Raw genomic sequence first — 72089 nt, 5'->3', positions numbered from 1 at the left:
GCAGTATCTAACAGATACAGTGAGGACTTAGAAATGTATACCCCATGTGTCATTCTTAGAAGTTGCTTGCAGACGTACTCGAGCAAAACAAAAGACATGGGATCCAGAAAGAATTGGAGTAATCCAGAAGAATAGTGAAAGGTAGGTCCTGGGATGATGAGCGGGCAGCAAGCGTGGAGAGTGCACAGTCTAGGCTGGAAAAGGATGACAGAGGACTCCTGCTGGAAAGGAAGGAAGGAAGGAAGGAAGGAAGGAAAGAAGGAAGGAAGGAAGGAAGGAAGGAAGGGAGTATAAAGTATGATCAGAAGACAGCTTGCCGATATTATAGGCACATTACTCTTATCTTTCATAAAACAGCAAACAAACTAGTGTGTGTGTATGGACACATAGGTATGTATGTCTATTTACACATAGATATGTAGATAGCTAGATTGATACCTGGATAGCTGGATAGCTAGATATAATCTCCTACTCATTCTGCTTCTCTGGTTGGACTATGATACAGTCGTAGTAAATGCTATTTATTGGTTCCACCATTTAAACTGAACTCACTGACAAAGCATACTTTGGCAAATCAAGAAATAGAAGGATTAGCATATTTTATAAGGCTGTGTGGGGTAATCATTGGAAGGACACACACACTGTTAAAGATGATGCCCCTGGAAAGGAGGGCTAGGACAAGAACTGACTGAGCCTGAGATTGTCCTTTTTGTCATCAGTGTTTCAGTACTACTTTGTTACCACATGTTTGTGTGTCTTCAAATAAAAGAAAGTGAACATTTGGGCAGCTTTTAAAGAGTGAACATTCTCGGGGCACCTGGGTGGCTCAGTCAGTTAAGCGTCCGACTTCAGCTCAGGTCATGATCTCACAGTTTGTGAGTTCGAGCCCCACATCGGGCTCTGTGCAGCCTGCTTAGGATTCTGTGTCTCCCTCTCTCTCTGGCCCTTCCCCTCTCGAGCTCTGTCTCTCTCAAAAATAAATAAACATTAAAAAAATTTTTAAAAAAAGAGTAAACATTCTCCTCCCCACTGGGGACAATATATATTAGTAAAGACTAGGAACCCTAAAGTCAGATTCCCTGGATTCTTATTCCTGTGGTCATTGTTATCTGTGTTACTTTTTAATATATATATTAAATCTTGGAGCTCTTTCCTTGTAGCTGTCCCATTTTTTCCTAGTGACTGCCTCTTACTCTATTGTGCGCGTGTCTCATACTTTATATAAACAGCCACCGTTGATAGACATGTCGCTCATTTCCAATCTTTTTTCAGTTACAAAGAATATTCCTGGAGCGCCTGGGTGGCTCAGTCAGTTAAGGGTCTGACTCTTGGTTTCAATTCAGGTTATGATCTTGCAATTCGTGAGTTCTAGCCCCGTGTTGGGCTCTGTGCTGATGACTCAGAGCCTGCTTGGGATTCTCTCTCTCCGTCTCTCCCTGCCCCTCCCCTGCTTATACTCTCTCTCTCTCTCAAAATAAATTTAAAAACTTACAAAAGAATATTCCTGTCCATATGTCATTTCACACATATGTGAATATAGCTCTGAGATAAATTTCTGAGAGTGAAATTGCTGAGTTAAAGGAAAAGTGCTCCTAGAACTTTGCTGTCTCCCAACTGCCCATCACAGCTGTTGTGGAAACAGGCTCCAGCCCAGCACGAACACGGTGTCTCCACCTCCTCACCAACCAAGCGCCGTCATGCTGCGGAAAATATCGTATTGTCACTGCATTCGCATTTCTCATATTAAATTCTGCCTTTTTTTTCTTAACTGTCCTAGGTTTTACCCATTTTTTTCTGGACTGTTGATTTTTTTTCTTAATGTTTTTATATGTTAAGGGAATTAGCCCTTTGTCGATGAGGTAAATTACAAAATAGCCCCACCTTGTGTCCTTTCTCATTAGACTTCTTTTTATGGTTATGCGATTTCCCTTTTTTCTTTCCTTTCTTTCTCTTTCTTTCTTTCTTTCTTTCTTTCTTTCTTTCTCTTTCTTCCTTCCTTCCTTCCTTCCTTCCTTCCTTCCTTCCTTTCTGTAGTTAAATAAGTGGATTTTCTTGTTTATCTTCTGGTAATTCATGGTTTCATTTTTTTTAATGTGACTTCTTTGATTCATCTGGAAATCATTTTGGTATAATCTCTGCAGTAGAGATCCAACTTTTTTTTTTTTTCTTTTCAGATGGCTACTCAGTTGTCCCAACACAATTTACTGAATAATCCCTTTCTTCTCCACTGTTTTGAAATGAGACTTTCATTTAATTGCTGCGTATCTTCAGGTCTGTTTCTGGGTCTTCTAGTCTGTTCCTTTGAATTACTGATTCATTCATGTGCCAGTAGTTTATTAGTACTGTAGAATATGTTATTTTTAGTATAGTTAGTACCCTTTCATTAATTTTCTCCTTTCAAAATTTTCCTGGTAACTGTTACTTCTTTGTCCATGTGATTTCTGGAATCAGTTTGTCCAAACAAAAAACAAAAACCAAAATATCCTGTTGATGTCAGTCGGACTGACTGAAGGAGAATACTATGAAGACATTAAATTGTCCTACCTAAATGTCTTTTTTTTGCTGTTGTTCTTGCCATGGTGTCTTATAATTTTTTTCAGAAAGATTCTTCATGTTTCATGCTAAGTCTATACCTTTCTTTTTATCTTTTTCAAATCTATGCAGTGGGATCATTTCTTCCATCGTTACTTCTAACTGGTTGTTGTTTGAATATATAAATTTCTATTTATATGCTTTTTGTCTTGGTGGCCTTACTGAATCATCCCACCATTTAGCCTTTCAGTTGAATCCCAGGGTCTGCAAATATTGGTTTAATCTCTTTCCTTTTAAAATGTTTCTTGTGGGGAGCCTGGGTGGCTCAGTCAGTTAAGCATCCAACTCTTGCTTTTGGCTCAGGTCATGATCTCACAGTTTGTAAGTTCAAGCCTCACTTAGGCTCTGTGCTGACAGTGTGGAGTTTGCTTGGGATTCTCTCTCTCTCTCTCTCTCTCTCTCTCTCTCTCTCTCTCAAAATAAATGAACATTAAAAAAACCAAAATGTTTGTTTTTTACCATCTATTTCTACTTCAGCCTAATTGCAATGGCCAATACCTTGAGAACAAAGATAGTTATGATGAATTCATCCTTATGTCATTCCTGATTGAATGGGAGTGCTTCTTTATCGAGCACGATGCTTTGGTTAGCCTTCAACAACTTATGCTTGTTTGATTCTACAGTTGCTGATCTGTTAACATCATTCAACTTGGATGGGCTCAGTTTACCTCAGTTCATTACATCCTCACCTACTGATTCTATTTTATTATTTTTTAAGTTCTTATTTAAATTCCAGTCAGTTAACATAAAGTGTAACATTAGTTTCAGGTGTACAAATAGTAATTCAACACTTCCATACAACGTCCCATGCTCATCACAAGTGCCCTCCTTAATCCCCATCTCCTATTTAACCCATCCCCCTAACTCACCTCCATTCTGGTAACCAGAAGTTTCTTCTCTATAGTGAAGAGATCTGAACTTTTGTTTTTCTCTTTCTCTATTTGTTTTTCCTTTGGTCATCTGTTTTTTGTTTCTTAAATTTCACGTAGGAGTGAAATCATATGTCTTTCTCTGAGGGAGTTACTTCACTTAGCATTATACTCTCTAGCTCCATCTGTGTCACTAAAAATGGCAAGATTTCATTCTCTTTTTATAGCTGAGTAATATTCCATTGTGTGTATATACCACATCTTCTTTACCCACTCATCAGATGATGGACACTTGGACTGTTTCCATAATTTTTGCTTACTGATTTTAAATCTAGACTCTAAGAGAGGGGAAGGGCTTGATGGAGAGTCAGCAGCTATGTGGGACAGTGGTGGTAGTGTAAAACTTCTGAGGGTTACAATAAACCCTAAAAAATGGAATTCAAAGAAGGTATGAGGGAGAAGAAGCGACAGAATCACAGTGAAAGAAAAACTGAACCAATTTTATAGATGGAGAAGGATTTTTTGGCTCTTAGAGTTGATATTCAGACTAAAACAGGATGACTATTAGGAAATTTTCTGGGAAATAGATTTCTAGTAATTTCTAGACCTTCTCAGTTTGATCTTCAGTTCTTAAAAAGAAGAATGCAAAAGGAGGTGAAAAAAGAGACCACCTACAAAGAAACCATTAGAAAGACAACTGACTTTTTTTAGTGATAATTAAGGCCAGGAGGCCATGGAAAAATGTCACGACCGGCACGACAAACACCGAGGTCAGGGTCCTGAGGGTAGGGGAATGCAAGAAAAAAAAGAGAAGAGAAAGTTTGGGAACAGGAGGGTCCCCTGGGCTGATGGCCCAAGTGACGGCTTTATTGTTGCTGTACACAATCTTTTATATCCAGACTCTTATGGGTCGGGCCATTCTAAGAATAAACAGGTTTCACATAATCGCTGCCAACCAAAACATTTAGTTCTGTGTTTCTTGTGCATTTTCTAGACGGGTCACAACAAGACCTTGTTGATAAGATTGCTAGCAAAACACAAATCCCGTGTTTGTTTCTATCTGACTCGGGGTAGAAAAAGGGAGGTAGCATTACTGCCAACACCTGCAGACCACAGGCTTCAGGAATTAACTTTCTCAGCCTTGACAAGGCTTTCGTATGCCCTTGAGAGTGGGGGAATGGGAGGGGGAACCACCGGGTTGGCTAAGTCAACAGGGAACATTGCTCGACCCGGTCTCAGCCTGGCACCGGGGCCCGGCCCCCCACAGAAAAATACCTTCAAAGTGTTGAGAAAAATACCCAGAAAAACTATCTTTCAAGGATGAGAGCAAAATAGTCATTTGTAGATAAAAACAGCACTTAACGGTTGACATTGAACAATATGGGTTTAAATTGCACAGGTCCACCTATATAGGGATTCTTTCTTTTTTTTTTTAATACTTATTTTTGAGACAGAGAGAGAGCGTGCACGCAAGTGGGGAAGGGGCAGAGAGAAAGGGAAACACAGAATGTGAAGCAGGCTCCAGGCTCTGAGCTGTCAGCACAGAGCCCGATGTGGGGTTCGAACTGAAGAACCATGAGATCATGACCTGAGCTGAAGTCAGACGCTTAACTGACTGAGTAACCCAGGCGCCCCTATGGGGATTCTTTTTATACAGTACAATATTATAAATGTTTTTTCTCTTATAATTTTCTTGGTAACATTTCTTTTCTCTAACTTACTAAGAATATGGTATAGAATACATACAAACATACAAAATGTATGTTATTCAACTGTTTATATTATCAGTTAGGCATCCGTTCCAGCAGTAGGCTATTAGTAGTTAAGTTGTGGGGGAGGTAAAAGTTATACACAAACTTCCAACTGCACAGTGGATCAGTGCCCCCAATTCCTGTATTGCTCAAGTCAATTGTACCATCAGGAACTCCACACTAAGGGAACTTTTAAAGTATGCACTTCATGGGGCACCTAGGTGGCTCAGTCCGTTGAGCATCCAACTTTGGCTCATGTCATGATCTTGTGGTTCGTGACTTTGAGCTCTGTGTCGGGCTCTGTGCTGACAGCTCAGAGCCTGGAGCCTGCTTCAGATTCTGTGTCTCCCTCTCTTTCTGCCCTTCCCCCGCTCAAGCTCTGTTCTCTGTCTCTCAAAAATAAACATTAAAAAAATTTAAAGTATGCACTTCAAGAAAGAAAAGGACCCCAGAAAGATGATCAGAGGTACAAGAAGGAATGATATAAAGAGAAAAATCAGTAAAGAAAATAGGTAGAATTCTTAGATGTAACTAACTATGGCTGATTTCTAAATAGGAGTCAATTGAAAGGACATTGTTGGCCCTGCATAATTGCTGGAAAGGCTCACAGGAGCCAAGATCACAGCCAAATATCATGCCATAGAAGAATCCATGAGCACATGGCTGTAGCTACAGCCCAAACCACTGACCACCTACTGTTTACCACACAACCTTCACTGGAACTGGACACAAGGTACTTCCTCTAAAACTGGATGTTGCTGAGATTCACCACTGCCCTGCTTCTTATCCACACAGGCTCCAGTTTCAAAGTCCACGTGCCTGACTGATCACACCTAGGTCATATGCATGGGCCCAAGGTGAAGGCTGAGATACCAACTATGTGGGATTTGGGTTCCATTTCACACCAAGACTCCTACGTAAGGACATCCCAAACACAGGAACAGAGGGTTCTGGGCAATACCACGTATTTGACAATGTCTACTACAGGCAGAAACTTTAAAAATAGTATCAGACCATTATGGTAAAAAGTAAAAACCAACAGGATAAGACCATAACTAAGGCAGATTGTTTTATTTAAGATTTTTTAAATAACTAAGATTGTACTGAGGCAGAAACATAATTCAAGCAAGAGATCTTATTGGAAAAATCACAGCTGAAGGCCTCTGAAAATGAAAAACCTTAGGCAGACATCCATAGAGTGGAGAAGTTCCAGGGCAAATCCTTCTGTTTGTGCCAAAGTCTTATGCCTCCAAGAAAAGCAGGGGTAAATTATCTGTGGAAGAGCACAGGCATACCAGCCAAGTAACAGCTGATTATCCCATCACCAGTCACTGCGGGGCCCAGCTCTCAAGTCCCCCTCCCTAAGGTCTTCAAATCAGTGCGATGCCTGGGGACTCCCAACAAGAGCATAGGCCCAGAAATGTACCTGTAAACCGGAAGCCGATATGGAGCCAGTGATACGGAATAAGGTGGACAGGTTGGACGTAAGCACCAGAAGTACAAACAAAGCAGCAAGCTGAGGTCAGGCAAGAAGGAGGCTGGAAGAATATGGTTATTAAAGGGCAAGATTATTTTAAAAGGTGAAGAGTGAGCACAGACCTACAGGTGGTGAAAAGCAGACATAGCGGTACGCAGAAGAGTAGGCAGACATAGTGTAAAGCTCAAGAAATTAACAGAAATGGAGAAAAGTTGGGTGTGGGGGCAGGCATTGTCACATACCTAGACACCAAAAAGTAATAGTGAAAAAAAATTACGAATGGTAAGATACAGACATTTGTGTAGCAAGAGAAAGGAAAAGGAACTCTTTACATCACTGCTTATTGTTAATTTTCAAAAAATTTTCATAATCGCTACTCATTCATTCAAAAAATATTTATTACGTATGTGCAGACTGGGATAGCATACTGCCTGCCATGTCTTTGCATTCATGGAATTTATAACCCAGTGGAGGAGACAGACAAAAATTAGCAAAGGATTGAATACATTAATAAGAGATCATGAGTAGTTGTAGGCTATAATAGAGAATAGGGTGTAGGGGTTATGTTCCCTTGAGGGAATACCTCTTAAGATGACACCCAAACTAAAAGCTGAGAAGGGCCTTTGGTATTCAGAGTTGTACACTTACGGGGTGGGTGTGGAGGGCAGAAGGAACAGCATGTGAACTCATGATGGTTCTTCCCATCTTACCATCCTGCATATCAATGTGGTGATAAGGATATGTGTGATGGGTACATAGGAGAAGTGCAAAAACTCATCCTGAAGGCATGGGGAAGGTTTCTGAGAATTCTCAAACGTTGTATTTTCATTTCTATGAAAATGTTGAAAAACAGAATCATTTTCTGCATCATTTGGATGACCCTATATAACTGGATAACATGTACAATTCTATCACCCAAGGAGGTGTTCATGATCTAGAACTTTCCTTGTGGTTCCAAGACTGAACAGAAAGAATGGTTCATGGTGTTCCTTTTCTCCTTCCAACGCCAGTTGTAATGTTTTTTACGTTAACCAAAGGCACTGGAGATAGCCCGTCATCTGAGTATCTTTTCCTGGTTCCTCCTCATCTCTGTGTCCTCTCCATACTGGAGAACCTCAGTACTAGTCCCTGGTACTCCTCTCTGTCTGCACTCATTCCTTTGGCAAACCTGGTCGGGAATATCACATGTATGCTGATGACCCCCAAATTTACATTTCTAGCCTATACCTTGTCTCTGAACTTCTAACTGGTATGTATTCAGCTGCCCACTTTGATCTCTACACAGATGGTTCACATTTTAAACATGACATAACAAAAATGGCAGTTTGCATCCTGTCCTACAAACCTGCTCCTCCCAGCATTTCCCCCCCACCCTGGTCTTAGCACCTCTAGCAGCATGGGTCAAATGTTCAGGAATCATCCTGGACTCTCCCTCTCTCCTTTCTATCCTGTTGGCCAACTAGTCCAGCTGATTGTGCCTCCAAAGTTGATCTCAGTTCTCTCTCCACCCCTTTCCACTTTCCACTTGATTTCCTAACCATGGCCAATGAGGCCGTTTATTATGACCGGATTCCACCTGTATTTTGAACTCCACCTTTGTTTCATGCCTCTTCCTTCCTTCCCTCCCTCAATCACCATGCTCTGTGCACCCAAATTGGCCTTCTTCGAATTCCTCAAACATATCAAGCTCTTCTCCACCTCAAAAATTTTCCATATTCTGCCTAGAAGGTTCTCCCCCTAGGTCTTCACAGGATTAACTTTCTCAGTGTTTAGAAGATATGAGTATCTTACCCTCTTCCTACAGGAACCGCCATACTACTGTGCTTTGCTTCTCATAGGAAGACAATGAGCCCCTGTTTATAGAGCCTTCACATTAGAGGAATGAGCAAACCACTTGGTGCCAGGCAGTCGGACTTTGGCAGCCAGCTTCCCTGCAAAGTTGCAATCACTTCCACGGGGAAGACAAAGCCACCAGCTCCGTAAGAATTGTGCACAGCCCTCCTACCGGGAGAAGAGGAGCCCCCAGTTCTCATTGGCTAGAAAACCAAGAGTGAGGCCTCATGGCCATCTTCAGACAAGCCTGCTCTTGGAACCACAACTTATTTCCTATCTTTCCCCTCTACCAGACTGAAAGCAGGGACCATATGTCTTTTGTCTCCTCTTGTATTCCTAGCAAAGTACTGGGCATGTATTAGGCACTCAAGAAACACTTGCTGAAGAAATGAATAGATGACCAGGAGGAAGGGAAATAAGAAAATAGGTCCAAGATTACAGCCAAAACATGGTGATTTTGTGTGATGGTGCAGCAAACAAAAGCCAGAAACCCTAACCTTGCAGGAATGGTTCCAAGTTATCGCACTCTTTCTCAGATCATATTTCTGATCAAAGCAACTCCACAGAGATTAAGATGAGCCCAGGTGGGGGAGCAGCTCGGGTGTGTGCTGGCCATGGCAGGGTGATCCTAGTACTGCTGACCCGGCACCTGCTGCGAGGCCACTCACACCTGTCGGAGTCACTCCAGTATGTGCCCTTAAAGGAAAACGGGGCCTTCGTATCAGATCCTTCCTACTGCTCCTGCAGCGGAGGAGAAATTTACGGAGTTCATATACGTGTAACTGGAGATGTCAGTGCTGTACGCACACCCACTGGGACTCACTAACCTCTCCGGCACGCTGGCTCCTGCTGTGCTCCCCCCCCCACCCCCCACCCCACAGCCTCCACCTGTGTCTTTGTCTGATCACATGAAGTTCCTGGGAACTCGGACCTCCCCAGGGGCAACCGTTAAACCGGTGGTTCTCAACTGGGGGGTATTTTGACCTCCGGGGGTGAAAATGTCTAGAGGCATTTTTGGTTGTGATTACTGGCGGGGGAGGGCTTGGGAGATCACTGGCATCGAGCAGGCAGGAGCCAGGGAAGCCGCTGAACACCCAGAGTGCACAGGACAGACTCCCGCAACAAAGAACAAAGAGCTAGCCCCAAAATGGCAACGGTGTCCAGATTAAGAAACTCCACCTTAAACAATGACTGATGGGGAGGGAAGTGTAGATACTCCAGGTCTTTTGTGCCTGATCTGGAAAATTCTGAGATAAGATCTATATCCACTCTCTTCAGAGCTCTCCCGTCAGACTGAGCTGAAACTACCTCCTTGGAAGTCTGTCTGCTATTGTATCCTCATTTGCTTTCCTTCTGTTCCCTGTCCCCTTCCCCACTGCTCTACCAAGTTTTCCTGAGAACACTTGCTAATAAACCACTTGTAAATCCACGTTTCAGGGTTGCTGCTTGAGAGGAAAAAAACTAAAACAATGTGTACAAGCGGATACTTAAGGGTAACTACAGATTTTGTGCACACTGTATGGAACAGGTTACTAAATGGTGGTTATGCCCTAACAGAAGCCATGTGGTTGGACAAGCCCATAAGCAGGGCGTCAGAATATCTTAAACCCAAACCAAGGAAGGAGGGTATGGTAGGAAAAGATACTGCAAAGTCAGGAAACCCCAGTCATCTCTGGGACTAAGGAGTCATGAGATCTTAAGTAAATCATAGCCATATGGAAAATGAGAAAATAAGAGCTGGATAATTGCTAAGATCTTTTCTCTAACATTCTATTTTGCCTCGGGACAGTGGCTCTTAACCAGGGGAAATTCTCCCCCTCCCCCGCCGTCCCCCCGGGGAACACTTGGTAATGTTTGGAGACATTTCCAGTTGTCCTAACTGGGGCAGGGGCATATCTAGAGAATGGAGACCAGAGGCACTCCTAAACATCCTACAATGTATGGGTCAGCCCCCCCAGTCCCACCTATGCCCAACATAGAACTCTCCAGCTCAGGGGCACCTGGGTGGTTCAGTCAGTAGAGCAACAGACTCAGAGGGCATGACTCAGAGGTCATGATTTCATAGTTCATGGGATCGAGACCCACATAGGGCTCCAGACCCGCATCAGGCTCTGTGCTGACGATGTGGAGCCTGCTTGGTATTTTCTCTCTCCCCCTCTCTTTCTCTGCTCTCTCTCTCTCAAAATAAATAAATAAACTTAAAAAAAAAAAAAAAAAAAGAAGAAGAATTCTCCAGTCCAAAATATCAGTAGTGCCGGGGTTGAGAAACCCTGTCTTATAGAGATAAGTTAGGTATTAACCTAAGGAATTCCTGACGGTTACAATTATTAAATGAGGCGATGTGTTATTGAAGGAGACTCTATAGCATGGTCTCTAAATACACCTCTAAAAGCAGCACAGACTGTAGACACTTTTCTGTGTAAGATTCTTATTCTAAACAGAACTTGAAATGTTTTGTGGCAGACAAAGCACCTGTGCACATAGAGACAGGAGAATAGGGGCCTGAAGCTCAGCAAGTTGGACAGGACTATGAAGAATCAACTTCCAGCCACGTCTGGGGATGTAAATACTCTATGAGTGCACATTCCTCTCTGCTACAATCACCAAAGAAACCTCCCTTACATGTCCATTAACCTGTGGATGCAACTTTGGGGCCACGTTTTTTTCCCCCTCTCAACATGTTCCTGGAGTGAAAAAGAAAAAGTTTCCCCAAATCATATGCAGGGAAGTACTAGGGAAAGCTAATTATTTTATAACTGATTCATCAGAGCTGATAAAAAATTTTAATATATATGTATTTACTTACGAATCCGGTTCATTCAAGTGACAAGCAGTAAGATGACGTCATAGTTAACTTTGACTTCACATTCCTGTTGGGCCAAACCTCTCACGCCCTTTTTAAACAAAGAGCTGGCAGTAAAATCCAACATATTGTGTAACTAGCCAGTGGTACATATTGCTTAGAAAACTCTACACTCCCAACAGGAAATTCCAAGAATGAAAAAGTTTCTCAGTTTCATTATCAGATAGGCGCCCTGTTCTGGTAACCATAATAGGTAGGCTAAAATGAAAACATTCATTCCTGGATTATTGATTTCTTTGAAAGTGATTTAAAACCAAACTTATAGTTTTTGAAGTAGGTCTGACATAATGAATTCCCTCTCATCTTTGATAATGATAGATTGGAATGTGCACCAGAAAACCTTCTAAGGGGCTTAACAAATTTTTTTTAATCAAAGACTAGTGGCTACCAGTTGAAAGGTAGGGTGACAATTGGAATGAAGGCCCAAAGTTTTCATCTGGCTCCAGAGATGGACGGCCTGTACCCCATACTTCATCCAAGTCTGACTCAGCAGAAACTGGGCAAAGAGAGGCATACTGTCCTCTCTCTGGTTCTTTGGTAAATCCTCTTATTAGGAGAAGGGCCTGGATACTAACTACCACAACTCACACCACACGGCACTTCAACTACCTGCTGTCAATCATTAAACCAAAACATGTTTAACAGAAATACAGTTTTGACTTTTCAGATCTAAGATCTCAAAGCTGAGCATTTGCTCTCAGTAATACAACTGCCCATGTTTTAGTCAGAAGAAAAGCAAATATTTTAAGCTGTGTTCACACTGCTTACAGTTACTAAATGCAAAATTAAAAAAACCTAGGGGCGCCCAGGTGGCTCAGTTGGTTAAGTGTCTGACTTTGGCTCAGGTCATGATCTCATGGTTCATGAGTTCGAGCCCCGCGTCAGGCCCTGTGCTGACAGCTCAGAGCGTGCAGCCTGCTTCCGATTCTGTGTCTCCCTCTCTCTCTGCCCCTCCCCCACTCGCACTCTGTCTCTCAAAAATGAATAAACATTTAAAAAAAAAAAAAACCTAAATGGCATTTTTAAGAAATCCATGTTATGCCTTTCATCTCTTGGGGACACTGTGTACAACCAAAGAGAAAGGAAGTAACACTTACTGAGATTCAACTTCAAATTCTCCAATACGTTTAAGTAAAATGCACTTATTCTTCAAAGTGTGGGGCGACTGAGGGTACTGATTCAAATGAAGGCTATTTTGCTGCCACTTGTAGTATTTAAGAAACAGTAATAAACCTGAAAACAAGTTTCTCTTGACTTCTTCACAGTTTGAGATGTCAACCCTTATTTGATGTGGAAACAAAAAGGCAAAGCACAACGTCATGGTAAGGTATGTCTCCTGTCCAATCATATCCAAATAGCCTCATTTCATTATTGAAAAAGAAGAGACGGGGCGGGGGGCGGGGTGTCCTTGGCTGGCTCAGTCGGTAGAGTATGTAGCTCTTGATCTCAGGGTCATGTATTCAAGCCTCAAGCTGGGCATGCAGTCTACTTAAAGTTTTTTAAAAATAAAGGACAGAGAAGGGAAGTAATGTAATTCAACTAGGTAGATCTCTATTTGATTAAATTATTGTTAAGTAAATGATACCTAAAGCATGCTTATTAAAGTAAACAGCTCCTTGTAACAGACAGTAGAGCAACATGTCTACCTTGGATGCTTTAAGAATTTTTACAACAGGGGCACCTGGGTCAATCAGTTAAGTGCCTGAGTCTTGATCTCAGCTCAGATCATGATCTCATGGTTCATGAGTTCAAGCCCCGCATCGGGCTCCTCACTGACAGTGCGGAGCCTGCTTGGGATTCTGTCTCTCCCTCTCTCTGCCCCTCCCCTGCTCGTTCTCTCTCTCTCTTTCTCTCTCTCTCAAAATAAATAAATAAAAAGAAAACAAGAAAAAGAAAAGAATTTTAACAACTAAGGCAAAGATATAACAAAACGATTGAATTTTGAATTATACAAAGACATAGGCTTGAATAAAAACTGATCCCTCATTATTTCCTTCTCTATAACTAAAATGGACAGTGACTTATGTTATAAAGTTGTTATATATTCTAAAATTATTTTAACCAAAATATAGCACATTAACCAAAATTTAACACATTACCTGGAGATATAACAGGTACTTGATGTCTGTTGAATCACTAGACTAGACGCCAGTAAATATGTATCCTTGATTTAGCTTTGGCACTAATTAGCTAAAAAAATCTATGCAACATTGACTTTGGATCCCAGTTTTTTGCTACAAAAATGTTCATTTTGCCTCTATGGTTCCATGGTTCTAAAATCAACCAGATGGGCTAAATAATAATATTTTAAAATAGGAATTATAATGTGAAATGTATACTTAATGTTAAATGCCATCAAGTACTGAAAAACAGGACAGGAAGGAGAGGAAGCAAACTGGTCTAACAACAGTTCATATAGAGAAAAAGAACTAGTGGTTTAATCACAAATTCAAACAGTGATAAAATGGGGTAAAATGAATAAAACCTTGGGTCACATTAACAGAAGTATAGCAGCCAGACCACAGAAGAGAATAATCTTGTGGCAAGTGCTATGAGCCAGTGAGATCACATCTAGAACATTCAGTATAACTTCAAACCATAAACGCTACAATTTCTTAACTTTATAAAATAAGCTATTGCTAAGGGTTTCTTCAAAAGCACAAGCACAGCACTGACAGCATTAATTCAGGCATCCAGGGCCCCCGCCCAAACTGGGGCTAGCCTGAGAAGAGGCAAGGTGTAACGGCGGATTTTATGGGTCAACATGGAAGGTGTTTTCCTTGAGGTTAACATTTAAATTGGTGCATTTTGGTAAAGAGGATTGCCCTCTGTAATGTGGGTGGGTTTCATCCAATCAACCGAAGGCCTGAATAGAATGAAAAGATCAGCCTCCCAGAGCAAGAGAGAATTCTCTGGCATACTGCCTTTGGACTTCATCTGTAGCACTGGCTCTCCTGGATCTCTGCCCACTGGTCTTTGGACCAAAACTGCACCATCTGCTCTCCCAGGTCTTGAGCCTGCCAGCCTACACTGCAGACCTGTGAGCTAATTCCGTATTATATATTATACATACAATATAGAGTAATATACTCCTTATATATTCCTTATATATAATAAGGAATTATACATATGGGATATATGCATATATACATATACATACATATAGATATAGATATACCCCATTGATTCTGTTTCTCCAGAGAACCCTAATACAGAAGGTTTCCTAGAAAAAGTGATTCTGAGACTCTCACAACACCTAGAATTGGGTAGTGAGGTGGAGAAGAAAGAGGAAGGCAATGGAAAGCACCATGAGCACGGCCCCAAAGGGCAAGACTGTAGATGAGGCACCCACATATAAAGCCCAAGATCTGAGCTAACGATACCAGGAACTGAGATGTGATCAGAGTCTGTCTCTTATACTGTGTCCTGAGAAAATGAGAAATAAGCATTCCCAAAGAAGATGGGATTTACATATTATCAAATTACTTCTCTTTTTCCCAGGACAGCCTATTTCAAGAGACTTCTGGCATGTAACTAATCTCTCTTGGTTATTATTAACTGTTGCTATTTAACTTGAGTCAGATTCAATTTGGAAGCTCTCCAACCATTAATGATCCTTCTGTTACACAAAACACAGCTGAGCCTTCCCACCTCATTCCCCTAGACATGTATGGGAGGCAGCATATAAACACATGCTGAATAAGTTAAAAATTAAATATTTTAAATGACTGGCAAATAGCTTTAATTGTAAAACTGAAAAAAAAAATAGAGATACAGACTTCTCTGGATCCCACATATGATAGACGCTCAGTATACTTTGGTTAATTTGAAAGTCACTTATCTATATAAGATAAACTATTTCTCATGTGTGTATAATTTAACATTTTCTTTTCTTATGGACATGAACCTCTTCAAATGGAACGATTACACTTAAAACCAATAAGCTTGGTGACAAGCGATGTTTTTTCTCCATGCTTGGGAGCTAAGTAAGTGTTTCCTCATTTTTACCCCACCTCCATGACAAAATTCTTTGGAACCTTAGCAGGTAACAGTCCTTTCCATAAACGTAAACTTTCAGCTGTGTTTTGTAAGTACACTATAGTAACTCTCCTCCCCTCCAAAAACATTATTGATGGTTCCTGTCATTGTGGCCATATCCTAAAGACAGCAAGCATAAAGGTTAACCTTAGAGTTAGCACACTCCTCAGCAGCTGTAGCTGTAAGAACCTGTAACTTCTCTAGCAAACACCGTGGTAATATGCCAAGTGGATGGTGACAACCTGCCATGTGGGTTCATAATGCAGAAGATAAATCGCTCGCAGATAACTTTCAGTACCACCACCCCACAGAAGCGGGAAAGGCAGCATTGACTGAAGGAGTCTTTCTTTAAAATTTATGAACATATAAACCAATTTATATATATTTTTTAAAGTTTATTTATTTTTGAGAGAGAGAGAGACACACACACACACACAGCATGAGCAGGGGACGGGCAGAGAGAGGAGACACAGAATCCAAAGCAGGCTCCAGGCTCTGAGCTGTCAGCACAGAGCCTGACGTGGGGCTCAAACTCATAGACTGTGAGATCACGACCTGAGCTTTCAAAGTCAGATGCTTAACCGACTGAGCCACCCGGGCAACCCACTAATTTATATTTTTCAAATATAAAATTTAGAGTTTTATATTATGAATTAATGTTCTCATAATAAGGAAACTCTACTTCTGAAACTTGCAGAGAATTACTGTAACAGTAAAGGAATTTCAGTCAATCTTGAAAACATGATACCAATATAAGACTAATTTCTTTCAAAACAGCTCTACACCATACTTGGAGTGACAAACCTGTTTCTCATCATTTTCTTCCTCAGGCAGAAAAACAGCAGAACACTGTCACTTCCAGATAAGTAAACTGAGATGACAAATGGTATCAAAAGTACACTTTGAGCACTTTCAAATGACCTGGTAATAAAAATGGAAATCTTGCTGGACTGTGAGAAGCACACAAAGACGAGTCAGGTGTTTCATAACAACGTTTTCCCTGTTATCTTTGGGAAACAGATCATTATTGGAGCTGTATGATGTGAGCTCCAGTCATCCAAATCTCAAAATGCCATATTCTTGGGATGCAGCTTCCCACGAGGACGATGACGACTGGAGATGTTTGTTGACAAGCCAGAGAGGAATTCTGCATTGATCAATTTCTCTTCCCCTCCTTGCGCTAGGAAGGCTCTCAAACAAGCACAATACAAACCCCGTCGAATTTCCTTACCCTGTGGATGACAGAGCCATATTTTCCTTCCTATCTCACAAAGTGCTTACAGCTACTCCCACTAATGCAGGAATACATGGGGGAAAAAAAAGTTTCTCAAAAATGAAGAAAAGTGTTTTTGTAAGTGGGGAGTAATCAACCGTGTCAAATACTTCAAACGCTACTAATAAAACAGAAATTACAAACCTGGAGACTTTGGACATACGTTTAAATATTACCAAAATGTGAGGGGAATTCGTAAAGCTGCACTTCAGAGGACCTGTGTCTGGGAGGCGCCATCAAAGGGGATTATAATTTAGCAGCAAGCTGAAACCTCACCAAGTGAGTGAAAACTTGCCTAGCCAAAGACTCTGAATAGGTACGGATGATGAGAATGATATATCGCAAACCAGAACGCCGAAGAGGCAGAACGAACTGTGCGGGTCCTGTGCCCTCCAGGAGAAAGGCGTTAAACACAGACATCAGAAGTTAAGGCTCTTCAGCAGTCTCCTGTTAGGGGCACGATGCTAGATCGGCCACGCCAGAGCCTGGGTAATAGCTTCTGTCTACAATCCATGTCCCTTTGCTTTGACTTCATGCTGTCCGCCCAATCATCTAGCTTCCAAAATTCAACTCGTCATTGATTGTGAAGGCAGACGTAGATATTTCTGTTAACAGAAGGGACTAGGTTTCCTTTGTAAATTAGTAAACTGGTATTGTACTTCGTACATTGGCCTTTGGAAAGTCTCATTAGCCAACCGCCCAAATTTATTAGTGTTCTGACGGAATGAAAATTCAAGCCTTGTAAAACTGAGGGCCCAGACGCTCCACCAGACTTCACTCAGGTGAAGCTGTCCTGAGCAGTGCTGGTCTCCCCTTATTTCCACCTCCCTTCTTCAGCAACAACCACATTTATCTACTGTCTTTATCTACTTCAATGACACAAGGTCTTGAAAAAAGTGTTTCTACTTTATAAAGGAAAAAATTGAGTAATTAACTCAATTTTTCTCAAATGTGGCCCAAAGTCCAAAAGATTAACCTTCCAACATCTTGATTTTAAAAATAAAATATATGAACTTGTTTATTTTCCACATTCCTCATTAAGCCATAGGACTTAAAAAATATCTACATAATAATATTAATAAGGAATAAGGACTTTGAAACATTCAAAAGGATAAATTACATTTTAATATCTGAACTGCCTAAAGATAAAATTACATAACTTGGGATTTGTCAATGTTTCTTGGATATGACACCAGAGGCCCAGGCAACAGAAGTAAAAACAGAGAAATAGGACTTAATAAAAATTTAAAATTTTTGTGTATCAAAAGACAGTAAAGACAGTATCAGCATAGTAAAAGGCAGTCCACAAAATGAAAGAATATATTTGCAAACCATATATCTGGTAGGGGATTAATAACCAGAACATATAGAAAACTCCTAAAACTGAATAAAAAACAAACAAACAAACAAAGCCCAATTCAAAAATGGGCAAAAGACTTGAATAGGCATTTCTCCAAAAAGAAATACGAATGGCCAATAAGCACATGAAAAGATGCTCAATATCACTGATCATCAGGGAAATGCAAATCAAAATTACAAGAGATATCACCTTATACCCATTAGGACAGCTATGATCAACAAAACAAAACAGAAAATAACAAGTGTTGGTAAGGATGTGGAGAAATTGGAAGCTTTATTGTTCCCACCCTATTGATAGGAACGTAAAATGGTTTAGCAGCTATGGAAATAGTATGGTGGTTCCTCAAAAAATCAAAAATGGAATTACCATAGGATCCAGCAATTCCACTTGCCAATACATACACAAAAGAATTGAAAGTAGAATCTCAAAGAAATATTTGCACACCCATGTTTATATCAGCATGATGCACAATAGCTGAAATATATAACCAACCCAAAAATACCCTATGGGATGAATGAATAAGCAAAATATGGTATATACATGTAATAGAATATTATTCAGCCATAATAAGGAAGAAAATACTGACATGTGCCCCTGATGAAGGTGGGTGATGGGTATTGAGGTGGGAACCTGTTGGGATGAGCACTGGGTATTATATGGAAACCAATTTGACAATAAATTTCATATTAAAAAAAAAAAGAAAGAAAATACTGACATGTGCTACAACATGGACGAACCTTAAGGATATTATGCTAAGTAAAATAATCCAGTCACAAAAGGATACAGACTATAGGATTCCACTTACAGGAGAGACCTAGAACAGTCAAAATCCTAAGGGGAGAAAGTAGAAGGTGGTTGCCAGGCGCTGGGGGAGAGGTAGAGAAATGGGGAGTAATTTAAAGGGTACAGAGTATGGGTTTTACAAGATGGAAAGGGTTATGGAGATGGATGGTGATGATGGCTGCAGAACATATGAATATATTTCATACTAATGAACTATACACTTACAAATGGTTAAGATGGTAAATATTATGTCTATTTTACCATACACACACTCACTCACACACACACACACACACACACACTAAAAGAGAAAAATCAGAAAACTACAAAGTCTAGGTATGTGTGTGAATTTCACCATGGTCTACTGACTTCAGTAATTCAATAAATCACCCAGAGGACTTCCTTCAAGATTCACAAGCTGGTGCAAATTATTACCACTGTGACTCATTGTTAGTGACGGAAGTGTGTCACACCCTCAGGCACGTGGGGGAAGAAAAAAAAAAAGCCAAAAACCATTATCTTGTTTCATATACCCAGGTAATATCATTAGGGGAAAAAAAATAAGACTGTTTTAACTCTTTCAGCTTTCAAGGAGCCAGGAGTAGGATGTACTATTTATTACCCACACAGCAGAACTAGAACGCTAGACTCAATGAGCAACTCCTGCCTCTTGGAACCACACTCTCTAAGCCAAATAAACAGAGGCATCATTCCAAACATTTTCCTGTTTTGTTGTTTCTGCAACTTACTTTCTTCTGGACTAGGAAAGGGAAAACTTTTCCCTTTGTTATTTCTCAAGTTTATTTTTTTCTGGACTGGGAAAAGAAACAAACTGAACCGTAGATCAAATCTGTCATAATGTTTCCCTCACTCTCCCAGTCCTGTTGGAATCATCTATTCCCATTCCTTTCAAGAAAACAGATGTCGTTTTTCTAAGTCTACAAGATAATGGACACATGTGTAGAGTGCACGGACAGACAGACACACATGCACCCCATAAGCCAAATCCCACCACCTGATGCAGTTTTCTGGACCCCTGATGTCACCGTTTCCCTGCAAAAGCCCACTATCTCAGTCCACCCTTCCTGCTGCCTTGCCCATAGGCTTCAAAACAATAAAAATTTCTTTAAGAAAAAAAGAAATGAAATGTTTTTAGAAAAGACTCAAGTCCTTTTTTCAGTGTCCCAGAGAAGAAACTATACTTAGTTAATAAACAATCTAGTTTTAACATTTTAAGAAAATGTTTTTGATACCTTTTGACTTTTTTCCTTTTACCCCCAGCCTTACAACACAGGAAAGGATTGACATGGGACTACAGTGAGGTTTATAAATATGAATACACACACACACACACAGGAAGTAAATGCAGAAAATACAAAGATGTCTGTTGCCTTTTTGTCTAAACTCAATAAAAACAAAATCACATTTAGAAAATAAACTTCATCTCTGCTGTCTTTTAAAGCCAAGAAAACCCAAACACACAAGCAACACAGATAAAAATTTATTTACAAGTGTTTTTTTCTTAAAATAATCACAATACTTGCCTGGGTTAAGAATTCTGAGTTTCTTCTCTTCAGACGGTCACTTGACATCTCTGTATGTCCTGCTTTAGCTCAGAGTAACTTAAGGAAAATAGCATTTTAAAATGTATTTTTTTAGGGGTACCTGGGTGACTCAAGTTGGTTGAGCGTCCGACTTTGGCTCAGGTCATGATCTCGCAGTTTGTGAGTTCGAGTGCCCACATCGAGCTTGCTGCGGTCAGCCTGTCAGGGCAAAGCCTGCTTCAGATCCTCTCTCCCCCTCTTTCTGTCCCTCCCCCGCTTGCGCTGTCTCAAAAATAAATATTTAAAAAAATGTATTTTTGTAAAAAACCCTACATAGTAACTCATCAATATATTATGAACATGAGTATTTGAAATAAACTAAGACAGAAGGAATTTAAATTAGGACGATTAGTATATGAAGCAGTCATACAGAAAGAAAGACCAGGAACAGATTTTCTGATCTTCTATTTGCTTGCCCGTTGTATGAAATCCATCAAATTCTATATGGAAATATTCTGTATGTTCTGATACATCTGCTTGAATATAAGCTCGGTGGTGGGAGTGGAGGTGTTGTGTATTGGGTGTATTCCCAGCACCTAAAATGAGTGGCACAATGTAGTTACTCAATAGTTATTTGTTGAATAAATATCCCTGTCTTCCAGGATGATGGGCATTTACCCTGGAAGACTTTACTAGAAGTCAGAGTCAATGACTTTACTATCTTAGGCCAAACTCATTTTCAGATTTTCTAGAAAGAAAGTGAAAACTGAGCACGGGTTTTGGTAAATGGCAGGGAGGGGAAGAGAGGGAGGAATGAGGGGCAGGAACAGGATGGAGGAAAGGAGGAGAGGAAGGGACAGTCTAAGAATTTTGTACACTGAAGGGAATCTGAATTACAAGTGTCTTCTATAAAAAGAAAGAAGATACAGTATCAGGAAGCATATAGGCACCTCATATAACCACATCCTTACCTTCCCACCTCTATCCTTAACTGCTCTCCACAGGCTTTTCTTCCTCCTTGAGGCCTCTCTTCCTTCTGGTGACTGTCAGTCCTCCTTCCTGGGGCTCCTTTTCCATTATGAATAAGAAAACATTCCTCAGCAATCCTCCCCACCTTCCTCATCTCCAGACTCATTACCTGTTAAGGACATGTCCTTACCACTGAGACATACACGGGGTTAGGCTTGCTTCTCAGACAGCATCTTGCTTGAGTCTCTTCCCTAAATTCTATCACAGTAGGCCTCCAAATCTCTCATTCTATCCTCCAGGACTAGAACTGTCAACAAACCAATCTTCTACTCACCTATTCTACGGAAGTCATATGGATCCTGTTTGGGCTGCTAATTTAAAGAGGTTATTTACATCTTACAGGAAATGTTCAAAGCTGGATACAATCTAAGTAACCTTCCTATTTTATACAGGAAGCAAACTTAACTTCAAAAAAACAAATGTTTTAGATAAATTAATATACTTTTTGTGCTTGGTAATGATATACATGAAGCTGTTGTCATGCAATAATAAGGTAAAATCTGATTACTATCTCAGCAATCTACAAAATTTAGAATTAAGTGTTACTGAATAGAATCATAGGTTTTAAACACTGCTGAGAATTTCAGAATTTTTTTTCCTAGGCCAGAACTCATAGTGTGAGGCTATCATGTTCTTCTTTTCTATAATTAAGAAATGCGTCAATGAATTTTAAAAGTAAATTTGCTAAATAATCCAGCATTATCTCTCTCCACAAGATGATATTAGTCTTTAAGCCCACTCTATTGTGCAATAAGACATGACTCAATGTGTTCATTCATTTTTCTTCTGTTTGTCCACTGCTGTATCCCAAACACTCAGACCACTGCCTATCAGTTAAGTGGATGAGTAAACAGATATGTACTTCCTATGTGCCAGGTACGATGCTGGCCTCAGGAATGCAGCAGTAAACATGACCCCACTTTCATGAAAACTGCAGAGTAGAAGATACATTGAACAAAAATCGTGTAATTATTTAATGACAATTATGATAAAATCAATAAAGGAAAATTACATCTGAAAACAGCCTCTAACATTGCCTAAGATGTGAAGGCAAAGACTTCTGAGGAACAGATATTTAAGTGAGCACCTAAACAAGGGATTTAGCAAAGGGAAGGGTGAAAAGGACGACTACTACACTTAGATGAAATGGCATGTGTGAAGATGCTGAAGAAGCGAGGGGCGTATTGCCTTCCAAGAACTGAAAGCAGATCAGTGGGAAAGATGGGGCTGCAGTCAAAGGCAGAGCTCAGATAATGCAGGGCCTTGTAGACTTAAACATTTTGGACTTCACACCAAAAGCAATAGGAACTAAGGAGTGACAATCACATCTGTATTTAAAAAATTATCACCCTGGCCACTGTGTAGAGAATGGTTTGGAGGGAAAACAGAGGGAGGCAGGAAACCAATTAGGGGGCGAGAATAGAACTTACAGGTGGGAGGCGATGCTGGCTTTGACTAGGGAATTTACAGTCGGGACGGAAAAGCGGGTGGATTCAAGATCTCCGTAGCACGTATGCTACCGACTAGGGTGACTGATTTGAGTGCGGGAAATGAAAGACAGAGAAGCTCCAAGGTGGCTCCAGGCTCCTTTTATTAAGATAGGGAACAGTGCAGGCCAGATTGTGGGAGAATGGGAAACCCAAAGTTTCGCTTGGGATATGTTCGAGACAGGATGTCCGTGTCAGCCAAATGATAGTGGAGCTCATTAGCAAACTAGGGTAGAGATATAAATTTGGCAGCCTTGGGGTGCAGTCAGTTAAGTGCTCGACTATGGATTTCGGCTCAGGTCACGATCCCAGGGTTGTGGGATGGAGCGCACATTGAGCATAAAGACTGCTTGGGATTCTCTCTCTCTCTCGTTCAAAAATTTTTTTAAATTTATATTTGGCAGCCTTTGGCCAGTAAACAGCAGTTGAAGCCATGAAAATAGAAGAGACTGCCCTGAGGGGCAAAGTGGAGTGAGAAGAGAAAATGGTCTAGGACTGAGTCCTAAAGAAGTCCCAGTGTTTAAAGTGCACAAAGACGAGCCAACGGAGAAGAAAGAAAAGGCTAGAAGGCTAATAAGACAGCAAACAGAGCATAAGAACATGAAAACTAAGGGAAGACATGGTTTCCAGGAGGGAGAAGGGCACCTGGCTGGCTTAGCATGTGGAGCATGTGACACTTGATCTCAGGGTTGTGAGTTCAAGCCCCATGTTGTGTGTGGGGGCTACGTATGTTAAAAAAAAGAAAAAAAAATCAGAGATGCTCCTAATTCCTTCAGCTGACTTGATTTTCTTTATTTGAGCCTCTAAAGCATTTTGACCATACCTCTAATCCTGCTTTTTACTACAATTCTGCTTTATGCTGTTTTATTCCCCTACTAAAATATAAAACCCCAGAGTAAAGAGTGATGGCTTGGCCACCTCTACCCCTAAAAGCACCTACAACAGTTCTTTGCAAAAGGTAACATATAGACATTTTTACGATTATGAAGTACACAAAATGGCTCATTTAAAAATTTAGTTGTTTCAAGATCAAGTCTCCATATACTGTATGATCAAGAAATACTAAAGACTGAGAAATTAAACTAAAAGACAGCAAGAGCCACAGTCAACAAAATCTGTTAAAATAAATCTAGTCCTGGGACGCCTGGGTGGCTCAGTCGGTTAAGGGTCCGACTTCAGCTCAGGTCACGATCTCGCGGTCTGTGAGTTCGAGCCCCGCGTCGGGCTCTGGGCTAATGGCTCAGAGCCTGGAGCCTGCTTCCGATTCTGTGTCTCCCTCTCTCTCTGCCCCTCCCCCGTTCATGCTCTGTCTCTCTCTGTCTCAAAAATAAATAAACGTTAAGAAAAAATTTTTTTAAATAAATCTAGTCCTATCATGAAGGGCAGATATTTTTTTATCATCCTCCTGCCTCAGAAACTAAAGAATGGTGACTCAGAAAACAAATTCCATGGCACGACAATATGAAAATCAATACTAAATAAACATCATCATCTATCTTACTCAGTGATTTAGCTCAGTATGGAATCAGATACCTTTTAGTCATCCGAGAAGACATACGGAACTTTCTGGACATCTGCTGCTGTTATCAGAGTCCTATGGCTTAATATAGATAGTTAATATAGTTATCATTATATAATTTAATTTACTTACCAGTTTTAACTAATAAAATAGTCATTTTAGACATCAGATCTTCCATACATGAAAAAAATTTAAAAATCAGTAATTGCCAAGTTAAAGAAATCCCACCAGGAAAGGACTAAAAATGCAGGCAGCATTCATCTTCAGCCAATTTACCCAAAAAATACCCAGTTCTGGAGGGTAACACTAACTCTTTTAATATCTTTTAAAATATTAAACCTCTATTTCAAAATGGACATGGTACTTCATATACACTCACTTTTCATAATTCTTTCCTCAACTCAATGTTTCAGCCAAAACTTCAAGCATTTGAAATTGTTGAACAGTCATTTCAGCTGACCCACCAAGAGAACACAAGTAGATGTCTGTTAATTTTATGTGTCAACCTGACTGGCCAGGGGTGCCCAGATTACATGTTATATCTAGGTGTGTCTGAGAGGATGCTTCTGGACAGGATTAGCATTTGCATCACTGGGCTGGGAAAATTTCCCTCCCCGATGTGGGTGGGCATCTTTTGGTCTGCTGAGAACCTGAATAAAATAAAGGGAGATGAAGAAGGAATTGATCCCTTTTTTCCTGCCTCACTGCTGAGCATCTCATATTCTCCTGCCCTCATACTGGGATTCATACCATTGATTCCACTGGTTCTCAAGCCTTCAGGTTCAGACTGAATTATGCTGTTGGCCTTTTTGGGTCTCCAGCCTGTATGACAGATCGTGGGATTTCTTAGCTTCCATAATACATGAGCCAACTTCTCATAATTAAAAAAATATCTATGTTTAAAAATGTATATATACACCTTGTTGGTTCTGTTTCTCTGAAAAAAACCCTAATACAGTATACATAGAGATATTTTATCTGGTACTTCCCTCAATATACCCCATCAAATACCAAAAGGAAATAACGTATCCTTTGAAATAGTGCTGTCATGATATAAAATAGTGAAATTTACCGAAAATTTCTAAAATCCTTCAAAAATAAACAATTATTTTATTAAACAAACAGTAACAATTTGGGGGGAAATTTTGGGAAATATGGTTTCAGTACAATAGTATCACAGAAATTCACATAACTATATTTAAGCAGAAGTTCACTTTAGCTTATTTTCAGCTCATAATTACATATGTTCAAAATGCCATTGGTTTCTTCTTAAAGGTCTGGTAAATGCTGGAACTGATACACTTCAATGATAATTTCCCTAGGAGGTCTGCTAAAAGAAAAAGTCATGCAAAACCAAATGAAAGCTGAAGAGTGATGTTGTATTTTGACATGGGCTGTAGCTACCTAATTGTATCAATCTGAAAGCTTATACATAAGTAAGCACAGTGTTAGGGATTAGCATTGTATAAACTATCAGCTATCAGTGTGAACCCTTCCATGGCTTTCTCTGGTCATCTAGCACCATTTTGATTCCCTTGTCCTTGTGATAAGTGGGTAAAGGTCAAGAAATACCCGAGTAAAAACAAAGACAAGTGATTTTTGCTTACTATCTCATGTTTTTATTACCAGCTAATGTTTTTTCTCATAATTTGAGTAGCTATTAACAAAAAAGTGTGTTTCTTTTCATATTTCATGTAAAGCTTCAAAGACAACCAGAATATCATCTGTATTCGGTACCTCTTGCACCAGAAAAAGGCTTAAGTAAAACTAATTAAAATATTTGGGAATTTAGTTGTGTCAATACTACTCTAACTGAAAGGTCTTTTAAGTGAAAAGATTTTTTTTTTAATTTTTTTATTTACCTGTGATTCTAAGACATGCAAGAAACCAAAAAATCACACTTTCTCTGAAATTATACATTGTATACATATTGCAAAAACATTAAACATTAAATAATTTAAATTGAGTTAAATACATGACTACATATAATAAATTTAGGAATTGGAAGCATTAATAGAACACAAAAAACTGCTCAAATTAAATTCTAGATTTAAAAAAAAAACAACAATAAAGTCTGTTATTTATTGTCCAAAAGCCAAAATACCTATTTGGTGGCTATTAAAACAGGTGTATTTGCAGAGGATTTTTAAGGCAGTGAGGCTACTCTGTATGAGACTACAGTGGTGACTATACGACCTCCTGCACTTGTCAAAACTCACAGAATGGACAATACCAGGAGCGAACCCTAAATTTGGGTGATAACACTATGCCAATGTAGGTTCACTGATCTTAGCAAATGTATCATTCTGGTGGGCTATGTTGATGATGAGCAAGGTGTGTGTATGTGGGGGTCAGGGGTACCTGGGAACTCTCTGTACCTTCCTGTCAATTTTGCTGTGAACCTAAAACTGCTCTAAAAAAATAAGGTCATTTGTCTCAAAGATGTAAAACACTACAGTCAAGGTGATTTCCCTTGAAAGTTCACGTGAGTACTGACCAATATTTCATTGTTCACAAATCTCAGAAAATTATTTCCAAATGCACACTGTCAACACCACCAGTATAACATAAACTCTACGGAACAGAAGCAAAGAACGTGTAAATTAGGCATATTTTGTAGCTTGTGGAGATGATACCTAGGAAAAAAGGAATTAAGGGTTTACTTGAGAAAATCTTAATGAGACATACAGAACATAAGAACTAGAATGAAGAGGGTATTCTACAGCTATACCAAAGTATCTTCTGGTCTAAAATATCACCACCTACCTCCTGGCATGTGTGGGCAAGGTAAGAGAGAAAGAAAAATGGAAGACCATGACCACAGAGCAGTTGGTCTACTCATTAGCAAAACTAAAGTCAGACTTGCCAAGATCAAGGAAGGCGTTATCTGTTTCTCCAAGCAGCTATTCTTTTGGGGCATAGTTTGCATAGCTGACTAACCTGAAATCAGGCCCACATACTGACTTCTAGTGAGTTCCTGAGAGAAACTGCAACAGAAAATATGTGCTATATAAAGCTATCACGTACAGTTTCTTAAAAAACATGGGAAAATAGCATTGTGGATTATAGAACAAGTAGTTCATATATATATCTCTATATCTACATATCTATAGAGATATATATAAACACTAAAAAAAGGGAAATAATTATCATAAAATATTGAACTTGCTAATTAAGCTCATTTAGTTCTGCTAATTAGGAGGAGCTACATGGAGGATAATCTTATTCCAACTCCAATTAAAACAAAGGGTAAAATATTTGAGGGAGGAAAACACAGCAAAATGTGTACACACAAGGTTTCCAATTAAACTTCAACCTTCTGGTGTTTTCGTTTATTCTTGCCAAAACATAGCGTTCTATATTTGAAGTTTCTCGGAGATAAATAATTTATACAGTGGCAATGTGACGCCTTATGGGTAAGAAGTAAGAAACCTAGGGCACAACTCTTCCCCGAATACCTAAGAGCTGAAGTGGTTCGATGATTCATATTTGTTTTCTGAGAGAAGAGAGGTAGCAAGAGGTAAACAGTGGAGTCAAGATCTAATCAAGAATGACTGGCACTGAAACAGTCAGTAGTAAAGTCTTCTACATGTCTAACAGTACTAACAGAGACTTGATATACTAGATTTTAAATATCTAGGGAAAGCTTTCAAAAAAACCCATAAATGTAAGATAGCAATCACCACCTATGGTTGAAATTCTCATTAATTTTATAATTTATTTAGTTGCCCCAGAAATACTACTCTTTATTTCACTATTTTGGCATAGTTTTAAAACATCCCTTTTATTTTGGATATCAGATATAAGTCATCCCATTTTCTTTAATCAAATTTAATTTTCTATAAGATCCATTACACATTACAATGATGACCTCCATAAATAAATTGACAAATGTATTGATTTGTCTCTTTTCATTGGTAGCAAATTGAAATCCTAAGTCTTCTAAAAGAATGTCAAATTCTTCATCAAATTAATATGTGATGTCTTCAAGATGGATTTAATCTGTGCCACTTGATAACAACCTTTTCTGGATTTGTAATGGTTTCTTTCCACTGATCCACTGCTTCAGTGTTATTACTGTCTTCGCTTATCCAAATCTAGAAAGGAACAGTACAACCATTTAACAGAGTCTGAATTCAAACTGCTAATAACTCATATGGATGAAAGACGAGTGGAAGTTTGGTTCACGTATTTTCAATTAAACATCTTTCCATTTTTCCAAAATTTTGTTTGATTTCTATTTGAAACGTAAATGTTAAAATACTTAACCTAGTCACCCTGCAGACTGGTTTAGATGAATCAATCCAATTTAAAAATTCAACATGAAAGATTATAAAAATCATTTCTCCCAAAACAGTAATTAGTATCTTTCGTTATTCAATAAGCCTAGGAGCTCAACTTACAATGGATCCTAATCATCTGAAACACTTCTGTGAGGATTAATGGAGACTAATCATGATTTAAGTTAGATTGGTAAGAAATGTCCATTTTAAGCACCTTTTACATTAGATAAAGCTGTGACTTTAATTGAAATCTAAACTAACTTTAGGTAACAGACATGAATGAATTTGAGAAAATTGCAAAGCATTATGCAAATGTAAGACATCACACTGGTTACACACCACAGAGGCAAGGTGGGCAAGGAACCCAAAGCCTGAATTCTCACCTCAGCTTTAGCCCTGCCAAGTGCCGCTACTTCGGAATTAACTTCTGTGAGACGGAGTTTCTAATTCTTTTAAATAAAGAAACCGGCGCAGGTCACTGATTTTCAACCTTTCCCCCCTTAATTTCCTGATCTGAAGAACTTTACTTCATATAAAATCTTACAAAGAACCTTAGTATATGATATGAATCAGATAACGCCAGCATGCTCTGGCTGATGTAAGGGTGGGGAGACCTTGAGTCCACATTTGGCTACCCCATCATGATGGCTACTAAGGACACCAGAGAAGCCAGAGGGAACAGACGAACAGCCAGAACCCTTCCAGAATTATTATTCTTAACTGGACTGTCAACCAAGAAAATGGAATCACCAAAAACGTTATGCTGAAAATCACCTGAAATCTCCCATTCCATTCCTACATGATCGCTGAGGCTTAGTGAGATAGGAAGCCTTAACTGAACCCACTTCATAGGCCTCACGGCTTTGAAAAGTATGCTACCTATATGAGTTTTTGAGTCCAAACTCTTTCCCAAGTAGGAATAAATGAAGAACGACAAAACTGTAATTTTTTATATAAATGTTTTAGGTAAAACACATGAAGAAGTCGGTCAAAAAGTTATTATCAATCTTTGAAAATTCACATGTAATTTAAGGATTTCACATAGGCTGCTAATAACATCTTGTTATCAAGCAGACAGAAGCCTTTAAACCAGTAATGTAGATTTTGGAACTTAAATTCAAGCCAAACAATCATAATTAAGATAAAAGATAATGAGGGGCGCCTGGGTGGCGCAGTCGGTTGGGCGTCCGACTTCAGCCAGGTCACGATCTCGCACTCCGTGAGTTCGAGCCCCGCATCAGGCTCTGGGCTGATGGCTCAGAGCCTGGAGCCTGTTTCAGATTCTGTGTCTCCCTCTCTCTCTGCCCCTCCCCCGTTCATGCTCTGTCTCTCTCTGTCCCAAAAATAAATAAATGTTGAAAAAAAAAAAAAAAAAAGATAATGAGCTACTTTTGGAAACTACAAAGGAAACAAGTCCCTATAGGATTGGCAAGTAAGCAAGTGTTCTGTTGTCTTACACAGATGACTAAAAATTTTTAAATAGATTAATCTAGACACCAATACTATCTAAATACCACCACAACCACTGCTACCACTAATGTTTTCAAATTCAAATCTAACATTCAAATTTCAAATTCAAATCTAACATTATTCAGTTAATAGCATACAGAGTTAAACATTAAATCGAACAGGACACAGAAAGAAGAAAGTTGGATATCTCCAGCCTTACAAAATCTGATTTAAATACTTAGCGTCAAACTCAACAGTACTGAAAAACTGACCTTTCTTATAGTGTTTACAGCTGAGAAGCTCAGAAATAGACTTATTTCGAGATAAGAAGCCTGATTGCTCAGAAATTCCAACTATTTGTATTAAAGCAAAGTGTGACAAGATTTCATTTTTGTGGCAACATTAAATTTTATGATGCTGAAGAATTTTACTCTATTCAACTTCAATTTTATCCCGTATTCCCTTTGATGACTAACTGCTTTGAGCATACAGAAGTGCAAGCAAAGAATTCAAGATAAAAAATCCCTACTAACCTGCCCCACAAAGTGTCGTCTTCTTACAGAGCTCCGACTGTAAAGCTTAATGAGAAAAATAATTTCTTTTTCATTCTGTCTGAGTGGAAAAATCATAGTTTCTCCCCACTTTACTCTGCCACTGGAGGCCTTCAGTAAGCGTGTCTTCTTCTTATAAATCAACTCTCCTGAACTAAACATTGCCACCTTCACAAAAAAACCTAAACAATAAGAAATTTTGATATGTAAAATTTTATTTTAAATGTCATAAAAGATACATATCTATATGTTATATTTGGTGTGAAAATACAGATAAGCCGCTTCTCAAGATCTGACGAAAAAAAAAAAAAAGATCTGACGAGCTCTTGGCATAACGGAAAACATCTCTAGTAAACTTTATAGTTCTCATCACGCTTTACAAAAAACTACAGCAACCTCCAATGAATCTAATCTTTCTCTAACCTGAATGCCATTAAAGACTGGAAACTGGAGGCATACAGGACAGTCAGCAATAGGGCAGCACACACTGAAAAGTATTATACAAAAGAGAGGGGCCAACTCTTTGGACAGCTGGAGGAATTTAGTTCACGGTTTTACACAGATAAAATTCTTTGCTCGAGACTCCTGAGGTTAAACACACACCCACTAGAGAAAATTTACTCTTTAAATAAATGGAGATAGAGAGCTTCCAGTAATGGCAGAATAGTTGTAGAAACTAACCTTCCCATAGATTAAAATTATAAATTCTGGGGAAAAAAAATATAAAAAACAAGTGCACAAGCCATTAAAGATTGACCAAAAGCAGGAAGAAATTGGAGGAGAGTCAGCTTTTACAGATGGGAACTGCACTGGGTAAAATTCAGGTTTATATAACTTTTCCCCTAAGCATACTCCCCCGTCTGCCCCGTCTCACTGACACGTGGTCCCTACAGCTCAGGCAGAGAGGGCAGTCTGACTAGTTTGAGTAGTCATGGGATACAGCTGAGGTGGCCAGGGCAGCAAGAGAGTGAGGAGGGAACTTCCAGAAAAAAGGGAGCTGCCAAGTGAGGACCTAGACGGACCATCAGATTTCCAACATGGAGATTATGATAATCCTGATAGCAGTTTTGATCAAAGAAAGACCCTATTAATGTCATAAATAAATTCCATCTGTGGATTTCTACTGATGTCCTTATTTCCTAGAATATTAACCCTATGTAGCCCTGGTAATTTATTCTTTTAATACCACGTTAGATTTTATTTGCTTATTTTTATTTTATGATTTTTCCATCTATCTACATAAGTGGTAACAGTCTAGAGCTATTTTTTGTGTGCACTATCCTTTCGGTTTTGATATCGAGAATATGCTAACCTCATAAAGTTACTTTTTCCATCGTTTTTCATGCTTTGGAACAGCTTATATAAAATAGGAATTAAATGTTCCCTGAAAGTTTGGTGGAATCCACCAGTAAAATCATCTTGGCCTGGTGCTTTTATTAGAGGAAATTCTTTAACTACCTACACATGGTTATCATTTTATTCAGATGCTCTCCCTCTTTTGCAGTGAATTTCAACAATTTTCTTCTCCAAAAATCAATTATTTTACAGAGATGTTCAAATGAATTGATATAGTTATAAATGGGGTTGTCTTATTTATTATTGAACCACCTTCAAATTTGAAATGTTATCTTCTTCCTTGTGCCTGTTTTCTTTATTTTTTGCTCGATCCAATTTACTGTAGGTTTGTCTATTTTACTGATCTTTTCGAAGAAACAGTTTTTGGCTTTATTGATTATGTCTTTTGCTGTTGTCTCCGTATCTATCAACTTTGGCTTTACCTTTAATTCCTTACCTCTACTTTCCTTTGTGTTTGCTGTTTTTTTCCTAACTTCCTGAGCTGAATGGTCGCTTGCGTTTATTTTCAGACATCTACTGCTTTTTGCCCACCTGCAGGGATCTTCTCTTCTTGTAGCCGAATAAAGGAGCACTCTTACGCCACTCTTAGCCCTTAGGGAGGACTGACTTCACACCTCCAGCTCTAGGAACAGCCATATAAACCAGGCCTATGCAACCAAAACATCAGAGCCCCTTCTGGTGCCCAAAGGCACAGGGAAGGAAAAGTGTTTCAAGGTTTATGTGTGATATTTTCTGGGGCTTTTTGAATTAAGTTTCTAGTTAGCAGAATACTCAACAATGGGCATAGACCTAGAGAAAAGACAAATTATCTAGGCTGGTGAAATATATCTGACAGTCCTCTGGACACTCAACCTATATAAACTAATGACCCAAATAAGGAATAGCATCAAATGGATAAAAATCCAAGAGACTATGCAGTAGACACATGGCTAAAATCTGAAATCCAATAAAGTAATTTTAAGTTAAAAGGTAAGTATTTAAGTTAAATAACAAAAGTATGATTTTAATTTCCATTGTTAAGAAATATAGGAAAAACTAGCTTTGACTAATATTTTCCGAAGATTTCACTTTGAACCACAGATATACTTACTCAAAGTGAGAGGTGATGAACAGCTTGGAAGGTATTGTGCCTCGAGAATCTGTAACTGAATTCTGCTATTTACTGCTTGAAAACAAGTCCCCAATTCAAGTTCTGCATGGCAAACCTAGGTATCAAAAAAGTACCATTTGATAATTAAGAATAAAGTTTTGGAGATATTTCAAAAATTCAAAAGCAAAGAGCTACAATTTTAAGTTTTGAAAGCGATGCCTTTTATTGACACACAAAATTATGATAGAAAATATGGTTAGGATAAATGCATGGATTCTGTAAATATGAGGTACTCACTTTCACGGATTCTGAAAAGCCAAGTTAAACCTACATACTTGATCCTTCAAAACCAGGGAGGTCAAAAGATATTTCAAATTGAAAACAAATGAAATTCTTCAGCAGTTTTTGTAAAGACAATGTCCATGAAATAAACACCAAAAAAGGCCACTTTCAAAACACTTAGTCATTTGAATTGTTTTTAAGAATACATAAACTATAATGAAAAGCTTCATATATAAGAACCACCCTCATTTTTTCTGACTATAGACACAGCAGTAGATGCTACCCAGATTAGAAGATTTGAAGACAAAGGATTATTACAAGGAATAAATGTGTAGGTTAAGAACTGAATTACTATGCTGAATGAGAGCCAGCCAAGAAAGGTGGCAAAAAGGAAGCTAATGAAAGCAACGGAGGCAGTAAATAATAAGGAAAATGTCAAAGAAAACCTGAGGCAAACAATGAAATGAAGGAGATTCAGAGGGGAAAAAGTTAAAATGTGCTCTTCTGTAGCACTGACTAAAGAAGAAAGTTAGTAATCCGTGAGATGGAACACAAGCCAGCCTACTTATGTGGATTTCAAGGTCCTTGGAGTAAAAAATCAAGGAGAGAAACACAAAGTCATCCAAACAGAAAAATACTACTGTTCACATGTTGAGAAGAAAGAACATCAGGTTAACAGACCTCCCTGGGGCCCAGCACAGACAGGCACAAAAATCTTTGTGAGTATGGATTCCAACAAAGCTACAGAATGGCTGAATGACACTTGATGAAGAGATTTGTATTTGATAATTACCGAGTATTCCCCAACCATTGGCACATAACTCACTGAAAAAGAACCTTTCCATGTATCTGCCATCGACTGAATCATGGACATTTCCTTCAAGACAGGATTTGGCATTTTAAAATTGCTCATGCCAGGATTAAAAAGATGTGTACATGTGTCTACACACACACACACACACACACACACACACACACACACACACACAGTGGAATATTACTCAGCGATAAAAAAGAATGAGATCTTGCCATGTGCTACAATGTGGATGGACCCAGAGGGTATCATGCTTAGTGAAATAAGATACAGACAAATATTGTATGATGATACTCATATGTGGAACCTAAATAACAAAACAAACAAACGGACTTTCACATACAGAGAACCAACTGGTGGTTGCCAGGAGGGAGGTGAGTGAGGGGATGGGTGAAGTAGATAAAGGGGATTAAGAGGTGCAAACTTCCAGTTATAAAATAAAGAAGTCATGGAGATGAAAAGTACAGCATAGGGAATATAGTCAGGAATACTATAATAGCACTACATGTGACAGATGGTAACTACACTTACTGTGGTAAACAGAGTAATGTACAGAATCACTGAATCATTATGGTGTATACCTGAAGCTAATGTAACACTGTATGCCAATTATACCTGGATTTAAGAGGGTTTCTGGGGGTGGGGGAGAGGGGAAAGTGGGTAATGGGCATTGAGGAGGGTACCTGTTGGGATGAGTGCTGGGTGTGGTAGGGAACCAATTTGACAATAAATTATATTTAATAAATAAATAAATAAAAATTTTAAAATTAAATTGGTCATGACATAAATCGAGAGCGAGGCAGTGAAAAGTGAACCACTTTAAAGTATAGACTCAACTGTCAAGATTAGACTCCCCCTTGAAAAGTCTAAAATGATGATCAAACTTGTCTATTTTGGCAACAAATGCTGAATTCTAATAAAAAAGTGAAAGTACTATTTTTGCTTTTATAATCAGAGTTTAAGAATGGATTAATAAATCTTTTTTGGTAGCCATATATAAAACGGAGCTCTTTCTTATTTAAAAAAATGCTGCTGTTCTTGGCGTTTAAAAAAATAGATTAAATACAGTTGCTTGGGGTGCTCGGTGGCTCGGTCGGTTGAGAGCACGACTCCGGAGTTTGGCCCGGGGCGTGATCTTCCAACTGTGAGACTCTGTGCTGACAGTGCAGAGCCTGCTTGGGACTCTCCCTCTCCCTCTCTCGCTGCCCCTCCCCTGCTGGCGCTCTCTCAAAATAAATAAATAAACATTAAAAAAACAACGACAGCTATTTATTATTTACAAAACACCAAGGAAACTATGGGTAAAATTTTTTTGTTATTATGGTTGTGTGTCCACAATGTAACAACACTTATGAAAACACCTAAAGGTGGCAAAACTTCCCTCAGTGTTACACACTTGTAGAGCTCACTCTCACAAAACAAAGCCGCGCTTGGCAAAGGTTTGCTATTTCTAATTTGCCAGTGTCATTTCTGAATTCAACTTATTTATTATGTTCCAGGATATTAATTCAGATTGTGAAAAACTATTCAAAGTGGTTTTCAATGTCCCTATAACCGAAAAATTAAAATTCCAATCAGGGCACCTGGGTGGCTCAGTCAGTTAAGTGTCCAACTCTTGACTTCGGCTCAGGTCATGATCTCAGTTTGTGGGATTGAGGGTGGCGTCAGGCTCTGAGCTGACAGCACAGGACTTGCTTAGGATTCTCTCTGTCGCTCTCTCTCTGCGCCTCTCCCCAGCTCGTGCACACTGTGCATGCTCTCTCTCTCCCAAAATAAATAAACTTTTAAAAAATAATAAAATAAAATAAAATTCCAATCAATTAGCACGTATAAAGTGCATTTTTTTTAATGTTTATTTATTTTTAAGACAGAGAGAGACAGAGCATGAACGGGGGAGGGGCAGAGAGAGAGGGAGACACAGAATCGGAAGCAGGCTCCAGGCTCCAAACCATCAGCCCAGAGCCTGACGCGGGGCTCGAACTCGCGGACCGCGAGATCGTGACCTGAGCTGAAGTCGGATGCTCAACCGACTGAGCCACCCAGGCGCCCCTAAAGTGCATTTTTAATGGCCACAAAACTATGGAAGATACATGATCTCTAATCCTGCAACATGTATCCTTTTTTAAAGAAAAGAAAACTTTCCAAGCCTTCCTTGAATCGTTGTTGAAAGTGAAAAGCATAGTTAGAGAAAACCATGATCTGGTGATCTCTGAGAATATCTTCTTGAGGGGAAGTGACATATGGTAGAGCTGGTCCTGAAATCGATGCTTCTGTTCAAATCCTGGCTCGCCAACTACTGGCTGGAGGAAATTATGCAAGTGCTTTGGTGTGTCGGTGCCCTCAGTAGGGATACCGAGAGCAGAAAGCTCATAGATTTGAGTGTGAGCATTAAATCACCTAACACCACATCAGTTGTATGTAAGGCTCTGTAAATAAAAATCTCATCTTTTCCGCATTATTCAACACAGAGACTTGGGTTCTCAAATAAATACTTACGTTACTATTTGTCAGGGTCAAGAACTCTCTACTAAGACGTTAGCTCTACATGAAAGTTCTGCTGTGTGTGGTGGCATAATTGTCACCGTGGAGGATGGGTGTGAAAGTCCGGCTCTGTCAACTAGAATATCAATTTTCCTCCTCGACACAGGAAACAAAGCATACTATTTTTGCACTGGCCAATAATATGAAACATTCACACTAATATAAACCCACTGGTCCAATATAGCCCCTAAGTTCTTCTTTCAGGCCATCAATCTTTTTGTACCCCTAGGATCTAACACACAACAGATACACAGTTGTCGCAAGACCTCTAAAACATGAAGTAATTTGGTAGAAACTTAGCCAAAATCATTCATTCAGATTCTCCAAGGCAGATAAGATTATAACAACTCAATTCTCCAGAAAATACCTTTGCTGAGTTATCTTCTGATATACTCTACTCGTCTTTAAAGTTTTAGTAAATGAATTATCCATTTGAATAATATATTTTGTGCCTTCTGTAAACTATGGTTGCAGCTTAAGGTCTACCAAACCTAGTTTCAAAGATGCAAGTGACAAACTCCTTGTCACAGTTACAAAGCAAATTTCCTACATTTAAACAGAATATAAAAATAATCTAATATAGCATGCTTCCGTTTAATCATTTATTCTTTCATTCCTACCTACGTACCAACGGTCAATGCCAAGAATATAATTAGGCCCTTGCTAAGAACACAGTAAAACATAAAGAAAACGGATGGAAGCTTGAGCCTTGTTTTGTTTAAACCAAGTAACTGAATTCTAAGTTGTAATAAATACCGTACAGAGAACACATTGGAGATGGAGACAGAAAATAATAGACAAGAAAGAACTATCTAAAAATTTCACTTCTTGATCAGTTATAGAAATCCTTTTTTATTTTTTAATCTCTACTTTAATTCCCTTCTAATTCGCTGGTTCTCAAGCCAGAGTGCAGAGTAGAATCACCTGGGAAGTTTCTAAAAACTACAGATGCTTCTTCATCAAAATAAAAAGCTTCTGCACAGTGAAGGAAACAATAACCAAAATTAAAAGGCAACTGACAGAATGGGAGAAGATACTTGCAAATGACGTTATCAGATAAAGAGTTAGTATCCAAAATTTATACAGAACTCACCAAACTCAACACCCCCCCCCAAAAAAAAATAATCCAGTGAAGAAATGGGCAAAAGACATGAATAGACACTTCTCCATAGAAGACATCCAGATGGCCAACCGACACATGAAAAAACGCTCAACATCACTCATCATCAGGGAAATACAAATCAAAACCACAACAAGATACTACCTCACACTTGTCAGAATGGCTAACATTAACAACTCAGGCAACAACAGATGTTGGCAAGGATGCGGAGAAAGAGGATCTCTTTTGCACTGCTGGTGGGAATGCAAACTGGTGCAGCCACTCTAGAAAACAGTATGGAGGTTCCTCAAAAAATTAAAAATAGAACTACCCTATGACCCAGCAATTGCACTACTAGGTATTTATCCAAGGGATACAGGTATGTGTTTTGAAGGGACACACGCACCCCAATGTTTATAGCAGCACCATCAACAATAGCCAAAGTATGAAAAGAGTCTAAATGTCCATCGATGGATGAATGGATAAGGAAGATGTGGGATACAAATACAATGGAGTATTACTCGGCAATCAAGAAGAATGAAATCTTTCCCTTTGCAACTATGTAGATGGAACTAGAGGGTATTATGCTAAGCGAAATTATTCAGAGAAAGACAAATATCATATGACTTCACTCATATGAGGACTTTAAGATATAAAACAGATGAACATAGGGAAGCAAAAATAACATAAACACAGGGAGGGGGACAAAACGTAAGAGACTCTAAAATACAGAGAACAAACAGAGGGTTGCTAGAGGGGTTATGGGAGGGGGGATGGGCTAAATGGGTAAGAGGCATTAAGGAATCTACTCATGAACACACTGTTGCACTCTATGCTAACTTGGATGTAAATTATAAAAAATAAATAAATTATAGAAAAAAAAAACAACTATAGATGATTCTGGCCTCCCACCTCCCATCTCCCCCCACCCTCTCCACCCCCCACCAAATTCTGATTTAATGTGTAGCCAGGATAAGAACCACTTTAAGTCACATTAAATATTTTTGAAGGCAGGTAAAATATAAATCCTATATAAATTTAAAATTACATACAGGCTTGGCCTTATAAAAGCTTATAAAGATTTAAAGATTAAAAACTTTCTATAACTGTTATCCTGACACAGAAACTATATAAGTAAATTATTAGGGATTTCTAAACAATTTTAAGATAGTGTTCAGCTGGCTAGTTGAGAGAAACAAATTATCAGGTCTCAAAAATCAATCAGCACTACAGATAATCAAGTTCTTTACAAAAACAGACAAACTAGCTGTTAAGAACCTCCATTCTACCCAATTTATGGATAGATATTGAGCTTGCTCATGATTAAAATCACTTTCCTAATCTCTTTTAAGGCACTTTTTTTTTTTTTTTTTTTAAGTAGACTTCACACCCAGCCTGGAGTCCAGTGCTGGGCTCAAACTCATGACCTGAGATCAAGACCTGAGTTGAGATCAAGAGTCAGATGCTTAACCAACTGAGCCACCCAGGTGACCCAACAGAATTTTTTTTTTTTTAAGGCAATCTTGTTTGAATTTGGAATTTATGATTCCCAACTTTCTTTCTTGCTCTTCCTAAATTATCAGCTATAAAAGAAATTTTTAAAAACTTAATAAAATGATTCCTAACTTCAGGATGATTTTCCTGAAGTATAAAATATGAAACATTAATAAAAATGTCCTAGGAGAAGGTAACCCTAAGGTTATTTTTCAATGGAGAAAGCAAAGGGTCTCTGTTAACCTTTTATCACTTATGTAAAAAGCCTTATTAAACAATGACATCATTATTATTACTATTATTATTGCTTCTTGAGAGCCTTCCCGATCCTCTAATATATTCTAGAGTGTTCAAGTTATACCCCAAAGAAGGTCATCCACAAAATAATTCTTAAAGAATAAAACACTTTTATAGTGATACTACTATCACTTACAGAAATTTTTGAAGGTGGCGTTATATCCAAAGAGTAATCCATCTCCTGTGTGCTAAGAGCTCTGAGTGACAGTGAGCATTCTCCAATGGTTTTCTTCCTGGGTGTCTGGGTTTGAATCTTAAATACAAGCCTTACGGTTTGTAGACTTTGGAGTTTAATAGCAAATACAAAAGTTTCCATAAATTCAATACTCTAAAAAAAAAATGCAGGAAAATAATATAAAATATATAAATAAAAGGACTGAAAAAGAGATGATATGGCAATACCAAAGAAATGAAAATAACATTTTATAATCTAGGAAAGGAAGATCTAATTTTTTACAACAAAAAAATATCTTTCAGTGTAAATTAAGATGACAATGACCATGAGTTGTTTTTCCAGAATTTATCCTGGATACTGCCTTTCTTAATGTCACAAATTATCTATCTATCTATCTATCTATCTATCTATCTAAAACATCCCAAATAAGATTTTTTATTTGTCACCATTAAATGTCTGAATTTTAAACAGATTCTTGGACTGGTGGTTCATATCTATCAGCTCATTCAACTTTAGCACAACTTTAGCATCCCCAGTAGCTTTTCCAGAACCACTACCTTCACCATGAAGCTCCATGAGCTTTCCCAATTCAAGCTTGGGCTTCTTCAGCATTTTTACTTTTCTAACAAAGACATCAGGGAGTGGATAAATAGACTGACAAGCCTTCTCTATGTCTTTTCTGATGCTGTCTGGAATCAATTTATTGACCACTTGTTTCAAGTCACTTGTCTGCAACTCTCAGGTCATGATTTCCATCATCTTTTTCCGAATTTGGCGGGCCTGTTGGTACTGAGCATAAGAGGTCTTCCGAATCTGATTGTTGTGTTTTTTAGTAAAACCGACACAAAAGAGACGAAGCAAATACCCGTTGGGAGTCTTGACATCAACGTGAGCTTCAATCATCGGTCTGCCATTTTTTGACCATGGAGCACATTTTGTCCCAGGTAAGATCCATGCCATGGAAATTAGTCAGGCAGTTTTTTCCCTGAACATCTTCAGTAATTAGCTTGAATTTCCTAAATGGAACTTCATCATTCTGCAGATCAGCAAGGCTTACTTCAAACACACGACCCTTAAGGCCATCAGATGTGATTTTGGTTCCTTGAGTTCTCATGACTAGTGTTTTTCCAATATTTCTTATATTAAACATTGCTGGTGCTTTTACATCATACCAATCTTTCTTTGAAAATGGATCAACCACTTTCTTCTTGGCTCCCTTTTTGCCACCTTCCATAAGACACTTGTTCTTGCCTACTGTGATGGCGCTGCTCAGGGAGCCAAAAGGGCGGAAGTCACAAATTATCCTTTTAATTACTAAGGGATTCAGGTCAATATCAACACCAACTGTAGCAGAATATAGCTTTTCTCCTTTTTGAAAACTGGGTTTGTTTTCCATCTTTGGTTCTGGGGCCTCATTCCTGCTATCCACCACAATTTTTCAACAGCCAAGTGGTTCAAGAATCTCACATGTGCTCTCTCAGGAAGTACCCCAAATCTATCCATTCACATTAAGAGACCTAAATTATTTCTATTCTTTTTCTAATGTTCTTCCCACCTACCTTGGGATTTGATTTCACTTTTAGTGATGTTTGCTCCACTCTCTCCAATCTGAAAATCAATCTCCTTAAAAAGTCCTATCTTCTCTCATTAGCATCCAGTCCAGGCAGCAAGTCAGTGTTTTTCATGCTCAGAATATTTTCCCAAATGTTCTTTTTGTTACTTTTAATATTTTGTTATTCTAACATCTTCTTGACACTAGACTGATTTTTGCTATACACTTCCTTCTTCCCATCTTTACTGCTTTCATTTGAAAAGGAGTTTTGGTTGTTGTTTTTTTTTTTCCTTTTGAAAAGACAAGATATCTGATCTGGGTAACTAAAATCAGTATCTTAGATACGGTGCCCAAATTTTCACTTTTATTGTAATTGCTTATGTCTGTATAATCAAAATTGTTTCTGAGAACCTCCCAACCACCAGAGCTATCTTTTTCTCTCAGAGTCTCAACCACAGGACCACACCAACAATATAGTATACATAAAATGTTTAATTTTTAAATTGAGATGCAATGAGATTACACATGAAGTAATAAGTGTGTTGGCTGACTTCACATTTTGTTATAATAGAGGTAAACAAGTTGATAAATAGTAATAAATCTTAAAAGTAAGATCCCATGGCAACTTTAATATAAGAACAATTTTTCCTAACTTTTCCTAAGTTAACTCACAGTTTCATTTGAAAATCAGAAAGTGAAATTGTTTAATTCAGGAAGGATTCATTTTGAGTGTCAGCATCATAACCAATTAAAATTTATTTCCATCTAGACTTTCTAAAAGGCATATTTTCAGTGTGAGATACTAATACATATAAACCAACTTTGATTACTGTCTTTTTACTTAAGAGCATTTTTCCATGTCCTTAAAAATTCTACCTAAACATTTTCTACAGCTGCCCAGTATTCTATCACACAGTGTTATGGTTTAAATTTGGCCTCCAAAAGATATGCTGAAGTTCTAACCCCCAGTAACTCAGAATGTGACCTTCTTTGGAAATAGGGTCTTTGAAGATGTAGCTAGTGACGTTAAGGTGAGGTCATCCAGGAGTAGGTGGACTGCCAATCTACTAGGACTAGAGTCCTCGTAAGAAGGCGGCCACATGAAGACACAGTGACAGAAGGAAAATGCCATGGGAAGATGGAAGCATGAAACAAAGTCAAGGAATGACTCAGACTGCTAACCATTACCAGGGGCTTGGAGAGTGGCATGGAACAGATTTTCCCTCGCTGCTGAAGGAAAGAAGCAACACTAATGACATCTCGATTTCAGACTTACTCTAAAACTGTGGGAGAGAAAATTCTGTTGCTCTAAGCCATCCAGTTTGTGGTACTTTGTTACAGCAACCAGAGGAAACTCATACACATGGTATATATACCATAAATTTTCTCAACCGATCCCCTATTAAGACATGTAGATAGTTTCCAACTTTTCCCCTATGAACAAAACTGCCAAGAATACTTTACACATTTTTTATTTGCCTTTTAAACTCCTTCCATGGAACACATTCCAAGTAGAATTACTATGTAAAAGCACATAAATATTTCAAGGTTTCGATGTGTTTTGTCAAAATAATTTCCAGAAAGTTCTATATTCTAGAGTACTTATGAATTTTTTTCTTCATTTTAATAAGCAAAGAAAAAAAGAGAGAAAGCAATATGCAATTTAAATTCATATTTCTATAATTACTAGTGAGAGTAAATTTTTTCATGGTATTAGTCATTTGAGAAACCTTATTTTTAAATTATATGTACTTACAGAAAACACCTTTCATTTGCATGGAAAAACACTAACCTCTCAACATGTATCAGGAGACAAAAATGAAGATGTATTTAAACTAATGTGAAATCTGAAATCTATAAAACTAAAGTCAGGATAAGTCTTCCAGTTATAATAGCTGGAAGTATTTAAAAGAAATTTATTGCAATCATGCAATTATTTCACAACGCCAAAGCAGGGTAGGAGGAGGGACGATAAAAATACAGACATTCGTTTTCCTTTCATACAAGAAAAACAGTCTTCTTAGATATTGTTTATCTTGTACATACTTAGTGATTAAGGGGTGCCTGGGTGGCTTAGTCAGTTAAGCATCCAACTCTAGATTTCAGCTCAGGTCATGATCATGCGGTTTGGGAATTCAAATTCCACATCTGGCTCTGCACTGGAAGTGTGGAGCAGTGTGGGATTCTCTCTCTCTCTCTCTCTCTCTCTCTCTCTCTCTCTGCCCCTCTCCAGCTCATTCTCTCACTCTCTCGCAAATTAAATAAACTTAAAAAAAAAGATTTTCTTTTTAAATACATCTTAATATTGGACACTGATGTATCAAATATTTTTAAGGCTCAAAATTGTCTTTAAAAAGCAAGAGGTATATAATTTGCAATTTCCCCCCCAAAAACACTTTCTTATTCCAATTCTTTAAGTGGTTTAGAGTGACAAATATGAAAAAAAAAAACCCATAAAAAGAAATTCAAACAAAAACAGCCACTTACATTAGAGCCTTCCTTTGCTGAAGATTTGAAATGCACTGGTTTGGGCAATGTTAGTATTCCTTTTATAGAAATAGTAGGAGTGTCTCCACAACTAGAAGGCCAACTTAAATCTTTGCACTAAAAAAATTGAAAATACAGATTGAATTTTATAAAGGACTCTGACAATACAAATATTTGATGTATTTCTTGAGTTAATGACTTAAATACAAACTATAAAAGTAAACTAATCTACTGAGCTCTCATTTCATCTACATTGAAATAATTTGACATTTAATGTTCTAGACATCATATTAATCTCCTTCTTGAGGTTAAAACCATAATTCCATCATACCTACAGATTTATTTTCTTTAGTCTTTATTAAATACAGTTTTATGCAAAATGTTACAGAATCCTAAATTCCAAAGAAAGTATTGTCCCATTACCCAGAGAGAGAAACAGTAGATGCTTATAGTGAAAATATTCAGTTTTGTAAGCAAAGTTGGTATTAACTAAGTTAACTTACCTGTAAAACTGTGATCCAGATCTGCTCTACTGAAGAATTGTAAAACACTTTCACATTCAATCTCCCAAAATCTCTTTCATCTCCTGACAGAGTAATTGTATCTGAATTGTAAAAGGACAGGGACATTTGAAATGTTATGCAATCCTTCTAATCCAATCATGCTTTGATACAATCCAATTTTTTTAATGTTTTAATTTATTATTGAGACAGAGAGAGGCAGAGCATGAGCAGGGGAAGGGCAGACAGAGAGGGAGACACAGAATCCGAAGTAAGCTCCAGGCTCCGAGCTATCGGCACAGAGCCCGACACGGGGCTCAAACTCACAGACTACAAGATCATGACCTGAGCTGAAGTCGGGCGCTCAACCGACTGAGCCACCCAGGCGCCCCGATACAATCCAGTTTTAAGAGTACAACTGAAAAATGGCGAAATTACTCTTTTAAGTTGCCACTTTAATAAGACAAAAATGACGCATCAACGTTTTATAGCAGGGGAAGGCATGCTGTAAAAAGTGCCTGGCTTAAGAACTTAACCCAAGTATAGCATGAGAGATTTAAGTTAAAACTAAGATAAACTTTCCCACAAAAAAAATGATATGGCTTTAATCCTATATGCTGCCGGAAGTTCCTCCATTAGTATACTTTATATCAAACAAACAAGAGGTGTGCAACTGCTATGCCTTTTTTTAAGATGCATTCATGCCCGAACACAAGAAGTGGGCCATCTAATCTGAGTATTCATATGCCGGTAACGTGGGTATAACCATCTAGAGTTGTCCTTTTTTACCTTATCAAATATATGTTCAAATTACGACTCGGTAGAATTCATTCCCCTCAGAATATAAAAAGAAGGTACTTCACTCCTTACCCAGGCTTCTGTTACTCCCCTGGGAGTTCTTCCTGGAAGAAGAGCTGCTAGGCACACTGGACAGGGAATCATGTCTCTACAGATAGAATTGGTCTCTAGTCAGATATCACACAGCGAAGTTCAAGGATCTGAAGCTTATGCCCCAACTTCCCCACGCCCCCAGCATCAAACTGCATGCTAGCCATCGACAGTGTCACTGGTCAGATAGTAAAGAGGAAGAAAAGCTTTCTGTGTGTGTTAACGGGAAAGTCTTAAAGAGCTTACTAGATCATACACGGGGAAAGCCTTTGCTGTCTGGGGTTTGGTTTCATAATAAGGAGGAAGAGATCACCGTTTACGTTCACACTTGAAAGTACAAGTAAAAATAAGAATATATCTGGCAGTGCCCTGTTACTTAACAACTTGCAAAGTAGCGGTTATGAAAGCACAGTCCCTCTGAACCACCAACATCAACATCAGCCAGGAATTTGTTAGAAATACAAACTCCGGCCCCAGTGCAGGGCTACTCAAAAGCTCTGGGGGTGAGGCCTGCCAATCTGTATTTTAACAAGTTCTCCAACCAATTCTGATACACATTAAAAAGTTGGTGCTATGAAGAATTAATTCTGTAAAATATTAACTCTACTGAGGATGCTAAGGATTATTTAGAATACACTTCCATTTGAATAAAATGTATGCATATACATTCACGTGGGAAAAAAGCCCGCAAGTATATGCAACGATATTTTCATAGTACTTTTATTCTCAGTTACAGGAATATAGGTGATTTGTCATTTCACTTTGCTTAACTCTATCTTCCAATTTTTAATGATTACAATTTACTTGTATTTTTAGAAGAAACTGTTTTAAACATCGAAAAGTTATTCCATTTAAAAAATAGGAGGATGCTGTGTTAATGTTAATTAGGCCCTATGTCTGAATAGAAATAGTATTTTTTATTTACTAGGTAGTTATGATCAACAAGGAAGGTTAAATCAATAAGCACTTTTAACCATACTGTTTTAAATTCCAACTGCCTTCAAGACTGCCTGAGTGTACACCAAGAGACGTAAGATTCATTAAAAAGAAAACAAAAAAACAAAAAAACTACTGCCTTTTACTATTCAGCTGAGAGCTTCCTGAAATAATATACATGGGAAATGCCAAGTGTTAACTCTTCAGATACTACCATAGATTTATTGTTTCTAATGTAATTCACACATTTCTGAGTTTTTAGCTTGAAAATAAATTATCGTATACATTTATATAAGTAATTCACCTGGATGAACCGCTGGGATGAACTTGTAAGATCAAACATAGACTTGCTTAGCCCAGGGGAACTGGGAAGTTTGCTGGTCCTTAAATCACAAACTACGAATGGACATGGAAAAATGTCTTTACATTAAAGAAGAAACATTGGAATTTTACTTATTCACCATGAACTAAATCTCTGTTTAGTTCTATCTATCATGAATATTAATGCAATCGATTTAAGAGATAATAGTCTTCTTGGGGCACCTGGGTGGCTCAGTCAGTTAGGCATCTGATTCTTGATTTTGGCTCAGGTCATGATCTCATAGTTCCTGAGATGGAGCCCCAAGTTGGGCTCTGCACTGACAGCACAGAGCCTGCTGGGATTCTCTCTCTCCCTCTCTCTCTGCCCCTCCCCCATGTGCGTGCACACACCCGCTCTCTCTCTCTCTCTCTCTCAAAATAAACATGAGGAAAAAAACAAAAAACCTCTTCTAATAAAATTTAAAACTTTTTACAATTATTTTACTTTTGTTCCAAACAGAAACCAATATAAATCAAACAATACATTTTCACATCCACATCAACCATCAAGCAGGAAATATTCATTCTTTTTGCTTCATTACTCAATTCTATATCCCATAGGAATGATATAAGAGAACATAGGTCCTCTGTGCTAAATGCAATTCAACTATTTAATGAGTACTTATTACATTAAAAAAAAAAATACTGAATTCCATGTGCTCCTGTATTTCTAGTCTATATTTCTAGCTTCTCTCCTAAATTAGGAGATTCTTAAAGAATGGAACTCTGTATACTGTGTATTCTAACACAGTGCTGAAATAAGTATTTAAATAAATACTTCGGCTTTGTTTCCAGTACCTCACCCTGAATTCAGTTGTTGAGGTAGCTATATATAACATTAAAATCTTGAAAAACAGGATTTTATGAATCAGATATGTACATTTATAGCAGTCTAAAATTGATACAGTCCTCAAATATTAAACTGAGAAAATTCTATAATCATTTAGGCACTTTGTTTTTTTTAATTTTTTAACATTTATTTATTTTTGAGAGAGAGTGAGTGAGCAGGAGAGGAGCAGAGAGAGGGAGACACAGAATCTGAAGCAGGCTCCAGGCTCTGAGCTGTCAGCACAAAGACCGACGTGGGACTCGAACTCACAAACCACGAGATCATGACCTGAGCCGAAGTCAGATGCTTAACCGGCTGAGCCACCCAGGCACTCCTTATTTGGGCATTTTCTATTTTCTTTCTTTACATTTGTCATCTCATCATGAGTTTGTAAATTTATCATTTTCACTGAACAGAGCAGGAAAGAAAAAGCTAACAAATACCTGTTGTAGAATTTCTGAATAGGCAGATGATGTATAAAATACAGAAATAATCTGAAAATGAAACTTTTCAGAAAAGGACAAAGAAAATGGAACTTGGAACTCTCAATACACATAATTCATTAATCTTTCAATTTTTACATCAGATAGAATACCACAGAGAAGCCATAATGTTTTTCATATCACTTCTGAAGCCTTGCTTTTCTCTATCTTATTTTTTCTTCTTCATCATGAGAATCATCTCTCCCAGGGTCTTAGACTTTATTTGATTTCTACATTTGTTAAAGAGGAACACGAAAAGAAAAAACACAAAAAATGTTCATACCTGATCCATACAGTCTCGCTGCTTCTGAACGTGGAGGAAGGCGCCGGATCAAATCAGGTGAAATGTGCTGATACCTATAGCATGGGTTGTATACATCGTAGCTGGCTCCGTACTGGGATGAACTGGAAAGTTCTACCTTTCGATCTCCAAAAGATGCTCTGGCAGATCCTGAAAGTAAGTGTTTCTACAGTTTTACCCTTTTCTTGAAGTTATTAACTAACAGCTGGTGTATCCAACGCAAGAGGAAGAAAAAAATTTTCCTCAAGTAATACTAAATCACACGTGCTTGAGATATAAAATAGAAATCCGCACATGTTTATTTACTGTGCTCTGCATGGAGCATCCTGCCAGGGATCAGCCATGAAACCTGCACTCAAGACAGTCTGGTAATTTCTCTCTTGTGCTGTGGCATTTCTCTTTGCCCTATACACAATCCTGTATTTTCCTGTATTTTTTTAATCTGAGTTTCCCTTTTCTTTTCTTTTTTTTTTACGTTTGTTGATTTTTGAGAGACAGAGCGTGAGTGGGGGAGGGGCAGAGAGAGAGGGAAACACAGAATCCAAAGCAGGCTCCAGGCTCCCAGCTGTCAGCACAGAGCCTGACGCGGGGCTCGAACCCACGAAACGTGAAATCATGAGCTGAGCCTAAGGTGGACACTCGATCAACTGAGCCATCCAGGCATCCCTGAGTTTCCTTTTGTTTTTCTACTTGCATAAAGAACATCTTTCAAGTAAAAAAAAGATAGTTTTTTGATGAAGACACAAAACATTTATAAAAACTGACCACATGCTGAGATATGCAGAGCAATTCTTTGGAAGGGCAGAAATCACAGTGTGCTCTCTAACCACGATATAATAAAGTTAGAAATTAACAAAAAGATTATTAGAAAATATTTACATGGAAACACAAAGGGCCTAGGATAACCAAACAAAAACAAACAAAAAAACGAAATCCACTTTAAGAAGTAAAACAAGATGGAAAGATCTGTGCTACTGAGTTTTAAGAACAGAACACTGGTACACAATAAAATAAGACTGAACAGAACAGAGGACCAGAAAGAGACACTGTTTTTATGGACATTAGATTTACAATCAATGCAGCACTGGATAAGAATGCAGAAAGAACAGTCTTTTCACTAAAAGGTGCTAAGACAATTGGATATTGATACAGAAGAAAAAAACAACAACCTCATCCCAACTAAAAAAAATTCACAAAATATTAATTGCATGTGGACTGCGGATCTAAATTAAATGTTAAAGGCAAACCAATAAAACGTCTACATTTCAGTCAACTTATAAGAAAGTTTACACAGCCTTACGGCAGGCAAGAACTTCTTAAATGCAACACAGCATTATTATAAAAAACATTTTTTAATAAACTGGACTACATTAAAAATTGAAATTTTCTATTTTTTGAGACCATCGAAGAGAGTGAAATGGTCACCCATAGAGTGGGAAAAGTTATGTGCAACACATATAACCAACAAAGGGCTTATATCCAGAATGTATACGGAACTCCCACAAATCAATAAGAAAAAGCAAGCCCCAACAGAAATTGGCTGTAAGCCTCAAGCGGGCACTTCAGAAGAGAAGCCATCCAAATAGCCAAAACCATGAGTGAGTGCTTGATTTCATTAGTCATGAGGTAGACACACAAATGAAAACTCCAGTGAGATTCCACTACAAACTCACCAGCATGGGTTACAACTAAAAAGCCTGACAAAAGCAAGCATTGACAAGAAATCGCACTCCTGCCGGAGGGAATATAAACGGAGGCAATCACTATGGAAAACAGTTTGGCAATTTCCACCAAGACTGAGGGAGACGTATGCCCTATGAAATGGCAGTGCCATCTGGGGACATACACACCACTGAAATGCCCGCACATGTGCACCAACAGACGAGTACAAGAACGCTCAGAGGCATTATTACCCGCCATGGCCCAAAACTGGAAAAAACTCAAATGCCCATTAACAGTAAAATGAACAGTAGTCTATATAGACTACATAAAAAGACCTTTTGTATGCTATGCAGAAACACTATACCACGCCATTTATAATAAATGAAAATAAATGTATTTTCTGTACAGATATTAAAACTGAAGCTACTGACAACACTTTGAGTGAAGCTCACAAAAATAATGCTGAATGAAAGGACCTATCATAAACAAAAGACCATATCTGGGTTGCTGCCAGTGCGTATTTGTTTACTCGAGTGGTGACCATACACGTGTCCTGCATTGGAGTAAATCACTGAGTTACATATTTCTGTTGTTCCTTTTTTCTACATGTGCATATTTCACAATTTAAAAAGGGTAAAACAATAGATCAAGTTCCTTTCAAAGTTAAGAATCACACTGGAAATAACACAGAGGCATAAAGTTTTTAAGAGTTTAAATTATTGCCATCTTTTCATTCTTCTTGTCCCATTTCAAATAGAACCCAGAGTATAAACCAATATTTTCTGAATTGAGCTAAACAATAAAACAGGTGGCTTCACACTGAGTTCAGAAAAGAAAAATAAAATATGGGGTTATGAGGTGAGATCTTATCCTCACCCCCGTTCAAATAGCTATGTGTGCAATCCAAGCATAATACATAGGCAGAGGGGCGCCAAGAGGGGGTTCTGATGCCAGAGAGCTTTGTTAAGGAGCCTGTGCACCTTATAAGCTAACCCTTAAATCATTCAGCACACAAACACTGCTACAAGTCTGTTTATGGTAACAAGAATATGCTGTCAGGAGTAGTAGTACCAAAAATGACTCACTACCTTTATGGGCTATACCTAAAAAAGAATATTCTGATTTCATTTTTCCTTTACGGAATTCCAATTCTCCTCTCAAACAGTATACAGTGATATTATTTTTAAAGCTCAAAAGGCATGTTTCTCAATTTACAGAACCACAGTGCTATAAATATAAAACGAAATGCAAAGTAACATTTACTTTACACCTCTCGAAAGCTCTATTTAAAATTTCAGTATTTATTCAAAACACATTCTCTTAATGGATAGGTAGATAAGAGACAGAGCAAGTGCAGTAAGATGTTAACGATGGGATCTCTGGGTTACAAAGCAGTAATCTATGGCTGTCATCAGACACATCGGTAAGTAAGAAATGAAACAAAACACAATCCGAATACTTGAAACATAAGTTTAGTCATTACTGACAGTGCTCTGTCCTGTCTTCTTCTCAAAATTTCCTTGTCAACCCATCATTCACAGGCACATACACATACAACCTGCGCATGTCTGATTTCTATAATTAGGCACCAAGAATACTTTCTTGACTCTGATGATTTTCTCTCCAATATAATAAAAATCAGATGGCTTTACCACATCTTCATTGAGCCTATAATTTAAGTGTAAACCAATTTCCCACTCATTCAAACCAAAAAGCAATCTGTTTTCTAGTGATTTAATGAAAAGACAAAAGAAAAATTATCACATATTGCTAGGTAGGTATTTCTCATTTTTATTATGAAAATAATACATAAAATACCCTAAATGTTTTAAGAAGACAAAATTTATTAAATTATGGCACATCTATAGATTTCATACTATGGGGCCATTAAAAAGCAATGAGTATGAAAACATGTTCACAATGTGTGATAGGAATAAAACAGATTACAAAACTGTTTATATGGCTTAATCTCAATGCTGTTAACAAGCACAAGAAAAGGAGAAAGACCAATTATCAAGGTATCCTGTGACACAAAGCTTTTAAACACTGATTGTGAGAGATACTACTGATAGGTGTAAAACAAGGTGGTGGGCCAGGCACAGGGTTCCTCTTTCCTTGTTTCTCTAAAAGAAAAAAAGAAAGGATGGATGGATGGATGGATGGATGGCAGGAAGGAAGGAAGGAAGGAAGGAAGGAAGGAAGGAAAAAAGATCCCTCCTACCAAACCCAACTCTCCTATAGATAACAACAGTACACTGTAGACCCAAAACAAAATGAACAAAAACCCTGAAGGGACTGGACAGTGATCAAAAGCAGGGCAGATTCTGGAGAGCAAAAGCAGGGCAGATTCTGGAGAGCACTGACTCTTGGAAGAAAGGGAACAGGGCCGCCTGTTTTAATGACTGTTAGCCTGAGGGCAAGCCAAAGTTGGTGCTGCACAGGGCGGATAAACTCCAACAGAAAAATCCACACTCTTTCTGGCCTGAAGAACCAGAGGGCGGAGTTCAGAGCAACCACAGCTGCTAGAAAGCAAGGTGGGAATCTTGGAAAGGAGAAAGCTCCAAATTCTGTGAATACAGTCTGCTCAAATATCTGGCTGATCCCTGAGCCACACATATATGGGACGGACCCCAACTAAGGATACATGGGGCACCTGGGTGGCTCGGTCAGTTGAGCATCTGACTTTGGCTCAAGTCATGATCTTGCATTCGTGGGTTCAAGCCCCACGTCGGGCTCTGTGCTGACAGCTCAGAGCCTGGAGCCTGCTTCTGATTCTGTCTCCCTCTCTCTCTCTGCCCTTCCCCTGCTCATTCTGCCTCTGTCTCTCAAAAAATAAAATAAAACATTAAAAAACAAAAATTTGGGGCGCCTGGGTGGCTCAGTCGGTTAAGCGTCTGACTTCAGCTCAGGTCACAATCTCACGGTCCGTGAGTTCGAGCCCCGCATCGGGCTCTGGGCTGATGGCTCAGAGCCTGGAGCCTGCTTCCAATTCTGTGTCTCCCTCTCTCTCTGCCCCTCCCCCGTTCATGCTCTGTCTCTCTCTGTCTCAAAAATAAATAAACGTTAAAAAAAATTTTTTTTAAATAAAAAACAAAAATTTAATAATTTAAGAAAAGATACAAAAACTAAGCTAAGAGCTGCCACCAAAGACCCAGAATTTGCAGCATAGTCTAACTAAGTTAATCACCTATTTAAAAAAAAAACCCTCTCAGAGTAATATAATATGATTCTAAAGTGTCTACAACAAAACACCCCACATCCAGAAAATAATCCAAAATTACTCCATACACAATGAAACATGAAAAGTTGACGCACTTTCAAAAAAGAAAAGAAAACCACAGAATCCACACCTAAGTGACCCAGATGTTAGAATTACCAAAGATGCTAGAGTCCAAAGACATAAGAGAAAATAAGCTCACAATAATGAAAAAAAAAGAAAATGAAATCACAGCAAAAGAATAGAATCTACAAAAAAAGAACTAAATGTAAATTCAACAACTGAAAAATATAATGTCTAAAATAAAAATTAACTGGATGAGCTTAACAGCTGCATGGAGATGACAGAGGAAAGAGTGAACTTGACAGTCAATAATACCCAATCTTGACAGAGGGGGAAAAAAGTTGAACAGCAAAAAAAAAAAAAAAAAAAGAAAGTCTCAGAGGCACATAAAACAATATAAAAAGGTCCAACATGTGTCTAATTGGAATCCCAAAATGAGAAGAGAAAAAGGATGGGAGGTGCCTGGGTGGCTCAATCAGCTAAGTGTCTGACTTTGGCTCAGGTCATGATCTCACGGTTTGTGGATTCAAGCCCCACATCGGGCTCTGTGCTGACAACTCAGAGCCTGGAGTCTGATTCAGATTCTGTATCTCCCTCTCTCTGCCTGTCCTCTGCTCATGCTCTGTCTCTGTCTCTCAAAAATGGATAGATGTCAAAAAATTTTTTTAAAAAGAAGAGAAGAAGGATGGGGCAGAAAAGACTATTTGGAAAAATATTCTAGATCTTGGCAGGAGTCTGGATTACACTGTTAGATGCGTTTAACCAAACTCAACAAATACAAACTTAAAACTTAGGTAGTTCATTATGTATAACGTTTATATCAAAAGAAGAAAACTATAAACAGATACGGAACTCTAATAAATTACATATATGCTTAAGTATTTAGAAGTATATTAATGTCTGCAATTTACTTCGAAATGTGTTCTTCACCCATGCCCCACTCAAAGAGGATTAATAATGGATAGATCAATAGACAGACATGTGATTAATTTTGGTAAAATATTAACAACAGATTCTATGTGGTGGACATTCACCATTATAGTCTTTCAACTTTTCTGTGTGTTTGAAATGTTTCATAATAAAACTTTGAGGTGGGGGGGGGGGGACACTGTGAGAGTGTTTCAATGGACTGAAGCAAATTATTTTTAAAATACAAGAGTTACATGTTGTTTCTTCTTACCATTACTCTCTTGGCCTCTAACAACATCAACCAAAATCTACCCAATGACTATTTCATTCAAGTGGCTATTGAGACTGGGTCATGTAGTGTAGTGGTGAAGAAAGACTACTCCATTGCTTCCTTTCTTCTCTTTACACCAAATTTTAGAAGATAGAAAATAAGAACTATCCTCAAACAAAAAAAATTTAAGAATGCTTTCTATATTTACTGATCAAATAAAAACAAATTCCTCATTTTCTTTCCAGACGTGTTAAAGATAACTGAGACATTACATGATTCCTTTCAAAAAGGACACATCTATACACAGATGTGTTGAATGTGATCAGATTTCATAATGAGATCTTTCAAAAATATTATACATTAAGTTCCTCTACAGAAAGAGCAAAACATGTATGAAACAAAATATAAAATTTATATATAAAAGGATTTTATATCTTTAAACATATGAAAGAACAAAATAACAGAAACAATAGCATTTAAACGCTACATGTTGATTTTTAAATCCTGCCATTTTATTGTTTACCTTCCAGTTCTTCCAGATGCGAAGGAGTTCCTTGTACCCTGGGCTGAATATAAGATAACTTAAACTTGGGCACCACAAATGGTACCTCTTTGCCATCAGACGGTAATTTGGAAAGTAAATAATCCTCAGTACAGCCAACCTGAGGCTTTACCGAGACAGAAGTCAATGGAGGTACACAGACAGTGGTATTCTGACATTCTGGGACTGCTGCTTTAAAGTCTCTTTCTGTGGAAACTACATATAAAAGAAGAAAAAAAGAAAAGAAAAAGAAAAATCACAAATATGAATGTAGAGTTATATATAATAATCTAAAGTTACCATGCTTTGGTACTTACTTAATCTTCTAGAAGAAACTGCTGATAGAAAAACTACCACTTCTAGGTCCTATCAAGCACTTCTGGAATCTACATTAATTCTGTCCAGGCAATATTTGCAAAATTAACATACCATTGCCAAAGTATATTAACTTATCATAATGGTAAAAGCAGTTTTTAAAGAAACTCATTCCCACAAAAAGAGTTCACAGATGGAAAATAAGTTTATTTTGTAGTTAATTCCACAATACTTTCAAGTAAAAGCCAGGCATTTAAAAATACTGCCAACGAAGCAATTCTTGTTGTCAGAACTAGTGGTTAATAACGGTCTTAAATATATAAAGCAATTCTGAAGAGAAGCTAAAGGTCTCCCAACTCTCCAAAAATCTTTACTGAATCACAAAATAAAATGTATTTTTACCCTAATACACTAGCAACTCTCCCTGTATTAGCTTCTGTGACCTATTTTGTCCTTGGTCTCAAATTATATGTGTTTCCTAAGCTGGCGACTTAGGCTGGGGAGGTAAGGGACACCCAGAGTTCATCTTTATGTATGAGCGGTGTTGTCTGTCGACTGGATGGAAGTACAACTACTACTGTGCAGGAATTTGGGAGATGTTTTAATGCAAAAAGAAGCCTTCCTATTCAAATATACTAGGGAGCTATGCTCCAGACAATGAAACACAAGAAAAAGCCAAAGACAAATAAAGTTCCAGTCATAACTCTGAAGAAAATGAAGAGACCATTAAATAGAAAGGGAAATCTCCAGAAGTCCTTCATAAATATGGGGTCTTCATGAAATAATGGGTCTCTTCTCCGTTAGTCATTCATTTGTGAAAGGTGTTTTTTAACGCATTGTCATCAACTAGAACTATCTTTATTCGAATTAAAACATTTGCCCGAGTATACTGTCCCCAAACACACTCAACAGTTCTCTTCTCTCCCTGCCTTCCCCTGTGCAATTTCGTCCACCTACTACTAACCGTCGCGTCCAATCTTCACCTTCTCTGACTTTCTTCTTCCCACGCAGTTGCTGAAGTCCTCTTCAGACTCCCATGCCGAATGCCATCTTCTCAGTGGTCATGTCCCAGGGTGTCCGCTGGGTTGAATTTCTGTCTCTTATGCCCCAGGGTACCTTATTACTTACCTGGTGTGCCTTACATTTATGTCTGCTTCCCCCATGATGTCAGGAAATATTTCTCATTTATCTTTATATTACAAAATGCCACAAATAAAAAAGATACTAAATAAATGTTTGTTGATGTAAAAAGAAGCCAAACTCACAATTGTGCTTTTCTGTTTCACCATAGAAACATCCTCTACAGCAGCTCTTTAGAAATTCTGTTGCCATTACATACAATTTCTAACAGTCAGCAATTGATACAAACTTCCAATTTTAGTATCAATCTGTTGGCAGAACAGAAAACAAGTTAACATGATCAGGCTTAATGCGTTAGGTATCACTAAACAAATCATATTATCTGTCTTTCTAAGATGTAATGAGGAATACAAAGCAAAAATGTTTCAAGGAAGATAGATTTTTTATCTTATATATAATTCTGTATAAGCTAGGCTTCTTATAAGTTATTAAAATGAGATACTCAAAAATCACTAGATGAAAAATCTCAATGTTAAACCTGAAAAAAAGGGAAAATTCCACTCTCAGTCTTCTTTTTTGCCAGGTATACCCAAATCAATGCCCAAGCAAAATTTGCAAGAAAATATGGCACTCATAAAAAGTTTGAGAAAAATTTTCACTTCCTCCAAATCAATTCTTTTAGTAATCCAAAGGTCCTATAAATGGAGCCAATATACAACTTCATACTTTATAAGTTGGTTTAACATTTAGAATTACACCAACAGAAAAATATATCTTAAACACTGTATTACAAATCAAAACCACACTCAGATATCACCTCACACCAGTCAGAGTGGCCAAAATGAACAAATCAGGAGACTATAGATGCTGGAGAGGATGTGGAGAAACGGGAACCCTCTTGCACTGTTGGTGGAAATGCAAACTGGTGCAGCCACTCTGGAAAAGTGTGGAGGTTCCTCAGAAAATTAAAAATAGACCTACCCTATGACCCAGCAGTAGCACTGCTAGGAATTTACCCAAGGAATAGAGGAGCACTGATGCATAGGGGCACTTGTACCCCAATGTTTATAAGCAGCACTCTCAACAATAGCCAAATTGTGGAAAAAGCCTAAATGGCCATCAACTGATGACTGGATAAAGAAATTGTGGTTTATATACACAATGGAGTACTACATGGCAATGAGAAAGAATGAAATATGGCCCTTTGTAGCAACATGGATGGAACTGGAGAGTGTTATGCTAAGTGAAATAAGCCATACAGAGAAAGACAGATACCATATGGTTTCACTCTTATGTGGATCCTGAGAAACTTAACAGAAACCCATGGGGGAGGGGAAGGAAAGAAAAAGAGGTTAGAGTGGGAGAGAGCCAAAGCATAAGAGACTCTTAAAAACTGAGAACAAACTGAGGGTTGATGGGGGTGGGAGGGAGGGGAGGATGGGTGATGGGTATTGAGGAGGGCACCTTTTGGGATGAGCCCTGGGTGTTGTATGGAAACCAATTTGACAATAAATTTCATATATTAAAAAAAATAAATAAAGCGAAGCAAAGAAAAAAAATAAAAGGTGATTGCCATAAAAAAATAAAAATAAACACTGTATTACACACACACATACACACACACACACACAGTTATCAGCTAAGTCACATATAACATAAGATGGAAATAAAAGGAGTCTGTCTTATTTTTTTTAGATTTATTTTTAAGTAATATCTACACCCAGTGTGGACTTGAATTTATAACCCCAAGATCAAGAGTACTGTGCTGCATCGACTGAGCCAGCCAAGCGCCCTGGGAGTCTGTTTTAAATTTACCAGGAACTTAAGTTTGTATTAAGAACTTTATGTCCGATTGCCCACCTTGGGCTCACGGACTTTATTCCAAATGCACTCTCTTCATTTATGCCTACTTAAACTCTGTACATTTTTCATAGGAAATTCCAATGTATACAAAAGATGATAAAATGATGTAAGAAAATCCCTATCGCCCAGATGAAAGAGTTATCAACTCACAGCAAATCCTAATTCATCTCTACCTTCCTACTTCCGTTTCTGGGATCTGTAAGTAACAAATCTGCTGACTTTACTTCCTTTGTGTGGGTGTACTGACACTGTGCCTTCAATCAAAACGACCCCGGGGGGTTTTCATTTCCCCAAAGTGGGAGCTCGGATGATGAGGGAACTAACTACCTGCAGACCCCTGCCGGTGGCTTGTACCTCCCCATTCAGCAGGTCATAATCTGCAAATTCTTAATCCAATACACTAGCTCCAGCTTCCAAATACAGACACCAACAAAGTATTTGTTAAAATGCCAATCTGATAGGAAAGAAATGATATCTTGTGTTGTTTTAATTAGCATCTCTTTTACGTGAGATTGGGCACCTTTTCATATAAGGCTAATCTGTATTTGTTTCTATGAACTCACTGTTCATTACCTTTTTTGCCCATCTTTCTATAAAGCTATTGGTCCTTTTCTGCCTCAGTTTTAGAGGATTTTTATATAGTTGAGAGATTAATGCGTTGTCCATGATATAAGTGGCAAGCATTCTTCCAGTCTGTCATTGTCTTTTTGAGGTATTTTCTGCCTTGTGTGTGTGGGGGGGGGGGGGGAGGGGGGGGGGGGGGGATGTGTGTGTATATATATACACACATAAAAACATACATGAATGTGTGAATACACATACACGTAGTTATGGTTACCTAAGTTTTCCCTCTTTGTTTCTGGATTTGGACTCACAGGAAACTTTTCCTCATACATAGGTCATAAAAGACTTTACCCATGGTCTTTTCTAATACTTAGTATGGTGCTACTTTCTATATTAACACCCCAGCGTACATACAGTATGAGAAGTAGATTCAATCCCACCTTTCCCAGTTGGCTATTCCAGTATCACAAACACCATTTATTTAAAATTCTGTATTTTCTCCAATGATTTTAGAATGCTGCCTTTATTATAGACTGAACTTCCACATATAATTGAGATATTTATATATTTTCTATTCTCTTCAACTGGACTGTCTTTTCCTGTAACACATTTTAAAGTGCAGGGGCACCTGGGTGGCTCAGGTGGTTAAATGTCCAACCTCAGCTCACCTCATGATTTCGTGGTCCATGAGTTTGAGCCCGGTGTCGGGCTCTGTGCCCAACAGCTCAGAGCCCGGAGCCTGCTTCAGATTCTGTGTCTTCCTCTCTCTCTGCCCCTCCCCCCTCTCAAAAATAAACATTAAAAAATTAATAAAAAATAAAATGATAATGGCCTATAGTAATATGCTCTCATATGCAGCAGGGCTGGCCCCCCCAACCTTACTGTTCTTTAATTTCAAGGTTTTCCCAGGTTTCCTTGCTTGTCTGTTCTTACTAATGAACTTTATAATCTGTCTAGCCCCAGGAGGAAAAATCTAATGGTACTTTTGTTGGGATTCTGTTATATTTATAAATGATTTTAGAAAAAAAACTGACATTCTTAAGATGTTGTGCATGCCTACCCAGAACATTTGTTCTAGTCTGTGTTTGTATTTTGAAAAACTTTTTTTAACATTTATTTTTTTTTTTTTTGAGACAGAGAGAGACAGAGCATGAACAGGGGAGGGTCAGAGAGAGAGGGAGACACAGAATCCGAAATGGGCTCCAGGCTCTGAGCTGTCAGTACAGAGCCCGACGCGGGGCTCGAACTCACGGACTGTGAGATCATGACCTGAGCCAAAGTTGGACGCTTAACCGACTGAGCCACCCAGGCACCCTGTGTTTGTATTTTGAAGAGTTTTTGTAGTTTTTCTCATGTAAATGCAGAACTTTTCTTGTTAAGTGTATGCTTTTAAGATCTGTTTGGCTATCAGCAACGGCATCTTTTCTTCCATTATATCTTGTAACTGATTTGTTTTAAAAATTGATACATTTTCAAAATCCCTTTTTTAGCCCTGGTTGGAAAAAAAAAATTTTAATGTTTATTTATGAGAGAGAGAGAGAAAGGGACAGAGTATGAGTGGGGGAGGGGCAGACCAAGAATCCAAAGCAGGCTCCAGGCTCTGAGCTGTCAGCACAGAGCCCAATGCGGAGCTAGAACCCACAAGCTGGAAGATCATGACCTGAGCTGAAGTCGGACGCTTAGGAGCTCAAACCCACAAGCTGGGAGATCATGACCTGAGCTGAAGTCAGATGCTTAACCAACTGAGCCACCCAAGTGCCCCTAGCCCTAGTTTAAAGGATGTATTCCTTGACCACTCAGGTCATACTGAATTCTCTCATTTCTAAACATCCAGTGAACTTAAAAAAAAAAAAAAAAAAATATATATATATATATATATATATATATATATATATTTTCTTGACATTTATGATACTTGTTCTCTCTCCCCTTCTAAAATATAAACTTTTCAGAAACAATATTATACTTACTTTCTACTTATCACTCAGCACCCTATATGATACTGGGAACATAGGAGGAACTCAGCAAATATGTAGTTGATCGACAAGGGAACAAAGTATAACTACCTCACATAAAAACTCCTAATGAACTCATCAAACCACATTTCTGACCCCCGGCCAGACTGCAAATACTTTACATTAATCATGAAAGGAATGTGGGAGGACTGGTTAAAAACCATTACTGCTTCTCAAAGGTCCTCAAAGTTGATGGCCTTGAGTCATCCAAAATGAACTGGGGACTATGGGGGAGGGATGCAGAAAAGAAAACAACTTTATGTGAATATGAATAAGGCAGATAGATGGGGCACCTGGGTGGCTCAGTCAGTTAAGCTTCTGACTCTTGTTTTCGGCTGAGGTCTTGTTTTCGGCTGATAGCACGGAGCCTGCTTGGGATTCTCTCTTTCCATCTCTCTCTGCCCCTCCCCAGTTCATGTGTTTGTTCGTTCTCTCTCTCTCTCTCTCTCTCTCTCTCTCTCTCAAAAGTAAATAAAAACTTAAAAAGAAAAAGAAGGCAGATAGAGTTTGCATGACAGACTACTGGAGAGTAGAGAGGTACACACAGAGACAACCACAGACCTCAGCAAAGCCTCCCCCTACCCCCCAGGATTCAGCCGGGCACTGCTCAGAGCATGCACACAAGCAAATTGCACAAGACTGGGCAAAGACCACCAGAAAAGATTACAAAAACCATACCATCTCTCGCCAAGGTCAGGACTCATGTCTGTTCCCACCAACCAAACTGGGATAACCTCATAATTCACAGGACATTGGGTAGAATACTTAGAAGGTCTTGACTCTGTGGGGTAATAAATAGCCCTAACTAAATGCTAGTCTGCTTTCCAACCAACAAATTTAAAAAGCAAGACTCAAAAGGATCAAACCATTTTCAAAAAAAACTATGTCCTGGGGTACCTGGGTGGCTCAGCTGGCTAAACACCTGAGGACTTTGGCTCAGGTCATGATCTCATGGTTCATGAGTTCGAGCCCTGCATCTGCTGTCAGCACAGAGCCCGCTTCAGATCCTCTGTCACCCTCTCTCCCTGTCCTACCCCCACTGGTTCTCTCTCTCTTTCAAGATAAACAAATATGTCCCAAAGCAAAAAATACTTCTAAAAATCTAAAACTATCCAGCACACAAGGTAAAATTCACAATATCTGGCATCCAATAAAAAAAATGACCAAACATGCAAAAAGGAAAAAAAAAAAAAAACCATTGAGAAAAATCAACCAACTGGAACCACACAGAAATACATGGACAGTTAGACTTTAAAACATTTCTGACACTGTATGTTCAAAAAGTTAAGAAGTCACATGATAGATACAAAAAAGATGCAACTTCTAAAATTGAAAATTATAGTATCTGAGGTAGAAGATACACTGGATGAGATTAATAGCAGATTAGATATTGCAAAAGAAAAGATTAAAGACCTTAAAGGCACAGGTAGAGAAACTACCCAAAATGAAACAAAGAGAAAAAAGAACAAAGACAAAATAAAAAGAACATCTATGACCCATGAGATAATTTCCAGCAGCCTAATAAACGTGTAATTGAAATCCATGAAGGAGATGGGGGGAGGCAGAAAAAATATTTGAAGAAATACTAAAAATTTTCACATTTGATAATTACCAACCACAGATCTAAGAACCTCAACAAACACTAAGCATAGGAAGTATGAAGAAAACTATGCCAAGACACATCACAATAACATGGCTCAAAGCCAGTGATAAAGAGGAAATTTCAAAAGCAGCTGGAAAAAAGGAAGGACTTGTATTTTACTTCATTAAATATAGCCTATCATAGTTTTGTTTGTTTGTTTTTTGAGAGAGAGGGGCAGAGGGAGGAGAGAAAGAATCCCAAGCAGGCTCCGTGCTACCAGCATAAAGCCTGACGCGGGGCTCGATCCCATGACTGAGATCATGACCTGAGTGAAAAATCAGGAGTCGGATGCTTAACTGATTGAGCCACCCAGGTGCCCTGAGCCCATCCTAGTTGTTTTAATAGTCCATAAGTAGTAATTCCAATATGTAAGCTTTTGTAAGTTTACTTCTTATCATCTGTTGTTTCTGCTGACTCTTGTTCAGGCTGTCTTATTTCCTGTGCACTTGGTTATCTTTGACAAATTATTCAGTGACTTTGAAACTTTATTCGCAGAACTTTTTAGAGACAAAGATAAAAATACACTGCCACAGAGAATATCTGCATTTGTTTACCATATTATTTTAAATTCACATTGACATATAACCCAATTTAAAAATGGGCAAAGGATGTGAATAGACTCTCTAAAGAAATATGACAGATAAATGACCAATAAACAACATGAAAAGGTGCTTAACATCAGCAGTAATGGGAAATGCAAATCAAAGCCACGAGATACCAATCCACATACATTGAGGACGGCTATAACCAAAAAGACAGACAAAAACAAGTGTTGACAAAGATCTAGAGAAACCGGAACCCTCAAAGATTATTGGGGAGAATAAAAACTGGTGTGGCTGCTTTGGGAAATGGTTCGGGAGTTCCTCCATGGAATTACCATATGACCCAAGAATTCCACTCCGTAGGTAACAGCTATGAGAATGAAAACTATATTTCCATACAAAAATTGTACACAAATGCTCACGGCAGCATTATTCATAATAGCCAAAAAGCGGATACAACCCAAATGTCCATCAACTAACAAACAGAAATACTAAAACAAAATATGGTAGAATCTTATTCAGCCATTAAAACGAATCAAGTACTGGGGCGCCTGGGTGGCTCAGTCGGTTAAGCGGCCGACTTCGGCTCAGGTCATGATCTCGCGGTCCGTGAGTTCAAGCCCCACGTCAGGCTCTGTGCTGACAGCTCAGAGACTGAAGCCTGTTTCAGATTCTGTGTCTCCCTCTCTCTGACCCTCCCCCGTTCATGCTCTGTCTCTCTCTGTCTCAAAAATAAATAAATGTTAAAAAAAAATTTTTTAATAAATAAATAAATAAAAAATAAAAAAAAATAAAACGAATCAAGTACAGATTCATGTTACCAAACAGATAAACCTTGAAAACATGCTAAGTGAAAAAGGCAAGACACAAAAGGCCACGTATTGTATAATTTCATTTACATGAAATTCCCAGAATAAGCAAATCCATAGAAATAGAAAGCACATTAGTGATTTCCAGAGATTGGGGGAAAACGGGGAAATGAGAAGTGACTGCTAATGGGTACAGGTTTCTTTCCGGGGGAAAAAATGGTCTAGAATTAGTGATGATGGTTGCACAACTTTGTGAATATATGAAAAACCACTGAACTGTACACTTCAAAAGGGTGAATTTTATGGTATGTGAATTGTATCTAAAGAAAAATAAGATATTAAAAAAATTACATCTTGGAATTTTTTGGGGACCACCAAGGTGATGTGAACCACCTCTCTACCACCGTCCATGGTTACAACTTTCCAAGGACACGTTTTCTTCTCCTGTTTCACTTGGCGTCAAGGCAACTTTCCTTGTGGTTCCCTAAAAGAGGTAGAGTGAGTTTTAGTCCTTGAAGCCACAGACCTTTGGGATTTCCAGAACTAGAGGCAGAGACTCTCTTGTTAGCTTACCTTGAACGAGCCCTAGGCTGACTTCTAACTACGCCTCCTGTCCTGCAAATCCACTGAATTCTTAATCAAACCTAATCAAGTCTCCCCAGTTTAGCAAATGCACTCAGAGCAAATAAGAATTAAGGGCTCCTTTAGTCTCTGATTTTCAGCTTTCTCTTTGATTTTGGCATATTAATTCATAAGTACCTTTTTTAAAAATTGCACTGCAGCATTCTTAGCTATTTTCAGTGTGAAAGTTTTTCCAAATCTTAACTATATTCCCAAAATGAAAATTCTCTATTTACTTTTCAAGTTAGAATGAACTCTAATGAGTTAGGACAGGATCTGCAAAAACAAAAAGCCTGATATAGTCTACATTAAAGTAGCTTCAGTATTCCTTGTGACTTCAGCTGATTACAGTAGATATTTAAGATTTAAAATATATTCCAATGAAAGTTTACTTTAGAAAAAAATTAATTTGAGGGGGAGTCTAGTTTTAAAAGAATTGTAAGTAGGTGACTCCTTCTCTTAGGTATCAAGGCTCTTTACACAATTAAAGTAAATATGATTGCAGCAAGAATACACAAAGAGACCAAAGAAAGATTAGTCCAAAAACATACGCACACATATATGGAAACTTGGCATATGATGCGTATAGATCCGTAGGAGGAAAACCAGAATGTTCAATAAATGATGCTAGGAAAAACTGATTAGCCGTCTGGAAAATAAATGAAACTGGACCCCCACTTCACATGACACAAAAATCAATCACATATTGATTAAAGACGTAAATACAAAAGGCAACACTATTTTAAAGCTTTCAGAAGAAAATATAAGACTACATCTTTCTAACCTCAAGGAAGAGAAAAATGTGTTAAGCAAGATGCCAAGGGGCACCTGGGTGACTCAGTTGGTTAAGTGTCTGACTCTGGATTTCGGCTCAGGTCATGATCTCAAAGTCGTGAGATTGAGCCCTGCTTGGGGCTTTGCACTGAGTGTAGAGCCTGCCTGGGATATTCTCTCTCGCTCGCTCGCTCACTGTCTCTCTGCCCCTCTCCCACTCACAGGCGCACACACACTTTCTCTCTCTCAAAATAAACAAATACACATTAAAAAAAAAAAAAAAAAGCCAAAGCTTAAAAACAGAAAGATGCCAAAAGCATACACCATAAAGACAAAGTCTGAAACACTCAAGTACTCTAAACTATAGAATACATCTATCAAAAACCATATAAAGTAAAAGACAAGCCACTTGCTGGGGAGAAGATATTTCCCACATGCATAACCAATAAGACTCAGTACCATGAATAAATAAATGCAACTTCTAGAAGGAGATTTTTTTAAGTCAAAAAAATAGGCAAAAGACATAAACAGACATAACAGAATTGTGGAACATCTGACATCATCAGTAATTAAGGAAATGTAAATTCAACGTTCAGTGGAGGACCATTTCTCACCTACCAGATTGTCGAAAAGAAACAATTCAGATCATTACAAATGTTGTTGTACAAACGTCTCAAATGTTGAGGAAGGGAACAAGGTGAACATTGAACACACTGCCTGTGGAAGTATAAACTGGTATAACCACTTTGCAAAACAATTCAGTATGGGGGCACCTGGGTGGCTCAGTCGGTTAAACGTCTGACTCTTGGTTTCCGCTCAGGTCATGAACTCACCATTTGTGAGACAGATGCCCGGGTCTGGCAGTGCAGATAGACCACACTGCCAGGGTAGAGCCTGCTTGGGAGTCCCTCTCTCTCTCCCTCTCTCTCTCTGCCCCTCCCCCACTCACGCTCACATTCTCTGTCAAGGAAAAAAAAAATTCAGTATGTTCTAGCAAAACTGAAGATCCACAACTCTACTTCTGGGCAAAGAGACATGTGTTAGAATGGCCATAACAAAACAGCGCTTAGCGGCAAAGAGTGAAAATTAAATTAAAAAAAAAAAAAAAAAAAGAAAATGGAAAATATCCCTAAACATCCATTAACAGGAAAACGGATAAACAGCAGTCAAGTCATACAATGGAATGATATAGAGCAATAAAAAGTAAATGAACTGTAACATAGCAACATCAATGAATCTCATAAATATAATATACCAAAAAAAAGTAGCAGCATGGAAAGAGAGAGACACAGGGCTTTGAAAATATTCATAAGTATTGTTTCTTTAAAATTTTTTTTCATGTTTATTTTTCAGAGACAGAGACAGAGTGTGAGTGGGGAAGGGGCAGAGAGAGAGGGAGACAGAGAATCCAAAGCAGGGTCCAGGCTCTGAGCTGTCAGCACAGAGCCCGACGTGGGGCTCGAACTCATGGACTGTGAGATCATGACCTGAGCCAGAGTCAGACACCCAACTGACTGAGCCAGCCAGGTGCCCCAATAAGTATTATTTCTAAAGCATGATATGAGTACAGGGGCATTTATTTTATTTGTATTCTCTAAATCTATAGCTGTGTGAAAAGTACTATTTTGTACATATGAAATAATTTCTCATTTAAAAATGAAGTAAATGCATGGCTGTGGTTGAAAACATGAAAATTACAGAAAACTATATGAAGAAAATAAAAATTATCAATAATCCCATCACCCTGAGATAACTACAGTATTTAAAAGAAAAAATATATTTAGCATATCTTTTTCCACTATTTAAAAAAATTTTTTTTAATGTTTATTTATTTTTGAGAGAGACACAGAGCACAAGCAGGGGAGGGGCAGAAAGAGAGAGACAGACAGAATCTGAAGCAGGCTCCAGGCTCCGAGATGTCAGCACAGAGCCGGATGCGGGGCTCCAACCCACAAACCGCGAGATCATGATCTGAGCCGAAGTTGGATGCTTAACCGACTGAGCCACCCAGGCACCCCATCTTCCACTATTTTTATTTATTTGTTTACAGCTTTATTGAGGTACTTACAGTAAATTATACACATTTAAAAAGGTTTTTTTTTATTATGTTTATTTACTTTTGACAGAGAGAGACAGAGCACGAGAGGGGGAGGGGCAGAGAGAGAGGGAGACACAGAATCCGAAACAGGCTCCAGGTTCTGAGCTGTCAGCACAGAGCCCCACGCGGGGCTCAAACTCACAGACCGTGAGATCATGACCTGAGTCGAAGTCGGACGCTCAACCGACTGAGCCAGCCAGGCATCCCTATGCATATTTAAAATGTATAATTACATGAGTCAAACATATGTATACACTGGTGAAAGCATCTTCACAACCAAGAAAATGAAGGGGTGCCTGGGTGGCTCCGTCGGTTAAGCGCCCAACTCTTGATTTCGGCTCAGGTCATGATCTCACTGTTCATGAGATCGAGCCCTGTGCGGGGCCTGCTTGGGATTCTCTCTTTCTGCCCTTCCCTCCACCCCCATGTCCATTCTCTCTCTCAAAATAAATAAACAAACAAAAAAAAAAAGAAAATGAACACACTCACCATTCCCAAAAGTTTCCTCACACCCCTTTCCAGTCCTTTTCCTTTGCACCCACCCTCTGTTGTCTGTTACTTTAGGCTACTTTGCATTTTCTAGGATTTTGTCAGGTTTGAACACACTTTATGCATATGTCACACTTTACTTGACACTGACAGGTTTCCCAAAATGCTTTACCAATTGACACTTCCATCAGCAGAGAATGAGCGTTCCAGGTGCTCCATATCCTTTGCAACATTTGGTTACTGGCCTTTTCCACTGTGGCGATTATTTGTATATTCACCAGGTAAATATACATAAAACTACTTGTCTGAACGGCAACGAAAAAAATTAAACTTCAATGATGACCGAAGTGACACTCATTGTAAAGAAATTTTCACGTTAAGGGCCTTTTCCCTTGAATGCATGGTAATAACTGAAGCAAAGCCCTTGGTGCACGCCTCATGAATTCCGATTTAGTAAAGACGTCTGATTTCCACATAAGAGATTTAGAAGAATCATTGAAATATCTAAAGAGGAATCACATGACTTAAATGCAAGCTGGGAGTCTCACAGTACTGGAACTCAGGTGAAATACAATCCAACACAGTTTGTGAAAGTGTGACTTTAATACGGATAACACCAGACCCCAAGAGACCAAAATACCACTAAGATCGCGCTAATTTGAATGAGGGACGATGAAAATCTTTCTTACAATAGTTCTATTCAGTCTGCTCAGCTATTTGCTCTCAGCTTCTGCTACTTAACCACGAGAGGGGAACAATGCTGTGAGATGCACTTTAACATAAAGGTATTCGACTGTCCTTATGTTCTTTCCAAACGGACCATAAACTCCCCTCTACCACCTGTAACTTCTTCTAATCTTTGTCTCTCAAAATAAGGACTCTACACTCCTTATCTTTATTTCTTCATTCTCTATTTACTCCTCAAATTCATTCATATTTGGCTTCTATCGTTATCATTTTACTTATATTGTGTTTGCTGAGGTCAATGACCTCCTCCTATCCTAACTACCAAAGCCAAGAGACATTTAATCAGCGCCTATCTTCCAGATCCTTCTGACTCATTTGACTGAGATAGACTTCCCTCCTGATTAAAACTCTTTCCTCTCCCGCCTTCTAAGCACCATTATCTGCTAGATTTTCCTCCTTCTCTCCTGAATTCTCCTCCTCACTCTCCATGGCTGTCTCTATACGGCACTTCAATGTTGGTTTCCCGTGCTTGGTCTTCTTTTCTTGTTCTTACTGGAAGATTTCTTCCACTCTCACGGGACTAACTACACAAATCCATGATGCTTCCAACATTTACAACTCTTATCCTGACTTCGGAAAATCCCAATACCAGACAGGTGTGCCAGATGGTCTCCAAGAATCTCACTGCTTTTCTCTCAGCCTGAATTAATCTCAGTCTGTTAGCTTTATGCGTGAATACAACTATAATTCAAGTGGAGCCATAAAATACAAGAGATACTTTTGAAATATTTTTCTTGAAGGGTTTAAAGAAACACAAATTTTTATAAAGACTTTCCTCCAGTTATGAAGGTAACTCATAGTAACAAAAAGTACAAAACACAAGAGATAAAAGGCAAATCTCCTCCAATCCCAGCTCTCAAAGGCAAGCAATATCAACATGTCCTTCCAGAAGAAGCAGTTTTCACCACAATGAAGTTACGTACCAAAATATCAAATTAGTAAATAGACGGTGTTGTTGTTGTTAACTCTTCGTATTTTCCAGGCTACTTTTTGCAGTATTAATCAGAAGACAAAATTCTACTACATGCCTACCTGGAGTGAGAAAATTAATAATATTCTAAAAACCAACGCAATCCTTCTACATGCTGTATTTTTTAGTATTCTAAAGGAATCGGTGTTTTTGGCTTGGCAACTATCTTGCCTATCCCTGGACGCCTACCTGTGTGCAATATACCCCACAAATCAGTCATCCTACTTTCCTTTATTTAAAGGAAACCACAGCAAAGAAGAAGAAGAAAAAAAAAAAAAAAACTGTAAGAGACAGAAGCCAAATCTAAAATCAAGCTGGGTGTATAATTCCTGTTTTGCAAAAACCATAGGTAAGTGACATTTTAATACCCCTTCTCTGCTTCTACAAGTTTCAGAAACGTCACAGATTAAAGACACTCCGCTAATGTGTTCTTACCGGACTCTCCAGGCAAAGGAAGTTCGCTTCCCTCTTTGCCCAGAGGCCGCCTATACCGGGCAGGGAGCGGGGTGCGGGGTGCAGGGTGCGGGCTGGGGTCCCTTCCCTCCCGTCCGGGCGTCCCAGTGAGCGGACCCGGGCAGGGCAGGGGCCTGGCCTCGCCCCCCACCCCCGAGTCACTGAGCCCCCTCCCCGCCCAGGCCACGGTGAGCTCGGCTGTCCGGGGACCTCGGACCTCCCCGAGGGCTCCGGAGAGCAGGTGTCACTGAGAGACTCGGGAAACCGCCCCCCACCCCCCACCCCCAGCCCCCAAGCAAGGCGACGTTTCTAAAGAGTGAAAGGAGACGAAAAACCGTACACATCCGCAAGCCCCGGGCGGCTGGGGCAGGGGCCGCTCTCACACCGCGCCCCCCACCCCCGGAGGCCCCCGACCGCGGCCGCTCGAGGCCCGCGCCACGCTGCGCGCCCGGGAGCGGCCCCAGGGCGCACCTGGGCCCAAGGCCCCCTCCCCGCCCGAGACGTGCCGCCCGGCCGCCCCGCGCGGGGTCTCCACGCGCCGCTCCCGGGCGCCCCCCCGCTCCACGCCGCGCTGAGACGGCGCCGCGCGGCCGAGGCCGGTTACCTCCTGCAGCCAGCGGGCGCTCCGCCGTGGCCTCCAGCGGGAGCCGGGCCCGGGGTCACCTCGTGCGGCAGCGCCCCGAGACCCCGCCCCCGGTCCCTCCAAGTCCGCCCCGCCCCTCGGGAGGTGCGCGCCGAGGGGCGGGGCGGGGCCGCCCGGCCGGTACCTGAGCGTGCGGGCCTGCGCGCTCGGCCCCTCCCTCCCCGCCTCTCCCAGCCGCCGCCCTGGGCCCCTCCGGAGAGGTCTTCGGAGTGCCTGGAGGGGTCAGAAGGGAGATAAAAACTAACCAAGGGACAGAGGGAACGTTTGGGACCTGAACTTTTATGTAGAGGGGACGGAGGAGCAGGCTTTCTTGCCAGAGGTGTGGCTGCACCCTTGGAAACGGAAGAAGCTTTTCCTAGCTGCCTTGTAGCGTCACCTGACTTTACACCCTAATTTTAAATTCTTTAAGGATCAGCCCGCTTCTCTTCACTGTTGTGGCTTCACATCTACTACCACCTTGCTAGCAATAGGCCTGTCGGAAGGTGTCTACTACAGTGCCCGGGCCCCCATATTATGCTAGAATCCACTCTCGCACCCTGGCAAGGAGTGGGCTCGCTCTTTTCTTTTGTGCCTCCCACGGTGGGAGTCTCAGCCCGGTTCCTGGAAAGTTGTTGAGTGGATTCCTAGATTACCTGTTGATGAATGGCTCAGCTTTTGAAAGGCTGAGGAAGTACGAATTGAAGTAAAGGTCAGCCTTTTCTTCCCAAGGAGCAGTCTGTCCCAAAGGGGGTAAGTGGGTTCTGCTCATCTCCAGGCCCTACAGATGCTGGAGTGCAGGTGGAGGGGGGGCTAGATCCCAAGATCAAATTAATCTGGGAAACAGACACAGTATAATTACCCTCCTTGAGAGTCACGGGCACTTAACACGCTTAAGAACTGTGTTTTGCTTTGTATCATCCTGTAGTTCCCAACTTTATTTGACCTGAAGGGTGGTAGGCCAAAATATGCCACTTTGACATAAGGGTTCTTTTAAGTTAAAGGCACTTGAACAACAGCAGATACAAGAAGATCACTCTGACCCTCCTTTTTCTTCCTGAAAGTGGAAGATGAAACTCCCGAGTGAAAGATGTCTTCCCTATACTGGGAGGCAAGAAACATTCTTATCACCAGGGAGTAGAGGATAAAGGAAGTCTATACGCACAAACCTTGTGAAACTAACCCTGATCTTCCTGGTCCCTTCACCATTATCTGCCCCAGCTCAAGCCCCTTTTCTATTATTTAGCACCCTTTGTTCCACTTAGTATATAATGTTCATCTCTAACTGCTTCTTTGGATCTTCATTCTCCCATAAGGGCTGCTGTGTCCATGTTAAAGATCTGTATGCTTCACTCCTGTTCATCTATGCCAATTTAATTCTCAGTCCCAGCCAGAAACCCTAAAAGGGTGGCGGTGAAGTTTCACCTCCCTTACACACCACACAACTCTCTTTCTGAGAGATGCCTGTTGCCATCCTGGGGAATTAGTGTTTCAACTCACACACTTTGATAAACACTGCTTAAAAGTCCTCGTACATTCACCTTCAATCATTTCTCTATTACAAATGTTTGCAAAGTTCTGTGCTGTTTACACAAAGCTTTCACATGAGTCATCTCATTCGACCCTCACAATTATGATGTA

At 39.0% G+C, this 72089-nt stretch overlaps 1 protein-coding gene and 1 pseudogene across 4 annotated transcripts; both read right to left on the bottom strand.

The window, feature by feature from the left end:
* Positions 1–23661: 23661 nt before the first annotated feature.
* On the bottom strand, positions 23662–70536 carry TC2N (tandem C2 domains, nuclear). Of its 4 annotated transcripts, XM_049612303.1 has the most exons (13): positions 70434–70526; positions 64029–64161; positions 56428–56550; positions 54830–55063; positions 48167–48334; positions 46517–46608; positions 45259–45334; positions 44392–44492; positions 43889–44005; positions 39811–40002; positions 33148–33262; positions 30684–30883; positions 23663–28515 (listed from the first exon to the last, which is right to left on the bottom strand). In XM_049612303.1, exons 3-13 carry the CDS (start codon positions 56492–56494, stop codon positions 28405–28407), a joined length of 1473 nt encoding a protein of 490 aa, XP_049468260.1. In that variant the 5' UTR covers positions 56495–56550; positions 64029–64161; positions 70434–70526; the 3' UTR covers positions 23663–28404. The 4 variants fall into 4 exon arrangements, with proteins under 4 accessions (XP_049468261.1, XP_049468260.1, XP_049468259.1 ...); XM_049612302.1 differs by lacking the exon at positions 64029–64161 and having other exon boundaries at positions 70434–70536; XM_049612301.1 differs by lacking the exon at positions 70434–70526 and having other exon boundaries at positions 64029–65351.
* Positions 40298–43453, bottom strand: LOC125909245 (40S ribosomal protein S3a-like; annotated as a pseudogene).
* Positions 70537–72089: the final 1553 nt, after the last annotated feature.

The sequence above is a fragment of the Panthera uncia genome (genome assembly GCF_023721935.1).
Source record: "Panthera uncia isolate 11264 chromosome B3 unlocalized genomic scaffold, Puncia_PCG_1.0 HiC_scaffold_1, whole genome shotgun sequence".
In the NCBI taxonomy this organism is placed as follows: Eukaryota; Metazoa; Chordata; class Mammalia; order Carnivora; family Felidae; genus Panthera; species Panthera uncia.
Note: the sequence above shows the minus strand (reverse complement) of the source record. Positions and strands in the feature narration are given on the sequence as shown.

What these genes read in the sequence shown, in the direction of transcription:
- TC2N (XM_049612302.1), bottom strand. Translation starts at nt 56,494, where the DNA reads ATGGCAACAGAATTTCTAAAGAGCTGCTGTAGAGGATGTTTCTATGGT. An exon ending in TGAAACAGAAAAGCACAATT is followed by an intron (nt 55,064 to 56,427) that starts GTGAGTTTGGCT and finishes TTTTATATGTAG; the next exon opens with TTTCCACAGAAAGAGACTTT. An exon ending in CGCCACCTTCAAAAATTTCT is followed by an intron (nt 33,263 to 39,810) that starts GTAAGTGATAGT and finishes TTTGATACCTAG; the next exon opens with GTTTGCCATGCAGAACTTGA.